The sequence below is a fragment of the Haliaeetus leucocephalus genome, unplaced genomic scaffold, assembly GCF_000737465.1.
Source record: "Haliaeetus leucocephalus isolate CR32 unplaced genomic scaffold, Haliaeetus_leucocephalus-4.0 Scaffold462, whole genome shotgun sequence".
In the NCBI taxonomy this organism is placed as follows: Eukaryota; Metazoa; Chordata; class Aves; order Accipitriformes; family Accipitridae; genus Haliaeetus; species Haliaeetus leucocephalus.
The window spans coordinates 6779541-6851629 of NW_010972898.1; positions in this window are offsets into that span (position 1 = coordinate 6779541).

Consider the following 72089-nt stretch of genomic DNA (forward strand, 5'->3'; position numbering starts at 1 on the left):
AGATACATCCACTCTACTGATACTTGTTATAGTTTATATCTCTTAGCAGAGAATTTCTCTTGGTAAAAGATTTGGTGTTGTACTAACATAACTCAAAGATTACAGGTCAGTACCTCTGCAGTTTGCTTGTGTAGGTCAGGGACAAATCAGCACTCATATTGGTACATCATATCTTCTCTATTTAGCCATATATTTATACTGAAATCTACCATCGACTTAATCAGTAGATATCATATGTAGACGTTATCTTTAAAATTGTCATGTATATGACATAAACCTCTAGTCCACATACAGAAGGTACTTTTCAGAGCACTTTCTACTCATCTCTTCATTGATGTAGATAACTTTTAAAAGGCCTGCCTAATATTAAAACAAACAAAAATTTTTTCTAGTGAACTTCTAACACTGTATCTCAGTAAGCAGATGACTCCAACCACACAAAACCCAAGGATATCCAAGGCTTATATAATGCAAGAGAAATAATGGACTTGAATCTACTAGAGAGCTTAGGTATGCAATGTTAGTGTTTTATGTAAGTGTCTTGTAGCCAGATCAAAATGGATTTTCAAGCTTGAAATATTTAAGACCAGAAAAAAACTGTAGGGAGAAATCAGGCTGAACAGTTCTTGTTTCTGTGAAACAGAAAAGAACCCAGATATCCATATTACTCTAAAGTGGCACTTCAAGATTGTTTGGTGGAAAAAACCAGTCTGATTTCTTAATGCCAGAAGAAAGCTATTTCAATTGCTTTTCTGTGGAAAAATGGTGGCACTCAGTAACCAGTTAGGTTGATCGCAGCTGGTTATCTCCTATGGATATATCAGGAGATACTGTATTGATCCACTGTCAACTTTTCTAATTTGAAGAAAATTGTTTCACTTCAGTGGAGCACTACACATTTCTTGAACTCCACACTTTTTGGTGTGGGGGGCTCTTATTTATTTGTGTTTAACACCAGCAACCTCCATTAATCAGCTGCAGAATACAAGCAGAATTCCAGCTGGCCTTGGCAAGACACACTGTTGGGAAGTAACCCCAGACAGCTTCACTGTGGCAATTAAGCACTCATTTATTAGTAGTGTGAAAATATAAAGGCTTACGGAGGAAAACAGACATATATCACATCCAAACTTTTGAAGGAAGGAATTTTGTGTTAATTTCACACATTGCCTTTGCCCCAAATCAATTTAATCCAACCCTGCAAGAAGGTGGCTTGAACTGCAAATAGTCGTTTGTGAAATCTAGTTTCAGTTTTCCTAATGAAAAAATTCACCAAGAACTCTCAGGAACAAATCAGGCCCACACTTCTGATCTGTATACAGTCTTCCAGTTCACAATTTCCATGAACATTTTGTGAAGGGAATTAAGCCAATATTATAGACACACTGGACCAGCTGCTGTTGCAAATTGCTCATGCTGTGATTCAGAATTAAGCTACAACTTAGAGAAATTTGCAATTTTTGGTGGCATTTGTGTGTACAGCTCAAATACTTACGATTAGCCCTCTAAGCCTAAGTAAGAAAGCATCATTTACAGATAGAGGAATGAGGGATAGGGTATGACCAAGGTCCTGGAGTGAATCAGTATCACTGAGTGCAATTTTGTTGCCAACTATCCTTCAATAAGGTGTCTGACCTTATTCTTATGAAGAGCCTGATGGTAACCAAATGGGCTGCATTTGTAGTCACTTTTATGCTTTGACTCAGGAGATGATTAATCTTGTAGACTTTAAAGAGAAGTTAAATGCAACCTCTGCCAAATGTTCAACCACTGGAGACATTCATGAATTCAGATATTTTCTGGCAGGTGTCTTATCTCTAAGGGAAGGGAAGGGAAGGGAAGGGAAGGGAAGGGAAGGGAAAGGAAGAATCCTACCAAGGTTGAAGTATTTTCCATTGCATCCATTAGTGATAGATAGAGAATAGTGAAAGGGCAACAACTAAGACCTGGTTAAGACCTTTTTATTCTGAAAATCATCCTGCAGTGGTCTGAAATACTTTAAAGTAAGCTGTGGTTACACTACTTGGCATATAGAGCCAACAGCCCATTAGCCAGATGAAAATTGCTGCAATGTGACAGATGTTTGACTTCATTTCTGCCTGGAGGCCAGTGTAAACCTGTAACATTAGTTCTTTGCTGGCTGGATAATATTCCTACACTAGATATTATCTCTTGTTCAGGTAATTCAGTGACTGTCCATTCTTTGTTAGCCACTGGAATGAGGAAAGAATCAGCCTGGGCAAAGGATAATTAATCATATTAAAACATACCAAAACACAACAACTGGAACTCATTACACTAAAACAAGATTGAGCTTCTGGTCTCAGTTTAATTCCTTGAAGATAAGTGTCCAGAAGTAAGCACTTTTATCCCTGTGGCAATTTATTAAAAGTCATAAAAGAGAATCAACAATTGAGAATCAGGAAAAAGTCCAAACAACTAATTTGAACCATGCAGAAGTATTCTAGGTCAGCACTAATGAATCTGACAAGATAGGGTGGAGAAAATTGTGCTAAAGTGTATTTGTTCTGTAGTAAATAAACAAGCCATTCAGTAACAATTATTTGGGAATATTTCCCAAGTCAAATAAATGTTACTTGAAATAGTGAAAAAACAAATGTTTTGTTTTATACATGTGGATTTCCTGAGCAAAACCCTATATTTGTATCTTGCACCTCAGTATTTTAGTGATCAAGTACATTTGGTATTTACATTAATAGGTAGAATTCTTATTATTCACTGTAGTCACCCGCTTCACTCTGTAAAATCAGTAATTATTGTTTATGATTGTTTTCAAACTCTTCCTTTGTGTCTGGCTAGTACAAGAAAATCTTGTGTGTATCACAAACATATTCCAGTAACTCAGTTCAAACAACATGTTGGAAACTTTTTTTTACTGAATCCTGCTGCAACCAACCAACAGAAAAAAAACTCCTCTCCCTCCCTCAGCGGCCATATAGACTAAATACTTTATAAGCCTTATTCTAGATAATATTGCTCTCAAGTTACCAGAAGAATTAACTACCCATTTGCAGTCAAAAGTAGCTTGTGTTCACTGGTACAGAACCACAGTCATTTTCAGACTACCAGGCACATGTGCAACTACATAAGCTATACAATTATAAGGCTGTTCTTTGGAAAGTAGTTTTTGAAGAGTAACAAAACTCATAGTTTATTCGACCTGCATATAAAACCATTGAAGTATAATACATTTATCATATTAAAAATGCATCATTAAAATTTAAAAGCAGGTGCAGTTACTCAATAAGCTAATGGTATAGTCTGAAGACTCCACTCAAGATTGTATTGTTGAATTCCCATTGGGATAAAACAGAAAGAGAAAAACAGAGGGAGGGAATTGGAGTGACCTTGCACCAAGGTGCTAGTGCCTGATCCTATGTTTCTGGTAGGCTGTGGTTGAGCTCCACTCTGAGGATCTTCAAAGCACTGCATTTTCAGTGCTGTGAGTGGATGCATGCTACAAGTGAGCATGAAAAAAAGCAACAGCCACTACAGAGAGATACATGTGGGTCACTCTGCATGTGTGCTAGGGCACAGCTCTTCATGACGGTAAGCCTAAGGCAGTCTGATGAAGGAAAGAAATTAATACATATTAACAGGAAAATATTAAGAAATAGAGCAAGTGAAAATTTCCCCCATCATTTAGAAGGACTCATGTATATACATAAAATGAACTTGTATGATTCCTAAAGAAGGTGAATTAGTGAGGGGATTTCCAATTTACATAGTAAAGAAATCAATGACCTTCTCAAAGCAGCACCTATGTTTTCAAGGAGTTCAGTCTTTTTTAACAGCTCCAAAAGAATTTTATTTCATGTAACTAATCAGTTAACTTCAAAATTTATTCTGATTTCTTAAAATGACCATTTGTTTGGTTCCACAGATATAAGACTGTCATTAGATGAACCATGCCAAAACTCCCTTTGACTATGTCTATTTTAGCCAGGTGTTTGGCACAGTGGGAGTGGATAAGCAGATCAGAGCTGTTTTTTTCTGGGAGCTTTACATCTCCCCTATTTGAAGTTCAGGATTTTCTCCTTTGCGCTGGACTTAATCTGGAATGTGTCTTGTTCACATCACACCATGGTGCAAATGGACCCAAGCACAGTAAGAGGGGAAATTTGGGGGATCCACCTCCAAACTGCACCAGGAGGACAATGCTAATGTAACCAAGGCTCTTGACCTCCGTGGGAACCACTGTTGGGTGAGTTTCCATTGCAGGCAAAACTTCAGTTGCTCCATTTAGATGATTGTGAAATCTTTGGTGGCTTGAACCATGGGAACCTGAGGGGGTTTCTCTGTTCATGTCATATTTTTGAAGGTAAGAAAAGTAGATCTGGGCTGGAGGGAGAGAAATGACACAAGACTGATAGTGGTAAGATAGCTGCCAGGCAGCTGGATTCTTGTCAGAAAAAAAGATGGAGCTGAAAAACTGTATGGAGTTGAAAGCTGCATTTCAGTTCAGCCTGCACTCAAAGTATGGGTATTTAAATGCCCATGGGTTTTCAAGGTCTGCTTTATTTAAGAGAACTGCAAGGATGTAGGCCACTTAGTACCAGGTAACATTAATGGTTTTATTCACAGATAAAGTTTATAAATAATGAAGCGGCCAGCTCTAAAAAAAACCCAGAAAAATGTGTTTCTCTTTTGTTCTTTTTTTTAGTTGGCATCTGATAAAAATCATGAAAACTAAATGCCATTTTTGACAAAAAGGAAGTGAAGAGGAAAGAGGAAAAAGTAGAGTTTTAAAATATTGCCTCAATCCTTCTGCTGAAGATTATTGGGCACTAGGTCAGTGATCAATGAAGTTTTAGCTGACCCTCTAATATTGGTTCAAAAAGATTTGCAAAGTCTGTAAGGCGTTATGAAACGTGAAAGGTTTATGAAACACCAAGCTCCCACAGCTTCCAGACATACTTGCATACCAGGGCATTGCAGTTGAAGTCAGAAGCCTCAATGGGAAAGCTTAAAAGGAGCTTTTGACAAAATTTTTTCCAAAAAAAAATTACACTGGACTGTCCACCAGGTGATGGAAAAATTTCCGTCCCTTACCTTCCTCTTCTGAAACCACTGTCGTCTGTGAGAGATGAAGAGTTTTCTGGGTCCTTTTTCTTCAAATACGCCTAAAGAGGAATGTGCAGGAGTAGTAAATTAAGAGCAGAAATACATTATTCATGTATATGTATGTATGTATTACGGAAATTGTCTCCTTCACTGAGCAAAGCTTTGTCTTGGAATGGATATGGATATACGCTTTCTGGATGTAGGCCACATATCATCAGGTTCTATCGCTTACAGCACCATCCCACTTTGTAAAGACACAAAACTGAGGCAGGCTTCACAGACTAAAATCCTGCTGCTGAAAAGTAGTGTGTTGACTGCTGTTTAAAGGAAACATAACCTGCAGGCCTGCAAAGAAAAATATTTTAGAGGTTTAAATTCCTTAAACATGGTTGGCACATGTGCCCCAAACATGAAAACATCTGAGGTATACACACCTGAAGTACATACAGCCTTACAGCATATTGACACGTGCATATTCATAGCTATACATTCCCTTAGTTTCCCTAGCTCTTTCTTCATATGAAAGTATTATTCAAGCTTCAAACTAAATGATGCAATACATGTTTGAATTTCCCAGTAAACTTATACTTTTAAAAGAATACAACTAACATCTCTAGAAGCAGATAGAGTCCCAATTCAATTATAAGTTCAGAAAAATCACTAGAATATTCAACATGATGTACGTTTCTTGAATGTCACTGGTGAAGTACACTGCAAATTAACCCAGAACTCATTGTTATTTTGGAGACTGAAACTGTCATTCATTTTCTGCCGTTCAAACAAGGAATCTTAGTTTGGTATGCTCTTAAGTTTTCTATCAACATAAAATGAAATGGTTAATTTTTCAGCATTTGTTGTTCATTATTCACTAAGGAAAATTATCTGTTTTATAATTTATCATTGATGTTCTATTTATGTACCATGAGTGGTTGTCATGGTTTGTTTTTCATCTTTCAAAAATTAAAGATGAACTAGTTCTTTTTTTTTGTTATCCACAACTGAAAGAAAAGAAAACTTGTTCTTCAGGTTCTAAATCCAAATGTTTGCCCTCACAATATATTTTACTCTCAGAGAAGTCACCTTCATTGTGAACTTTTCCTAGTTCCTGGTTTATTTGGTAATACATAGATAGTACATTTGGGGGAACACCACATAACTTACTGTTTGATCCAGAAAATTTGCATTATATTCTTAATATGTTTTCCATAAAGTTACATATTCAACAGTTTTTAAATATTTTCATCATGATTTTCTAAAGTAGAAACAAAGATTTATAGACAGATACCTGTATTCACAATTCAGTTTTTGTAAGTGCTACTCCTTTTGACTTCTGAGTCTTGTCCTTACAATAGTCAGTTGGGAAAAAGAAAAATCTACCAGGTATTCAATTCGTAAACACAGGTAAATTTTGCAGTGCATACAAAAAAAGTTGATGAATACTCTCACCACAAACTGGTGTCCATATGTTTAAACACTCTTCCACTGTAGTACTTTATGTATAGAAAGCTCAAGTTTGAGAATAGTCTCTCCTACAGATGACATTACAGTGCCTATTCAGGGGCCTAAACATCCATGGCCAGAGAAAACATAGATGTCATAAATTATAGATCATCCACGCAAAGCTGGCAGATGTGGCGCAGAAAGTGCAGAAGACCACATCCTTTCTGAGCAGTAGCCAAAGGAAGGGATACCCTGAGGAATCTAGAAGGCACCATTTGCAGCTGTCATTAAGAAATCAAATCTTTCCTCTCGTATTTGTGACTGATGATACAGAGTATTCTGTCTACCAATTCCACTTCTACTTTCTAAGACTGTATTGAAGAGCAGTTTGGGAAAGATGTGCAAAGATTTTAGGTGCTAAAAAAAATAAACCTGAGTTCAGTGAAGAACAAAAAATGCCGAGATCAGCTCTGAATGTCTTCCAGTGACCTACTTTAAATGGCTGCAAATTCTACATTGCATAACCTTTGTCTTATATGTGGATGTTATGAGCACTGAATCCCAAGGGCAAGGTCAGTGCTGCCTACCATGATCATGTTTGCCACAGCCCACCTGTCTGATCACCTGTGGTATAGCAGGGGACTGTCAGATGGGAGGGTCTGGGCTGATCCATGTTGGATTCCTGTATGAAAAGTTACTGGGAGATCCATTGAAATAAGAAGCCAGCCCATTACATGGCTTTTTGGTGTCTCAGATTGCTTCTTCATTGATGAGGTTTGAGACTGGGCGGTGATTGAAAAGCAACTGCAGCAACAAGTTGGTATTTTGGGAACAGCATTTAGAGAATGATTTAAAAGTGTTTGATATTGTATTTGAGTATGGTTGATAATCGGTGATAACAATTGGTGATAACACTACCAGCATGCCTCTTTTATTTAAGCACTCAAGATGTATAGGAGTTAGGCATGTTAGTGACTTGTTTCAGGAAATACAGACAAAAGTGGACGTCTCAAGCAGAAAGTGAGTCGACCCCACTGGGAAAAACAATCTGTTAAGAACCTAAAACTCTTGGCAGGCAGCCCAGACCCATATCTTTTCTTAGACACAATTCTTCACAGTGAGCAACTGAAGGGAATGTTAATGGAAATGAAAAAATCTGGATTGTGATACTAAAGCTTTTTATTTGAAACCCCAACTAATTGCTTACAGACATCTTAGTAACAAGTTGGGGCATTTACCTGTGCTTCAGTAAATAGTAAAACAACCACAAAAATAGCATATCCATTAGTCTCTGGGGTAGTAAAATATTATTATCTTCAATTTCAGTGTATATTTACAGTATTGCTTGCAAAACAATTGTGTAGCACACATACAAGACTCATTTTGGAATGCACAGAATTCCTTCTTGAAAATCACAGTAGTATCTCCCCCATGCTTAAGGAACTAGTTTAACTGGGTGTGCAGCAAAGATTTCACAATGTGGGTATTATAAAAACTAAATTTAAAAGCTCAAGGACATCAAATTCCATACCACAAGTGTCAAATAAGTTTTAGAATGTCACAACAAAAATTCCAGAGTGAGTTCAGCACAAATTCTGTGCAATACACCAATATCATAACGATCTTTCCCATAAAAATAATTGGCAACAAATGCGTCCTAGCAGGTCTCACAATCCCCATGCAACACAACACATTATTTGGATTGCAAGCATTGTGTAGTAACTGTGGCACACCCTGTGTATTTATCTGAGATTTCTACATTTACTCACACAATAGATTTTTCGCTTCATATTTATTCAGTATTATTTACTTCAAGGGTGGCTTTTTGGCTTTTCCCTGCCTTCCAAATGGTTTTGGTGGGCTACATATTAGTACACAGTAATGTTCTGAAATATAACAACTCCTCCAAAGTGATGCAGTTATGGACTATAATGAAATACAGTTACAGAGTGTTTTCAGCCCCCAAAGGGCTGAACATGGATTCTCCTGTCCTGTTTTACAGTTAAATAATGATTGGACTCCTTGCTAATGAGGTTTTGGAACTCTTTGTTTACAATATAGTTTGCATTCTATAGATTTGTAGTTTTGGTGGTTATTACAGGCCTTTTGTATTGAAAAATACATTTTCACTGTTCATTTGTTTTTTGTTTTTTTAACGTTTGCAAATTTATCAGTCATGGCAAATTCTTCTGCAGTTCAGTTTTGATAAATGGTGTCTATAGTAGCTTTTAAACAACAAAGAAGAAAACATCTTCATTCATTTTTGTGTTGATTTAAACCTGCTTAATATATCGCCATTTTAAATAAAACTATTGCTAACATCTAATTCTAACAACTGAGAGGAACTGATGTACTTCCTAACTCTTCTGTTTCTAAAACTTTGGAGATGAGAAGGGAGGGAGAAAGGAGTATACTTGAAATTTAAGTTGCTCCTTTGCGAATATTTGCTACTCGATAGTCTATTTTGTTTCACTTGAAGCTTTATCATGTTTTTGTACTTATCCTTACAGTGGCAAGTAAAGACAAATCATTGCCACTGTTATATAAATGGGGAATTTAGGCAAAGAGAGGGATAGAGGCACTTGTTCAAGGTCACCTAAGCAGTCTATAAAAATGGTGGAAAATGCATTTTTCTAGTCCCACATTAACAAGTTATTAAATCACATTTCCTCTCAGTGTGGTATTATACTACAATTTGAATTTGGGGAGTCTGTAGACTATTTTTGCTATTTGTATTAAGAAAGCATGCAGAAGGATAGAAAGGAATGAAAGAAAGATGTCAACAATGAAAAAAAGCTCATCTGTTACTGCTAAGGTGAAAAAATTGGCCACAAACGTGTTTCATTTCATATGACAGAAAAGGCAGGACCTTTTCTGCACACCTCCCTGGTAATACCTTGTGGTAAAAAGTTTCCCTGTGCAACAGAAAAACAGTAATGTCTGTTCTCTCAAGGATGCTACCAATGTGTATCAGTTTACTACCACGTAAGAGGCACAAGTTCCCTTTCAGTCTGAAGCTTGGTTATCAGCGTTAGTCTAAGCATGTCAGAGATCCATGTTCAAAACAAGGAAGTAAATTACGTCAAAGAGATAATATTATTGCTACCTAATAATGAGGCCTTATTTAAACATAACAGAGCACATGAAAGCACAGGGGTGTGAATTCCCCTCTGAGAAGGGGGGCAGATCAGCTTTCCTTCCCCACCTCTTCTCCCTCCCTTCAGAGGAATGAGGAGTCACCAGCGGGCTGAGAGCATATGGAGACAATGATCCCCAAACCTAAATCCTTTTCCTCTTCAGAGCACCCAAAGGCTAACCAAACGACACAAGAACTTTTCTTGTGATATTTAATGATGTATTTGTAACAAATATCCGGAAAGCGCTGGGTTTGGGAGGAGGAGAAAAGATGTGGAGCCTTGTACATTAAACATTAAATATTTGAACATGCTTGCCTTTCCTTTGTCCTCTTACCTTTCGTATGTCATTTGTTTTCTGACAATGTGAACTGTATTTGAGGTCTTGTCAAGTCCTGGCTGTGTTTTTACAGAACTGTGTGGACACAGATGGGGCCTGCGGATGCTTCTCAAGGAGTTGGGAGGCAGATTATTTCTCCTCTTCTTCTTACAGGAGGAACTATACCTATATCGTCTTCAGGTTTGGTTGTGTGATTTAGAGCTAGCTTCTATATTTCAAGAAAAGAAAAAAAAAGGAAAGGAAAAGAATTTAGTTCAGTTCTATGAATAACTGGGCACTTATAATTTAACAGCCCAGTTCTGATCCCAGTAAAAGAATAATTCCCTTGAAGTCAGAGAAATGGTGCTGGATTTACCTCAGGGCAGAATTTGGCCCCCCACTAGTGATCCAGCTATTAATAGCTTTGCATTGAGAAAAATCATTGAATAAAATAATTACCTGTCTTGTCAGTGGAACCGTTCTTTTTTTTTTTTTTTTTAATGTCCTACATAAAATCCTTAGACCAAAATTCAAAGCTATGTAGAATAAATTAATTAATTGGGGAATTAATTGGGCCATGTTGCCTTTTTTAAAACTAAGCTGTGTTTTAGTTATATTTTGTTATGTGCCCAGAGGCTCCTGGGCATGGATGGCCTATAAATACAAATGGATAACATATTATTATTAATAATAAAGGTACCACAAGATAGTTTCGCTGCTTTTTCCATACAGCTCTTAGAGCAATCACAGTGGAGCAGTAGTGAAGAAACAGCTGGGGCTGTGAGAAGATGCTATGGAAAAAATTGTTTTGCCAACAGAGAGAACTGTTTCAACTCATTGTTTTTTCCTCCTCCTCCTTCAGCCTCCTCCCCAGTCCTTCACAGACTTTTCATCTTCGTTTGTGCTTGGCAGCATATGGTAGCTCCCATTTCCATTCTGCTTGCATTCTCTCTGATGTGATTCCTGCAGGAGCTGATCTCAGGCAGCTCCTCCTTCCAGGTTCTTCTCTTCTCTCAGGCCTGAAAATCCTCCTGTCTACTTTGCTTAACCCCAGCTCCACCATATACAAACACACTGCGTGGAGCGAAATCCCATGGAGCTGCAAGCCTGATCTTTATCTTTCATTCTTCCCTCTCTTTTTAAAGCTATATGTTTTATTGTTTTTCCAGCCTGTATGAAAATATATCTTACATATATTTTTTTGAATACTTAAAAAGAATCTTTTGACTTTACCAATTCTTGACAGAAAAACCCGCCTGGCATTTTGACAGCAAATGATTAAAAGCCTTTCTCAGTATTTTACAAGCAAATATGAATTTTAACAAGATAAGTAAACTTACAGAAATGAGAAATATTCTATTGTTGTCTAATGCTAAACTAGCTGTCAAGTTTGAGACACTTGCAGTTAGTGTAAGGAATGATTAGAATGAAGGTATGTTAAAAAGAAATACAGGCCAGGTTTTACTTACGTGTTGCAGATATAAAATACAGATTTATAGATTCTTTGGATGACACCAGCAATAAAGTGGTGATTTCGTTCTGGGGTTTTACATTCTGCTCCACAGATTAGTATATATCATGTGCCTACATTTGTGTCTCAAACATACCAGTTCTGAAGGTACTTCCAAGTTAAGGTATGGGAGGAACTTTGTTAAAAACTGTTGTCATATATATTGGAGTACATAACTGGAAAAAAAAAAAAGATTTTTTAAAATCTTAAGAGAGGAGACAGTGAGAGAAGAGCAAATGGACTGGAAGTGCCAGTAGAGAGAGGAGTGAGACATCAGGAACCTAAACAGCTTTCTGAGGGGGATGTGGGAAAGGAGTGAGAGGGATCGGCCACTGCTTAAAATGCAGATGAAAGGAGTAAAACCAATGATTAAATGGAAGGACCTGGATGAGCTGTCAGAGGTACGCTGTGAAGTAGTAAGAGACAGTGAGACCTCTTCACCTAAGCATAGGGAACAATGACAGAACATGGTTGAAATAGCATTGATATTCTTCCCTCGCAATCCCTCCTTTTTTATCTGCTTTCTAATCACTGTGAAGAATACTAGCATCCTATCTGTCACTCAGGCCCATAATCCCAATGTCACTGATGACTAAAGTATCATTAACCTTCTAGCAATGTCTTCAACAAGTCTAGCACTTTCTTGTTGCATAGTATCTCTAACATTTTTCCACTCACTCATGTAGCCAGATACATGGTCCTGAGGAGTAGCTGAGGGAACTGCGGTTGTTTAGCCTGGAGAAAAGGAGGCTGGGGGGAGACCTTATCACTCTCTACAACTACCTGAAAGGAGGTTGCAGTGAGGTGGGTACTGGTCTCTTCTCTCAAGTAACAAGCGACAGGACAAGAGGAAACGCCCTCAAGTTGCACCAAGGGAGGTTTAGATTGGGTATTAGGACAAATTTCTTCACTGAAAGGGTTGTCAAGCATTGGAGCAGGCTGCCCAGGGAAGTGGCTGAGTCATCATCCCTGGAGGTATTTAAAAGACGTGTAGATGTGGTGCTTAGGGACATGGTTTACTGGTGGACTTGGCAGTGTTAGGTTATCGGTTGGACTTGATGATCTTAAAGGTCTTTTCCAACCCAAACAATTCTATGATTCTATGATTCTATGATTCTAAACTAGAACCTACTTGAAAAGAGACTGTTCTCAGGATGTGTCAGCTTTTCTGCAGTGCTTTTTTAGTATCACTTTTCTAATTTTGATGCTGTCTTTTTGGCTTATGAAAAGCACTGTCTCTATGCCTGTGAAGGAAGCATGATGCAGACCAGAAGATTACCTAGATTCATTAATATTAAAGTGTTATTTTACAACAGTTTGGTTGAACCAAAGTTTGCAAGCAGATATTCAGCACTTACAATTCTAGATACGTTAGTCTTGATTGCTCTGAATGCACCTTTATACCAGGTGATGTTCTGAATCCTGTTGTTTTTATATGTCTCATCTTAAGATGCCAGTCTTGAACAATCTAAGGAGTTTGGTGATAACACTGGATTTCCGAAGCGGTGATGTTAATATCTAAGACAGAACATCTCTGAATTTGCTGACTCCTTTTAAATAAGTTTTTCTGCACAGTCATATAAGCTCATCCTCCCAGCCAAGTTCAGAAACCAGACCAAATGAAAAGCTGGGAGTAAAACACTGTTCCATGTCCATGGATATAGGTGACTCTGATTTATGAAGTTCAGTGTTGTTCTTTTTGTGAGCATGGAAAATCCATTTCTATATTTATGACCAAAAATATCAAAACACTTTATACATTAGAGTTCTAGTTTTCCTTGTGAGGTATTGGAATTCACATTCTGAAGACAGCAAAATTAAGAGATTGGGATACTGAACGAGTGCATGGCTTAAATACATAGAAGTGGAGGGGGGTCACTCTCTCATATAGGCAACTAAAGTCTGAGCCAACCTCAGATCATGTTCATGGACCTGTATCCAAAGTATCTCTAAAAGTTAGCCTGAGTTCACAAATCTTAGGGAAATGTTTGCAAATTTTACTGTAAGAACAGCACCTTACCCCAAGGTTAATTCTCTGGCTCTAACTTGAGAGCTGCTGGTACTATCCCATATCAAAAGAGGGCAAAATGAAAAAGAAAAAAAAGAAAAAAAAAAAAGAGGTCAAATGTCTCAGTGCTCTTGTCATTATTGGAATGTGTACATCAAGCCACTAGTATATATTCCTTTCCCTGACCTCTTTCTGCATCACAGCTCTACAAGCTTTTCAAAACCTGTGATTTTTTTCTGTTTGGGAAACAGTAAAACCTGTGTGAAGAGGAACGTGAGGCACTATCTTCAGACTAGGTTTAAATTCATAATTGGCCTAATTTTAGTTTATAAAATTCCTTTGAGAAACTAAAATTTAGTACGGGAAGGTGTGTATAATGTAACTACTATAAAGAAATTCAGACATTACTTCGATATCCTGGAAGACAGGTTTTGAATTAAGCAGAATGCATGCAATAAAAATGTTACCAAAATGATTAGCATAAGTAACTGAAGAAATCTGATTATAAGAAGGCAAAGTAGTTTAACACATGACCACATTCATAAGTATGAAATATTATAATTCTATTGTCTATTCTTTCTGTGAAAAGTTAGCTCCTTCAGGAATGTCTTAATGAATAATAAAACTGACTTGATTTTCCCACTGCAGTCAACTTTGCTGTCAGGCTATTAATGATTCATAATGACTGTATGCTTAATAGTTTTATGCCAGATAAAAGCCGTCTAACAGAAGCAAGTAGCCAGTGTCACTTCTGCAACTACTCTCTTGATATTTTCAGTAATATTGGTAAAAACAATCTCTAAAAATGCAGAACAGCTGAGTTACAATAGGAAAATGGTTTTAAATCACTCAATAACATCAGTGCTGAGGTCATATAAAATTCTTTATTACATTACCTCTGCTGTAGAGGAAAACACAGAGGACTAGATTGCATGCTGTTCATAAAAAATGGCATATTTTCCTATTCATATCATTTCATATTCTTCGATATTTTATTTTCATAATGCAGTGATTTGGATAACACAACTAGCCAATGCTTAAATGAGAATACAATGTGTGCTCTGAGAATAGCTGAGCAGAATAACACTCAAATCAGTTCTGCACAAGATGATAAACACCCAGACTGCTCTGAAGCTGTAGGAGTTTATCTACTGTATATGTAAATGTTTTTCTTTGCTTTGAGGAAAGCCTTTGCAAGAACAATGTCCTTTAACAAAGGTCTAAAAATGCATGTGAAAGCCAAACATAATAACATTGTTATTCTGCCACTTATTAACAGAACAACGGGTCTTACAACAATTAGATATGAATATTGCAAACTGAATTTAATATTAAGCTGTCTTTGAAATGCCACTTTGCAGCAGGTTTTCAAATGCTTAAAGCACAGCAGGAGGCTAACTCCATCTTCAAATATTAAATCAAACCCTTTTTTTAACCTGATAAATCTTTCTGAAAGCAAGTTCTCCTATTCAGGAGAGAATTATTAAACTATCAGGCAAGAAAACTAAACCTCATAGCCTATTAAAAACAATAATGGAAAGGATTAATAACATTTTAGAATAGTGTCTGAGAACATTCTTAACCAAACACAGGGTATAAACTGCTAATAAGTCCAGTGAATTGGAAACAGCACATACTCAAACACGGTCCCACTCTCTCAGCTAGAAATCTCACGTTAAATACGAGTCAGTCAGGAACACTGCGTTCGCTGATCCCTACAGCCAGTTACATGCCATTGAAAAGATCAAAGATCTCTAGGAAATGGTAAATGCAAGGGCACCTCGCTGAAGAACACCATAGAAGAATCACAGAGACACATTCTGTGCTTGAATACCTGCTCCTAATAGCAGCAGGAACTGGATGCAGTCTTGATATATTTGGCCCATATTAGTGACAGAAACCACTTATTAAGCTATATAAAACAATACATCTTACAGAATTCTGTCCAATCCACTTTTTAATGTCCCAAGTGAAAAAGCTTCCCTTGGAAGATAGCCTAATAGAGACAATTGGCAGGAAATATACCTGGTTATTTTGCCTGCATTTATCTATTATGTTTTTTTGTAGCCTTAGCTCAGTTGCGCCAGGATTTTTATCAGCCAATTCTTTTCCATCCCTGGCAGTTCCAGGACATTTTTAATGTGTTATGTTCTTCCTTTAAACATTGCTACCTAAGTCTCCACTTTTGGCTTACTAATTTCCACCCCCGCCACCCAGTGTCAACAATTTCTTGTTTCCTAATTACTTTGGCTCTTTCCAAGCTGTAATTCTGGTAATGAGATACCCAGGAAGGAATGCAGTAGTGTGGATAGGATCACACTAGAGTCCTACTGAAAAGAAGTACAATCTTTATACTCTGTGGTGAGGTGCTTCATTCCAAAACGGATGGCATTTTGTGGCTATCATATCACATCACAGTTCAATTTCACATTTAATGTGCTTCTTCACCCCACATAAAATCCTTTCAGTTTCTGTCTTCCGTACGGTATTGGTATTTCAGATTATTTTGCTTGTGTTAATTCACACCAGCTCAGCACGTAACTGACTTTGCTGTTTTCTATCCTAATCTCTCTGGCATGCCTTTTACTGCTCTTCTGTCCTTGTCATTAATCCTCTCAATGAATTTACCGTGTCTTCCAAATTATTAATGTAAAGGTTAGATAGAACACTCAACCTAAACCCCACCAATATTCCATAAGATATTTCCCCATATCAGGAAAAAAATGACATTAATTCATTGTCACATACATAATTTCCACACAGCTCGTAATTCACATGGTAATGGTCCTGGCTGAAAATATTTTCTATGCTGTTTTTTGTATATGAAACCAAAATTTGCATGCATTTCACCTACTGTTCTCTTTTCTTTCCTTTGGACTATTTCCACAGCACCACAATATTTCTCTGTGATTACTCTGCATGTGTGACCTCGAGCAACCTACCACTGTTGTTTCCAAATTAGGATACAGGCAGGCACACGTCTTGGAGGAGGGCAGCAGCTCTGGATTCACCTCTCAGCTGGTAGCTGCTGCCTCCCAGGTGAGAATGGTGCCAACCGAGAGCTGGTTTTTTTGTTCCAGAGAAGTTTTTTGTGCAGGGAGGCATAGTCTCAGTTGTACAGCTGTGCTTTTGGTGGCCACATACTAGCCGAGCCTGCTGTGTGGTTGCGTGAAGGCTTCTTCGTGTCTGATCCAGGTTTAAGCTCACCTGCCTGGTTTTAGGCTGGAGTGTCGGAGATGCTCAGGCAGCCAACAGTGATCTCATCTGGGGGAAGTGGAAATAACAGTGGCATGTTTTATAACCCTGTTCACACTGAATAAATACCAATATACAGTTCAGCTCGTTGTCACATGGTAGAGATCTTTTGAGCGTAGGGGTCCAAGAGCACTCAGGATCCTAGGAAAGGGGCATTATGTTCAGGATTTAGGGCTGCACTTGGTGCTCATAAACACAAATAGAGACTCATGCAGTGTCTATACCCTAATAACATATGGAATTTATAAACTTCAGCAAGCTGCCTCCACTCCCAGTGACAGTACTAACAGGAATATCTGGCTGTATAAATATTTAATCCCATTTGATTACAGTATCGCATGCTCATGAATAGGTACAGGAGGCTGTTAGGATGTAAGTATCTTCCCCTCAAGTATTCCCCTACTTTCTCTATAGCGTCTCTCATCTTAATATATTTTATAAACCCTTTGTATTGCCTTTGAAATTCCCTGACTCATATAAACATATTGTGCATATTTGTTTTCACCTCTCCTTTTTATGTTCTTATAAGTATCACGGACTGTCTCTCAAGAGCTAAGCTAGCAGTTTGAAGTCCTTTGTCTCCTCCTGTGTGGTGGTCTGCAGTGGAAGTTCATTTTCATTATTTTTATTTATTTATTTGTTGCTAATAACTTTATGAAAAAAGTGTTGTTGTCACAGCAGTCTTCCAATCTGAAACTGTGGTGTTGGCACTGTGTTTTGACATATGATGTTACTCTCCAGTACCTTCTCTTTTCACCTCTCTGCTTGAGGGCACACCTTCGATTTTATTCCACTTACAAAAATCACTCCAGTCTGTTTTCAGCTGTGCCCACCATTTCAGGATTAATAAATGCACTTCATTTGTCTTATCTGGGTTTTTACAGTTATTTATAAACACTTCAGTTCATTGATACTTCATGTATTTCAGTGTAATTCCATCTTCCTCCATACTTTCTTCTGTGAGAGTCTTACAGTGGGTGAAATATGACTCCTTGCAAATGTCAGATCTGATTTTAGGACTACCATCCCACTTTCTCCTTACAATCAAACCAAGCAAAACCAAACCAAACAAAACCAAAGAGCATTCTTAGAAAACCCAAATGTGAACAAGTTTCTTTTTTTATTGTTTGCTTAAATTGAAGCCTAAATAAAGCAAGCAAATTTCTTACTCATCCATAAATTTGTTGTTGACCTTTTACACTTTTCAGTACTGACCTCCCCTTTGTCTTACACGCTCCTAATATGGGAAGGAGAGCTTGCCATGATTACTATTGGTTTATTTTCAGTTCTCTTCTAAAACTCCTGAACTTATTCTGGTTATGCTCTGCAAAGTACAGACATGTGTGTCTGAGCTGTTCTGGAAATTCCCTGGCATTATTTAGGAAACCTCTCATTTTTATTATAATATCTTTAGCTGCGTATCTGGAGGTGGATGATGCTACCCTTTCCTGCCCACACCCTGAGTCTTTTTCATTTTCTGAAGGGCCAACAAAAGGATTGGATGTCTCTTTTCTGTTTTGGTATTTGTCTTTTAATTGTTTTGGGGGCTTCTGTTGTCTCACAAGGTTGTCTCAATGTGATTACCTTTTCAATTACAAAATACCTATTAGAGTTACCAAGTTTAAAATGTTCTGTATTTGACTTCTTAATTTCCCTTCTTTTGGACCTACTATCTTTTATTTCTCAACTCCCTACCTGTCTTAATGCTTTTTGGTCGTCATCATCATGCCATTTACCTGTTTTGGCTTCATTTGCCTTTCCTACATTCTTCAACAGTCTTGTAAGTGTCTGAACCACTCTCTTTCAATGGCAACCAAACAACAGATACAGGTGGGGTTGACATTCATGCCATTTAACTTTATCTCATCAAGGAGTTAGATGTTTAGCCTAACTGAACTGTCTTAACTTCCTCTGTTGTTAAGCTAGAGAGAATGGAACTTCCAGCCTGTGGTATAATCCATACAAGTTTCTAAACTAGGTAGAATAAATCAGCTTCTGAGGATATTTGCTCTGGACATCTCTAGCTCTTTCCATTACTCTTGAGAGAGAATGGATACTGATTTTAACTAGATGCCTCCCATACAGATAGCTGAATTTAGAAGAGGCAACTTTTATGCTTCCCGTTTACCCTAAAATCTGACATTCAGCAAAACTTACCCCATATAGCAAGACACAAATGTGTTCTCTCATGCATTTGAAATCTACTGTCTGTCATTTGACAAAGGTTTTAAAAAAAAGGTAGACGGTTGTGGTGCTATCTGCCAGATGAACATCAGCATTCATTAATTCACCTTTGGAGTTCTCATTCTTTTCCTCACTTCCAACCTCACCTGCCGGTGTCCTGGAAGCAGGGCATCTGGCAACAAAGTGGAAATATTAAATCCTGAAGAAGTCACAAAATGACACAATGGGTGAATCAAAGTATGAAATAGAAATGTAGGTAATAAATATTTTGCTTTCTTTTGTTAGGGATAAATCTCCATTGGTGTGTTTTGTGTCATTTGTGGTTACGGTAAGATGTACACTTGGATAAGTAATGGGTTTAGGCTGTTAGGTGGTAGCTGTTAGGTGTCAGCTGTGATGGATTTGATACGGGCACCGGTGGTGGAATTTACCTGAGTGGGAGACGTGAGTTCCAGCATCTTGGAATAGAGAGGTCTTAAAACACTGATCATCTATACCCTGAGCAACTGTTTTAACAGTCTGATTATCACTTTTTTTTAAGGGATATCACACTATTTTTTTAATGAAAATAGTAATTCAGTTGTCCATAGGTGCTTTTCATGGTGTATGACTTTAACCGTTTAGGAATTAGAGCCTAAATGACTAGATTAGTCTAGGTATCGTTTTATAGTGAATAGAAAAAAACATCATCCAAAACACAACTCACTGCAGATGCCACACAAGCAAAGTGAGATGAATCATCTTCCAGGGATGCTCTCTTCATCAAACATGGAAAAAAAAACAATTTTAAAATACTCAAAGTCAGAGGGAATAAACACTGTGTTATAAAAACAGAACTAGATGTCTGAGCAGGGAACGTAGTTTTGTGGCTAGTATTTGTTTCATGTTCGCTTTTCAAGGGTGTGAGAAGGCCCCTTAAACTACAAGAAAGATAAGATTTCATGTATCTTTCCCATGTTGTCTGTTGGCTGCCCTGGCAATCCTCCTTCACAGTGGTTTTATTGTGGGACTGTTCCAGCACCATCTCCATCAAGCCTCGGTTCCTGACTAGGAGCAGACACTGAAGCTTTGGGCCTTGCAGAACTCAAGAGGAAAGACACACAGTGCAGTCAGTGCTCCAAATGAGCAAACGAAAAGGTTAAAGCGTCATTAGATAGAGAGGTAAGCCTGTTACAAAGCTTGTGAATATTTCAAGAGTACCACTATTCCTAAGTGGATCCTCCGTTTCAGTCCAGGTCCGTTGCCAGCAACCACAAACCACATGAAGGGAAGAATCCACAGTGATGGGGTGTCACACAAGGACAGCCATTGGGAAGGAAAGTCCTCGCTCATCATGATCACAAGCCTTACTGAGGTTAGAGGCAGAACAGCACCAGTGGTTGACAAATTCTTCTCTCCTTCTCTTTTATAAGGGATCTCCTCTGGATCGACAGCTGCTTCAAACACTGTGCTGCTGGTAGAAAAACGCGGGTGCTTAAGAAAGGAGCGAGCAGTAATACAGACATCTGTTTGGTTGGGTCTCATGGAAGTTCTGTATAAGCTGCTTGGAACGCACAGCCAAGCCTTGAGCAAACATTTCACTGATGCAGCCAAGTGACATCTAGAGATTCAGTACATTGGACTGAGAAATATCCTTACCTCAGCAGCATTTGTTTATAACTTAGGCATAATGTATGATGCAGCTTCTGAGCTGTGTGATTTATCCAAACATCTAAAAGAAAGACATAACATTGCCAGAAGCTTATTCTGGGGTGTCAAAGCAGATTCAGGTTTTTGCATCAATGGCTGACAATCCTGGCTCTTTCACTGAAGAGGCTGTCAGTGCTTTTCAGAACATGTTCTTAAAAAAAAATAAAAATCTCTGCACTAGGGGAAATGTCTTAAAAGCAGTTACAGAGAATGTTCTGGGAGTCTTGAAAATAACATATATTGTGAAACGCTGTTCACAAGAGCATTGAAAATTAGCACTGCTCTGTATAGTGTTTCTTGCAGAAAATCACGCAATGTGATTACATACCTCTTGATAGGAGGTGTCAGCTCCTGTGTTACGGCCAAATTCTAACCTGGATAATTACCTTCTGCTTATCTAAATTCCCCTCACAATTTCAGCTGAATAAGTTCTATTGTTTTGCTTCACACCCTAAAATGCTGAGAAGTGCAGTGTTACTGTACTTCCAACCAGAGATGGCTGTATTTTGGTCATTAAGTTTTGTGACAACTTTCACTCTCACAGTATATTGGACAAACTATCACTGTATAGAAACTTGATGTAGAATTTTTTCTAACATCAGAAATGGGAGAATTTGTAGCTAAAGAAAGTGACTATTAGGTTGAAAGCCTAAAAGGTTTGATGTCTCTCAAGGAAATGAGAATTATGTACACACACACACACACACAATTCATAATCCATATAATATATGATATATAAAAACATATATTCTATATGCTTTCAGAACAGAAATGAACTTTTTTTTTTACATCTTCTTGTCAGAAGCAGACTAAAAAGTAGGAAAGAAACTTTTATGATTTTTCACTCTCTCAAAATTTACAGTTTCTGTTTGCAAAGCTTGCAAAGCCTTTCAGAGCCTTCTGCTGCTACATAATTGGCTAAATCAGAGAGGAACAGATGAAACAGGTAAGACCTATGCTTTACCAGCAGTCATGTCGATTAAATCTTATATACTGCTGAGCTTAATCTAGAACTTTCTAAATTCAGCAGACATTTATGTTTATTAACATGAATGCCAAGGCTACTGAGAGCAGTTTGTTGTCCTCAACCCTTTTTTTTGAAGAAAATATATTTCACAGAAGCTTAATTTGTGGTAGTGTTCTGAAGTAAGCATACAGGAGCACAAATCCTTCAGATAAATGAGAAATTTGATTTCTGAATGTAACTATTTTACTCTCATTAAAAAAAAAAGAGAGAGAGACAGAATCCAATCAAAAACAACACAACAGACTTATTTTTGTAGTCACATCATGTACCCTGGGTTAGGTCTTTTTCCTTCAGTCAATCCAGTCTTCTGACATCTGGCAACAAATTCCCATTTATACATACCTTTGTGCTTCATCCCCCTATCTTACAAAATCAGAGTTAGTTTTCCTGTTCCAGTTCAGAAAGGCCAGAGGTTATCAGATGGAAAAGTTGTAGGGAAAAAAAGGCTATCAATCATGTGAATAAAAATCCTTATGGAAAAGGACAGACTTTGGGGTGCAGGAATAGGCTTTGTTTTGGCATTTCAGCACCCATCTTCAGTTTTAGCCATTGTTTTCAAATATTTTTCAACTAAGGCACATGTTATATTGAATCCCAACTCTTAGCCATGTTAATACATACTCCCCCTCCCGCCATGTTTTCCTTTAAGGAAAGTAGTCTCAGATGTAGTCACCAAAAATTTTGGAAACTGAAGTCATGTTCTAACTGCTAGAAGGTACTAATTATAAAAAAACTACCTTAATACACTTAACACACTAGGAACAAACATTAGAATTATGAGCTTAACCTGTAAAAGGACTGCTTCAAAGTTCAAAATACATGAACTTTCATCCTCACATAAGTTGTGGACACCACTGTTCTGGGACAGAATTTATGTTATGTGAACTTCATTTAGCCTACCTACATTACCCAAATCAAATTAAGTCAAGTCTCCAAAGAAAAATTTAAAACTTTACACATATTCCTCACTTGACTTTGTTACACAGTTGAGTTTGTTAGTAATTAAATGCTGACAGGAACATCCAATTTAAATGCAAAGGACCAGAGTGTAAGTAGCTACTGAATATGCAAAAAGAGGCAAACAAAGGAAAAAAAAATTTAGGTACATTTGAAGGTATTCATTAGTACCAAATGAGCTAATTTATGAAGGCCATTGCCCTTTGACTCTTGCATAAATTAATAACCCTGTAATATTGTTTTGTGATCTTGTGTCACAGCACAACCCTTCCCTTTTCTTCCCAGAAAAGCCAACAGTAAGTGGTAGGTTTGGTTTCCTGGATGCACCTTGCTGAGGCAACATGGCAATGCAGCCATGGAAGGGAAGTTCTTATCCATTTGTAGCTTATTCTTGAAGGCTTATGCAAAGAGATAAAGCCGAATGACTTTCCAAAGTATACTCCTGCTGAGATTGTTCACAATCTGACACTGGACCTATTCAGATTTTCCAGTATAGAAGCTCTTTTGTGCATTCTCTGCCTCACTCTCTAAATTTTGACAATGGAGTGGTTTTCCTCAAATCCTTTAAAAATAACAAAAAAACCCCTGCCTGGAAGTCCCCATGTTCCTAACTGGTCATTGGTTAGGTTCCAGGCCCTGACTTTTCCTTCACACACCTGACTGTGTGTAAAGAGACAAAGTTAATGATATTGCTACTAGGCCAAGTCAGGCGAATAATTTTATCTACATTCAGTTCACCAGCTGTAACATATTTCTCTACCTTACTGGGAATATTATAAAGATAAATTAATTTAAAATCTGTGAGATGCTGAGAATGCATGGCAGTGAGTTCCAAAGAAAAACCAATTAAATAAAGAAGCTGAGTGTATGAACCACTGCTGACCAGTGTTTCTTATACCACTCAACTACCATACCAGGACAGAAAATAAAACTGGACAACAGGTAAAGAATTATATGTGCTATATACCCTTTGCTAAGACTTACAGCAAAGTTCTTAGGCTTCAGTGAGTGTTCTCATTCCCACAGTCTCCATAAGGTCAAAGTGGTTTTGCACAATTCTTAATGACAGAGTTTCCTAACCAAAGCAACCTACTTACATGTCTCAGAATGATGGGTGGGTTGTGATTCAGTAGTTATGGGTTTCAGCAGCACCTAAGTAAAACACTGTTTGTTGTTTATAGTTACTTTTCTGTTAAATGAATAATTATACTCTCCCCAAAAGACTAAGTTATTGGCATTATTCCAACACAGTACTGACTGACATATGCCAATTTACTTGTCATCATATTCAACATGCCAGTATTAACATTTTCCTAACCAACTTAGAATTTTTCTCACAAACCAAGTTTTAATAGCACCTCCTTAGGGCTACGAACATGTATTTACTACATGATAGGATGAAAAAAAATAAAAGAAAATCCACTATTATTCATTGTCATATATATAATTTACGTTGGGAAAACAGGAAAATGCTTTCAAGAATCAACTAACATGAAAAGCATATTTGATAAACACAAATCCTTTTTATAATTTATATTGTGTTTTTCCAGGTTTCTGCAATATGTTCTGTTATATCAGACTACGTTATGATTTAAAGTTTTTTTTCAAACTAATCCTACAAACCTTTATCAAGTGAGATCCTCTAAAAACACAAGAAGGCATTTAAATACATAACTGAAAATGTTCAGAATTTTAGCTGTAAACACAGAGAATTGAAAGTGGATATACCCTATTTCTGGGTTTCAAGAGTGGAAAACATGGATTGTATGTGCACTCATTTATTAAGCTTTCTAATCTGTCAGGCTCATTCTCTGTGCATCAGATCCAACAAGTAGTTAAAGTCCTAACTTCCAACTTCTTTCAATTTAAGAACAACAGAAATTTAGAAGCCTAATTTTTTTTTTTAATATGGAGCAATACACAACAGGTTTTAAAACTGTGGAAAGCATAAAAGCAAAGGAAGAACAAAAGGACTTGAAAAAGTGTATAAAGTTGCATATTATCATTCTTGTAAGTGGTTCATAATTTGTGGAAGCTGAAATATTGACATTTGATTCATACCTGGGAAGGGAATTAACATATTCTTGTGTTTGACTAACTTTGGCAGCAGCAGTAACACACTCAGGTGCCTGGGCTTTACTTCAGGTTAGCGGAACACTTTGAATCAGCCACTGTCAAAACCATTTGATTGGCTGCTCAGTGTAACCTCACATGCAGCAGTGTGCAACCAGCCAATCACCATGCAAAATATTAACAAGGTCATAGTAGTGTAACACACTCCTATAACTCAGAGATTACAAAAGACATTAAAATTCTGATGCCCCATTCATAAGGAAAAGATTGTAATGAGAACAGAGAATGGCACAACATTAATTCATTGTGTGACAAAGAATATAATGAGAATGGGAAATAGTACAAACATAACTCATTCTTGTTACAGCTTTAAGATTGTAATGTCATGGTTCATATCACATACTTAGGAAGAAAGGTATGGTAGAAGAAGAGTTGCAATATTAAACATAGTTAATCTGAATGCAGTACACATTATTATACATGCAATATAATAAAAAAAAATGAAACATTACTTAGGAATGGTTTGTTAAAAGTGTTATAATTTCTCCATACATTTTTGTTAACATTTTATTAATACTGTTGATATGAAGGGTTGTAGTGTGTGTGTGTATACTTATTAACAGAGCTGTCCTCAAAGTCTTTTTACTTATGTATATCTTTAGAAATCAATTACAATTAAAAATAAAAGTATTGAGGACAGTATCTCTGTCTTTCATGACACACATTATGAATCTGCCAAGACAGAGGCAGTCATGTTTAGTCACTTTGTCTAATACAGTGAAATGAAATAAAGTCATAAAACAAGTGATGTATTTACCTCCTGAAATTATTGAATAATTTTAGTTATTGCTTATCTACCACGCACTCAGTGATGTGCAATATCCTACCTAATGTAGTAGACTTTATCGAACCATTTAACTAATACATTAAAAATCTTTGACCATCCGAGAGTTTGCCAAAGCCAAAAGCAACTTGTTTCATTCATTAGGCTCTATGCAAGATCACAAAATCAATATATTTTATTTTGGTTTCAAAAGTAAATCATTAACTTTGTGGTCATTTCTGTTAAATAAAAAAGGAAATGTTCCCAAAGACATTCCCAGTATATGAAAATTCAGTGTCAAAAGGCAATTTCAATACAGCAAAGGTAGTGCCAGGTGTTATCTGCTTACTTGCCTTGAAACTTCGTTCTCTGCTTCTATGTATTGTCTCTGAATGGGCACATCCAACACCAGCACAACTTTTGTAAAGTTTGTTTGCTCCAAATTCAGCTCCAAATGTTTGTAGGGTGAACGCTTACAAAGCTTCCATACCCAGTGCAGGGAATTGAGAACATCCTGTCACCACTGTAGCTTTTGCAATACACAGGTTGTATCGAGCACATCCAAAATTAAAAAATCAAAACAAACAAACAATCTTGATCAGCCTTATAGAAATGTTTCTCAGACAAGAAGTAGCCCATAGATTGTAGAGTAGATGCTGCACTTCTCGTATCACCGGGTAACCACCTCCATCTGAAGATTCTTGGGACCAGATCCAAACAAATAGCCTTTGAAAGTAGAGCTTCTGCAGAAATACAGAGTATAGTTCATAAAACCTGTGACAAGTCTTTAAGAATATAAGATCTCTTAAGCTTCCCATCTCCACCCCTGTGCACAAGTATGTTGCTTTTGCTTTGGTTCCCTTTATTTCCATGGAAGATATAACTCCTCACATGCTTGCAGAGATTGCATTTCACCATTTCTTATTTGTCAGCATTCATACTCTGTACATCTTTGTTCTTCATTCACATGCAGTTTTGACCTTTTGACTATTCAATGGAAACTTCCAATCCATTTATTTATATGTGAATGCTCCATGTCAAGGAAAAGAAAGCTGATCATTATTTTTACCAAATAAAATCAACTTACAACAGGCAATTGAAAAGCAGATTTGTAACTTAAAGATGATATTCTCATCAAATGTCAGACAGGCAGCATTTTTTAAGTTATTCTAGAGATGTTCTAGAACAGCTTCACCTTTTTTTCCTTAACAGAAAATTTCCATTTCCCCACTGCTTCTATACAGGCAAATGGAACTTTCTAACAGAATATCAAAGAATCACAGAATGGTTGTGGTTGGAAGGGACCTCTGGAGGTCATCTTGTCCAACTCCCCAGCTCAAGCAGGGCCACCCAGAGCCAGTTGCCTAGGACCATGTCCAGATGGCTTTTGAATATCTCCAAAGATGGACACTCCACAAGTTCTCTAGGCAACCTGTTCTGGTGCTCAGTCACTGTTACAGCAAAAAAGTGTTTCCTGATGTTCAGACAGAACCTCCTGTGTTTCCGTTTGTGCCCTTTGCTTCTTGTCCTGTCACTGGGCACCACTGAAAAGAGCCTGGCTCCACCTTCTTTGTATCTTCCCTTCAGGTTTTTATACACACTGATAAGATCCCCCCTCCCGCCCCGATAAGATTCCTCATAGGAGAAATGCTCCAGTCCCTTCATCACCCTCATGTCTCTTCACTGGACCCTCTCCAGTAGCTCCATATCTCTAAACACAGTATTCCATATGTGGCCTTTCCAGTAGAGATTACCAGTGCCAAGTAGAGGAAATAAAAAATAAATTGCTCTTGAATTAGAAAAAAGAATATTCAAAAGGATTTGCTCTTGAATCAGAAGTAAATCTACCAGATTTCAGCTAAAAAGGTTGAGTTTGAAATAGATCAACATCTGAATATGACCCCTTACAATATTATTGGCAAACTGAGAAAGATTTAGTGTGATAAAAATAAAACCTCATTTCTTTTTCTCTCCTTTAAAATAAAAGCTAAGATATTAGCAAAATTGTAAAATTGTAGCACGTGGATTAGACTTAGACTATTCATTTGTCCAGAGGACAATTGTTTCTCAAGAATCATAGCTCTATTTTCAGTAAATTGTTTAAAAACTAAAGGAAATGCTTTTGTGTGATTACTGCTTTTTCTAATCTAGGTGGATTTATTTGATTCTATATTTGTATAAATAAGTACATTCCAAAAAGTGGCAAATACATTTTTATAGTGTTAGTCACATTTTAGTACCCACATTACATCCAGGTGCATTCTCAAAATGAGATAGGTGTAAAGACCATGAGCAGAGAAAAAAATGTGATTGTGTGAGGGATGTTATGACAGTTCTGTATGCATAATAGATGCATCCCAGGAGGCAATTCTGCATCTGTTACATATATTTATGTATTTTTACTTGTACTTTTGGAGATATTTAAGATTTATGGTGATAGATTCTTTCCCCTTAAAGACAATAAAAGGAAAACATGCAACAAGGGTACAATTTTGTTAGTGAGTGAAGTGAGCTGGGTGTGAAAGTTATGCACATGGCAGGCTCTGTGAAGGTTAAGAATTTTCTGTTCTCAACACTTAGTAGCCTTTCTGCAGTGGCTTTCAAAATACTTTCAAAACAAACCTCTAATAGATTTGATCTATGTGCAGCTAAAGTATGTTTCTGTTCATTATAATGACTGAAAGAGGGTAAGAAAACAATTGCTAGGTGTTAAAGACTAACACAGAAATGATGAAGACATTTTGTGAGTGAAAAAAAAATCCTGAAGTCTCAGGGAATGAAGAAAGTGATGATAAATGAAGACAACAACACAAGGGTAAAGAGACAGAAAAGATAAAATGGCTAAAGAGACAGACAGTTTTATACAACTAACTGTTTGAAAAAACAACACACTGTGTTGTACTGTAATGACATCTCCTGACCATTGAATTTTCTATGAAGAGATAGATGAGCTTTCTACTAGCTTCCATTACACATCAGGTATTTTTTAGTCTCTGTTATACAGGATATTTGAAAAACCACCTTCTTCATAAAATTCTTAGATATACTTGGAGGGCAAAGGATAGTATTTCTGCTGTTTAATTTTGACTCTTTGAAACAGTGACTTCTGTACAGGCTTCTTTGAGCATTAGAAGACCATCTACAGAAAGAAACAAATGGAAAAGTGTGCCTCAAGACACAAACCAGAAAGAATCTCCAACTTTCAGATGTATGCAATTCTACAATCATCTTTTATACTGATTTTGAAGTTTCTTTGAAGACATATCAGTCGCTGTCAGAGACAGGCTATTACAACAGATGAACGGCTCATCTTATCTGGTATGTCAATTATTATATACAAAGTTAAAAAAAGAAAAAACAACCAAAATTTGAAGACAAAGAATGGAGCAAACCCTGAAAGTGAAAATATAAATTTGATGGACAATATATTCTTTTTCCATCATTATTATTTTGACACAATTTTCATTTACCTGAAGAGCAGAAGAAATGGAAATTCTTTAAGGAATTTAAGATATTCCACAAAAGTTAGTAAAAAAGTTATTGCTGCTAACCAGGTGATAAAAGTATATTTTCATATACTATCAATAAAGAGCTCTAACAACTCGTATTTCCCTCAGCTGGAAGGAAGAAGTCAAACAGTTAACAAATTGTACTCTGTTGACTAAATATAGTTTGTAAAATAGATGTATATTAAAATATAGCATAACTCTTATCAATAATGTTACACTGCATTGAAAAATTACGTTTACAAGCCATGTATGAATATAATGTTGTATCTATCAAGCTCAAGAAGCTTGAGACATGGGCCTGTATGAATCTCATGAGGTTCAACAAGGCCAAGTGCAGGGTCCTGCACCTGAGTCAGGGCAACCCCCAGTATCAGTACAGGCTGGGGGATGAAGGGATTGAGAGAAACCCTGTCGAGAAGGACTTGGGGGTACTGGTGGATGAAAAGCTGGACAATCGAGGCAGGGGATTCTGCCCCTCTGCTCTGGGAAGACCCCCACCTGCAGTACTGCGTCCAGCTCAGGAGTCCTCAGCACAGGAAAGAATGGACCTGTTAGAGCAGGTCCAGAGGAGGGCAATGAAGACGATGAGAGGAATGGAACACCTCTCCTGTGAGGAAAGGCTGAAAGAGTTGGGGTGGTTCAGCCTGGAGAAGAGAAGGCTCCAGGGAGACCTTGTTGCGGCCTTTCAGTACTTAAAGGGGGCTTATAAGAAAGATGGGGACAAACTTTTTTAGTAGGACCTGTTGCAATAGGACAAGGGGCAATGGTCTTAAACTAAAAGAGTTTAGATTTAGACTAGGTATAATGAAGAAATTTTTTATGATGAGGGTGGTGAAACACTGGCACAGGTTGCCCAGAGAGGTGGTAGATGCCCCATCCCTGGCAACATTCAAGGTCAGGTTGGACAGGGCTCTGAGCAACCTGATCTAGTTGAAGATGTCCCTGCTCGCTGCAGGGGGGGTTGGACTAGATGATCTTTAAAGGTCCCTTTGAATTATGATTCTATGTTTCTATGATTATGTTTAAATTTCCAGTCCTGATCTACCCTTACTTTCTTAGCTACTTCCAGAAATTATATGCTAACATAATTTATATAACATGTAATATATAATACTACCAATAATGACTTCATTATCAAGAAAAAGCAATGTAAATATTTTAGTACTATACTTCGTCTTGAAATCTGTCAACATATGCAAAGTGATAACCTGCCCCAATCTACTATAATCCTTAACAGAAAATGTTTGGAATGACAAAAATCAAAATACCAACATTAGATAGCCAAAAGACATTAGATAAATCTGTGAGTCATAGACAAGTATATTATTTTGAGCTGAGATACACATTTATTTGCACTTTTTGGAGGCTGCAACTCCTAGGTGTTGACATAGATATAGTCCAGTCTCATTTTATGGTTAGTAAGGAGTTTGTGTGAACACTTATTTTATAGGAACAGGTGAATTCACAAATATTTAAGGAGAACTTGGGAGGGGGGGGGCAGAGAGAGAAACACATCTTTACATCTGCCTACTAATCGAATATCTGCCCCCTAGTAAAATTGGTTCTACTAGGATGCTCAAGCAAGTTTTAGCACAAGCCCTAGAAAGCCAGGTATTCTTACACAAAGCATTTTCAACTATTTTCAACTTGTTTCCTTTGTCATTGCAATTATAGCCTAGGTCACCTTAAGGTAACTGAACATTCAGAAAAATGGAGCCTTGTAACTCTACAGCTTTTCTGTGCAGGTGTCTTTTTTTGCTTTGCCGTACTACAAAAGAACAGTATTCTCTGAAGGTCCAACATATTTCATTGTAGGTGGGGGGAAAGATGAATTTTGCCCCTTAAAATAGCTCCATAAGCAAATTAAAGTTAATGTTGTTATTTTTGAAACTTTGATTTTTCCAGCATTTTTGCTAAACAGTTCCATTCATCAGTAGAAGATAAATTAATGGGTTGCAGTTGAAGACAGCTATTTAAGATGTTTAAACCATACACTTAATTGGCATGTTAAAAGTTAAAGAGTCAGAGTCAACTCCAGTACATAAAAACGTATAAGCACATAAACTATAGCACTTGATTCCATGGCTCAAGAGGCATCATGCCATCCACTTCATTAATCAAGGGTATGCCCCAAGTTCCAACACTTGATGATTTACAGTCATTCTTTGTATATGCTCAACTCTAAGAAGATAACGGTCTCTCTACAGTGGAGTAATCTTAAGACACGGATCTCAAATTTGAAACACTGATTTTAATTAACCAGCTTGCTTATTTTAGTGGTTTCATGGTTTCTTATTATCCTAATCAAGAATGGGGTTGTTACTTCTGACATAGGTCAAGCCACAGCTGAGAAAGATAATTCTAGTGTTCAGAACAATTTCATCTCTATTATGGCCAACGGTGTCATTTATGATGGCTCTTTATGAAGGAAGACACCTATTCTTTAGAAAATGGATTAACACTGCACCTGATTCGTAATCACTGCAATGTCCAGGAGACAGCAAACAGAAATAAATGACTGCAGGTTCCTGGGTTGAAATCTACTAGTGCCTCAGGGGTAAAGGGTTGTCTGCAGGAAAAGCTGAACACCAATGGAGAGTTCTAGCAAGATGAAAGACAGGAAGAAAGCAGAAAAGAAAGGAAGAATGAAAAAAGGAGGGAGGAAAGGAGGGAGGAAAAAAAGGGAAGAATTTTTCCAGCTGTTCCCTTTAAATTTTTCCTAGGACATAGAATCTTGTTCAACAAATGCTATTTTTTAGTTAAGGGGCCATACATAACTTCCAAAGTCTCATGTTCATGTTTGTATCATCACGTGCCCAGAAAACTTGAGGGGCAAAGTAAAGAAGTATTCCCCATCTTCAGTGTCCATGGCAGGATGAGAACTGTAGCATACTATAGTCAGGAGTAAGAGACCAGGACATTGTAATATGCCATGGGTAGTCAGTGGATGATGCATGGGACTTTAGTTTCAGTTTCCTTGTGCAAAAATTCTGCTGTGTACTAGCTAACTCAGAAGGATAGCACAATTCATCTATGAGCTATGAATATGCTTTATTTACCAGCCTATACACTATTCTGATGACACTCTTTGTCCTCTCACAGAAGCTGTACTGTTTTCTTGGCATTCCACTGCTGAGAGAGAGAATTGACCCAGACGCATAAAGATCTCTCCTTTGGCACAAGGAGGACAAGGCTGGTGTCTTCCACCTGGTCAGGAAGTGCCCTATCTGCTGGATATTTCTGTCCAAGTGGAAACACGGTATTCTTTAGTGTGCTGCTAGGTTACTATCAGTAATAGGTGTTCAAGATGTCTGAAAGAGGTAACATCAGTCTAATCTAATAATTAGGCACTCAACCACTTGTTAGACTATTTAAGTATTTTATCTCATAACTATTTCATACAGAAATAGTCTTTAGGGCTTTGACAACTACTCTTGATTCCCTGCTGTAGTCCAAGGAAATCTATTTTCTTAGGAGCTTGTCGGTACCCTCCTTGTGAGTCTAGTTTTAAGCCATCTCATAGTTTACCTGCATTGTGTGGAAGGCTAAATGCTAAATGATGGATCCCAGGGATCTGAAGTGAGCTATTTCCATGCTAAGTAATGCGCTGCTCGCATCTCTGTTAATGTCTGAGCCCCAAGTAAAATGGACAGGTTTTCAGAGGTGAACTGCCACAACAGCAAAGGAAACTCTAGTTGTTTGGCATTTGTAACTCATACGGCCTGATGCTTTACATCTGATTGGTAAACATTCGCCAGAGTTTGTAGACTACAAAGACTGCATTGAAAATGGCTAGTACTACTGTAGTTAGGAAAATACAAAGCACTGCAGTAATCTCTGAGCAGCTACTGAATGAATAGTCAGTCTAGCTAATATAATCCCCAGAATCAGATGTCTTCTTAAAATCCATTACCATAGTATTCCCCTTAGAACAGTAGTTAGTTTCATCAATTCACAGCTTTATGACCTAGCCAATTAATATGAGTGATATCCTGACTTCCGCTCATAAAAACAATCTCTCTCTAATGCTAGTATAATTTGGAGATATAATACTCAAAGAACTAACTTTCTGAACAGTGAGGATGATACTCTATAAGAGCTCATATACCATTACGGAAAACCTGGATCACCAAGGCGATGAATCTCTTTTTGAAGACATATATTGAATAGCACACACCAAAAATATACAAGAAACACTTAAAGTACATACAAGAATTGGCATCTGGTAAAATATTTGGTGAATTGTTTTCCTCAGACTCCCTAAGAAAGTAGTACTGAGACCTTCAGTTTCTCTAGATGTTTCTGTAATATTTTATCCAATCTGTTACAGAGGGCCAAATTTGTTCTAAAGGCAGATATGTTCACTTCAGTGAGAGTCACATCTATTTACTGAAGAACTGAATATGGCATTGAATGAATCAAACCAACAAAGGTGTAAAATTATAGTTTTTTCAAATAAGGCCATAGATACGATAGTCACAGATCTTTTAGAATATATATTAATTATATTGTCATTGTTTTTCATAGTATCCAATGATATTGTGAGGAATTTCATAGTGGGGCAAAGATCAAAGCTATTAGAATATCAACACCAATCAGCATTGCTGATCCTTTCTGTTCGCTTGACCTTTAAAGTAGTAAGATTTCCTGTGAAAAAGTTGAAATACTCATGTCATTAGGCAGATTCAGTGTCTTAAGGTTTGCTGAATTTCTTAGAACAATTTAACACAAGACTGGAGTTTATTTGATATAACTTATAAATATGGACAATTACTGCATGAAGTAATTTTTTATTTAGTTTTCTTTTGTGTGTTTTTTTTAAGTTTCCATTCAATTAAAAGTCAGTGTATTTCACTGCGATGACAGGTTTGTGGTTTTTATTTGGGAGATACTACCAACAGTAACACTGTAACATAACTTACGAGAGACAGAAATATGATGAAGAGGAAACGAGCATCAGCTTCTTTAAAATATAGTGTGTGTGCCACTGTGCCACGGACAGTCATTTTAAGAAAAATGAAAAATGTCAGGTATTTTTCTCATCCTCATTATTTTACACTTGTCACATACATGTTTACACATACACATGTATTTATATATGTACGTGTGATAGCTTCACGAAAAGCAGTGTGGTGTCATATGCCCCTGTCCTGGTTTCTGCTGGGATAGAGTTAATTTTCTTTCTAGTAGCTGGTATAGTGTTATGGTTTGGGTTCCGTATGAGAAGAATGTTGATAACACACTGATGTTTTCAGTTGTTGCTAAGTAGGGTTTAGACTAAAGTCAAAGATTTTTCAGCTTCTCATGCCCAGCCAGCAAGAAGGCTGGAGGGGCACAAGAAGTTGGGAGGGGACACAGCCAGGGCAGCTGACCCAAACTGGCCAAAGGGGTATACCATACCACGTGACATCATGTCCAGTATATAAACTGGGGGGCAGTTGGCCTGGGGGGATCGCTGTTTGGGAACTAACTGGGCATCAGTCAGCGAGTGGTGAGCAATTGCATTGTGCATCATTTGTTTTGTATATTCCAATTCTTTTATTATTGTGATTTTATTATTGTCATTATTATCAGTATTATTTTTTCCTTTCTGTTTTAATAAACCATTCTTATCTCAACCCACAAGTTTTACTCTTTTTTTCCTGATTCTCTCTCCCATCCCACTGGGTCAGGGGGGAAGCAAGTAAGCAGCTGCATGGTGCTTAGTTGCTGGCTGGTGTTAAACCACGACAGCCCCTAGATGGTATTTGGAATATCTTTACCCTGTCACCTTTAATAAGAGTATTAACACTGATTCTCACCTGTCATTCTTCAATGGAGCTTCTGCCTCCCAGTCAGCCTCCCAGCTGATGACAGGCAGGATTCAGGGATATCACATTCCTAGCCTTAGTACCTCACTTAACCACCTGAAGTTAGGGGATGTGGTTAACAACCTTAGCTGTTTGTATGATTTCACACAATACCAGATAGTTGTGTTAATCCTATCATGAAGCAAAATATCTACTTTGATAGATATTACAGCCTAGATAGGTAGCCATTACACTCCAGACAGGTATTACACCCTTGATTATAAGGTCAGCCACTGAGATTGTAAAAGAAACATGTTTTTAATGACTGCTTTCACCAGACCCAGGATCAGACTAGGAAGACTCTGCATCCTATGTGTAGGGATCCAGCTATCTTCAAAATCCATCCTTCACTTAAAGACACTTTCTGAGACAAATTAATCCTGAGCAATGTAACACAAAGCCTTCTGAAATTCAATTACTCTGTTATATGTTCTGCAAGGCAGTATTCCCATCTCTGTCATGACTAGAGAAGCAATTTTTTCATTACTATTACTCAACAAATATGTTTGGAATGGCTGCTTGGATATACTTACCATAGTGACATGATTTCAAGTTCATCCTTTAGCTATCTGTGGGTCATACTTTTAGATGATGGAAGTCTACTTCAATTAAAACTCACAGTTAAGGAACTTATTTGGCTTGTGTGGATTTTTTTTTTTCTTTCCAGAAAGACATCTGAAAAGATACCTGGCTGAAAAGAATCCCAAGCTTACTCCACATTAAAGTAAATGGAAATGTGGAAGATCATTTAAATCACTTGACATTCTTTTAACAACTTTCCCAATGAATTTTGCCACTTCTTTGCTTTATATTGGGGTTTAATATTCCATCTCATCTTATCTAGGGTACTACCCTGATGTACAATTACTCATTCTCAGTTCTGTGGGATTATTTACATTGCAGAATTAAAGAATTAGGATATTAGAAATAAGTCTTCAGCAAGTTTCAGCTTCTGTAACTGTATATGGAGTAGATTTACCTGAGCTTATGTAGCATAAATAGGTAACTGAAGGATCAGTCTCTCTGAAAATATCTGCAGGCATTAGAGATCTAAACATAGGAAAGAAAATCTATTTCAAAAATGAGGCTATGCAAGTATGAGTTTCATCATAACAAAAAACATATAATAAATATCCTGCAGAAGAAAAGAGCTATGGAGCTATCAGCAAATGAGCTCATGTAAACTTCATTTTCTATCTGTACCTTTCTGTATTAAGTTCTATCCTCCCCTTGTTTCAGGGAATAGCACACTCAAAGGTGGTATACAAACAACATTGTAATTTTGCCAAGGCAGAAAGAGGGTTCTGATTCATAATTTCTGAAACAGATAGCAAAACACCGAATATAAAATCTCCAGCAAGTTTTTTGTGTGTGTGTTCATTTTGAAAAATGGGAATCTGTGAGCAAGTAAGGTTATCAAGGGCTGGATAGTTCCTGTACTCAATCATGCCACTTTGCAGTTGCTCACACAGCTGTGTACTATTTACATGTGTGCACAAATATGTTCCTATTCTTTCATTTTGCAATACATATCTAACATGCACTGACAGCAGAGAATTCAATTCTTGCACACAAAGCATGTGAATTGATAGACTGGTTTTCCTTCCTTCTCAGTGAGATTTTTCACACAGAAATGGATAGAGTGTTTAGAGGGGTTACATAAGCACACCCATCCAGATATATAAATTGACATCGTAAAAAATTAGCACTTTGGGCCTATTTGTTTTTTCTTATATTCACTTATTTTCACAGGAAGCTACATCTTCCTGCTCGCCTCTACCTTGCCAATTAATTTCATTTTCATACCTATCTGATCTGGGTCATGTGGGAATCACCAGAGATATCACAGCAGCTTCCCAACCTCTTGGGAATCTGATTGCTTCTTTTTCTTATGCTAGTTCACTTTGTCCTCCAAGTAAGAATTCAAATGTCAATCATTTTTTGTTCAATTTCATGGGGTAGAATCACAAAAATGGCAACCAATCCAATTGCAAATTACTTGATGAATCTTCTTTGAAGAGTTGCCAATAATGCTAATCATCAAATGGTTGAATTCAGCTCTGTAGAAATGCATTTGTGAAGAACAGCAATCTCTGTGACTTTGACAAAGGAACTGCTGACTTGCCTCACTGTTTGTCTTTTGATGTGAAAGAGCAAATCGATTTATAGAGCTTTTGCTTGCAGATGTAGGATATGATTAGTATGCAGAAAGACCTTTCTACAGTGTCATTTGTTTATTTAGCTGTCTCTGCACTCAGCCCTGATTGTGTATACTTAATTAATGTATACAAAGCTAAAAGAAATAAAATCCTGGAACCATGATCATAGAATACTGTACTACATGTCATTCGTCACCATGAAAATGCTATTTATATTTTATTGGCTACAAGAAAGGGAAATGCATACATTTAAAAAACTGTTTCAAAAAGTCCTTATGTTTGCCAAAAGCAGTCAGTTATAGTTACACCAAAAAAGTGTCAATGAAAGCTGTTCGATTTAAGTAGGAGGTTCTTTTTTCCCAGTGTTTAAATTTTTATTCCAAACAGTTGTTGAGTCTTTATAAAAAGTACCTCTGATGCCTTCCTGAGGTCAAAGTACTCTGTAAAACATCCTCAGAGACCTGAATCATCCCGTTCTTCAAGGCCTTCTGATTCTGTTGCTTGGAAATTTTAGCTGAGAAAGAGTTTAAAGAGGAAAGCAGAGACACTAGAGACCTTCATGTCAATAATGAATGATCAATAGAAGTCACACACTAGAAAATTGACATTCAGTCAGCAATTCTGTGTTATTCATGCACATTTTACATTGTCTATTCAGGTTTGTTGTGGGGAAAGTAGATACAGAAAGGCAGGAAAAGTTAGAAATCATGAGACTATCAAATAATGGAATCCAGAGTGACATCTAGTGACATGCTGTATTAGAAGCATGAACATTTAATTACTGAAATATACTGATTTTACTAGTCATATTAATTATGGCTTTCCAGAAAAGTTACTTAAAAAAATGTTACAGAAGTTTCTTACAAAATGAATTCTATAACCATATGAGACCTTTCACAATTCAGCTTACTAAAATGTTTGCTTCTGTCTGTTATAAACAGCAGTTCAAGCAGAAACAAATTTTCTACAGAAACATTTTACAAGTTTAATAACACTGATGCTATAATTAGTCAGTACAGATTCACCTTATAAATAATTTCCTAAATTCATCTGCAAGACCTTAAACTCTTGTATTCTTCAGCCATGAGCACTGACTCAAAATCATGAGCTGACTAATCTGTTCAGGCCCTCGTACCATATTTTTCAAGATGGCAGAGCACTGTCTTCATGAGCAAATTGCATTTGATCTTCTGTTCTAACTTTTCCATGGGGTTGACTGCAGGATTACGGTCACTAAAAGTGCTGTAACAAAGGAAATCACTATTCCATAGCTGAAACCCGGAATACCCTATTCTCAACCCAGTCTACATCAAATACTGACACAGACAATAATGCCCTTAATTTCTGTGGCATGAATAAGTGAGAGCAATTCATGTTATTTAAAGAAGAACGAGATTCATCTGCAAAGACTGTGGAGTAATAAAATACTGTGAGGAATCATATAGAATTCTCCAAATATACCTTTTAAATAATATAAAAATACCTTGAAAAATCATTTGTAAATTATGTTATTGCAACTATGCTTCAGTAAATAGGAAAGTGCAGAAATCAGTGCATGTGACTAAAATAATTTTGTGGGTTGTAAGGCTAATGGATGAATGTAGAAGTTACTTTAATCAAATTTACTAATTTAAATAATATATTTGTTCATTTTTCAACTTCAATGTGTAAGAAATGTTTATCACTTTCATCTTTTCACTAAAATTATTGCAGCACAGAGAGGAGGCGAGAGAAAAGATATCACATATTAGACTGATTAAGCTTCCATGTCAGTAACTTTAAATCAACAAATCAATTAATGAGAAAAAAAGAACAATTAAAATATTTGGACAAAATAAGTGTATATTTGGGGTTGGGTTTATCTTCCTTCTAGATAAAGAACTAGGGTAAATTATATTGCAAGTATATTGTAATTATCACATACCAGTCGTATAATGAAGAAATCTTAGATTTAAAATTGGTTTATTGTATAAAGACCACCATCGCTATAGGCATTAGACTTCTTCCTATGTTTTCTTATGGGTTTCCTCCTTCTTCTTGCCCTATATACTTGGACTTTTAAAACTTAACTTCTTTTTGGTGACAATTACAACTTTCCTCAGAGGTACATCACAATTACTCTTATTCACTTGCAAATCCTGAAGAGGTAAATATATCTCTAGGTTGCATTTTTCTGTAAATGCTCAACTTTACAAATAGCGAGTCTCAGACACTAATTTCAAAGGAGGAAAAACTAAGTTATAGTTCTAATTTCACTATACAGACTACCAGTCTCTCCTTTTTTTTCTTTCTCATTTTTAAAAATTAAGGTTAACTTGGAAGATTAAAGTCTTTGGTGTTTTCTCACTTCCTTATGTTCTTCTAGAGAAGCACAGAATGTAGTGTACTGGCCAGGTAAACTGAATTGATCTGTTTTATTTCATTAACATAGCAGATGTGTACAATGAATTACTACTTTTTGTCTTCATTCCATAGATCCCTCCAATCTGTGCATGTATCCAGTAATTTTCTTTCTTCCATCCCTTGAAGATCCTTGTCCCCATATTCTGCATACCAGTTTCTCTTCATTTCTTCTCTGTAACTTTTCTTGTGTTTCTCCTCTCCTTACACTCCAAATCCCTTCCAAATCTCTCTTTTATATCCTCACTACTGTTACAGTATATCTTTACTGTTAACAGTAAAAAAACCAATCAACCAACCAGCAAACCAGACAAACATGTCACAGAAATTCAAATAATAGCCCTCAAAAGCAGGCTACTCTTTTGACAGACTCTAGTTGCTTTCAGTGGGGTGAGATCAGATCATATTTATTATTCTCCTTTTTCAAAATGACTACCCTTCAAGTCTTTTTCCCAACAAGCTCAGGAAAAAGTTGTCTCCCTTCACAGTCAGAAAGGTGAGAAGAACACAGCTCTATCAAGAAACATGGCAAAAAATAATGTTCTTTTCAGAAATCAATTTATTAATTTATAAAAATTTTTAGAAAACATGTTTTTTAGTCAGAACATCTATGGGTTTAGCAAAAGCATCATGATTTTATCTACACAAACTAAAAAGACTGCAGCTCTGGTTTTAGTGCACAGCAACTTAGTTGTGACCTTCTTAAGACATAAAATCCTTCACTTCCAAACTGAAGTGGGAAAGCTGTCAAACATATGGAAACACAGCAACAGGAGTTACTACTTTCCATTTGAAAGCCCTGAATTGTTGTTACAATTAGGGGTTACACTTCACTTACACCCTTTTTCCTTTTCCTTCTTAATTTTTTTTCTTCCCCTACCCTGCTCAGAACTCTGTTCCATCCTCTTTGCTTCTTTTCGATTTCCATCCTAGCCACTTCATTTCATTACTCATGGGCAATTCTGCCAGTTTTGCCCTACCTAGCTGGTCTCTTCCTCTTACTCCAATCAGTGTCCATATAAAACAAGGTATTTCCAATGCAAAACAAAATTGACAAGCACAACAAGAAATCTGAGCTCTAGGATGCATGTAGTAGCAGTCACAGTGACAACTGGATTGTCCCATGAAATCTGAGACCCTCAGAAGGTGCTTCTTTAATTAAATAGAGTTAATTTTAATATGTCATGCCTTGCACTTTCCTGAAGCTGCTGGTGCATTATTTTCCTAAGAATGATGACCTAATTAAATAGATTTTGGCATAGACTCACAAAATCTGCACTTATTTCACTCATTCAGGAAAGACCTTTATAATTCTTTCATAACTGCAGGAGAAAAACTATTTCTCAATACCTCTTCAACGCGTAATGAACATTAAACAGGAAATACCAGCTGAATGTACCTTTATTATTTTTTAGCTGTTGAAAAGGTGTAGACCAAGACAAGGATTTATAAATAGGATTTGGGTGCTTAATGGCCCTAGGCTTCTTTGAAAAACTCAAGCCAGAAGAGGGATGTTCTCAGTATGTTTGCACAACAAGCTGATGGAATCACTTCTTATATTTTAATCATAGTCTTCAGATTAATGACTAGCATAAGAGTCTCTAGATTTTCCTGGACTGGTTTCCTAGTTCTCATTTTGGTATCATTACTATTAATGATCTCTTAATTTTTGTTATTCTCATTAACTTTGATAAGCTTTCTTTGATCTCAAGAGTTTTGATGTCTTGATTCATTCTTCACCCACAAGGTTATAAAACTTTCAGGAAAAGCTTGATGAAGTAATTGTGTGAAAGAAAGAGGGTACCACAATCTCTTTCTCTGGCCACAATTTTAACCAAAGTTGTTGCTGCTACATTCCATGGGATGCTCCTTTTTTCAAGAGTATATATGTGTGTGCATGCACATTAACTTTGTTCAGAGGATGACTACAAAATTGGTTTCCTACATGATTGATGTGAAAAAATGTCATGTCTGAGACTGCTGAAAATCACTGGGAAACAAAAAATGTGGGAAATAATAGCAGAAGACTGTTCTAAGCATTGTGCTACAGAAACAAACTTAGTCTACTTTGCCTTTTTGATATCTCTCCTTTGATTCCTCCTCAATCCTTTTAATGAAGGGGCAGGGGTAGACTTTAGCTAAACTGGTGCCTACCCTGGTGGTTAGAATATGCCATTGAAGAATTAATGATACTGAATGATAAAGATTTTAAACACTCAGACTGAGAAACAAACACTGTCTCTCAGTTTCTAGGAAGAATGACTGTTTTTACCCCATCTTAAAAACAATAAGGAGAAAAAATTAAAAAAAAAAAGGAAAAAGGAAAAAAATGGTAAAAAGAAAAAAAAAGAAAGAGGAAGAAAGAAGAAATAAAAGATTAATAAAAAAGAAAAAAAAAGAGAAAAAAAAAAAGAAGCAAAAGCAGGCTGGGAACTACCCTGTCATGATCATAGTACTCAGAACCACAGGTGGATGGAGGTGTGCTGAGAAATGTTACTTGTTCCAAGGAGCGGTGAGAGTCTGAACGTGCCTATGGCTTTCTGTAAGAGATCATTGCTAAGGGTTTGCTAGAACTCATAGGGTGCCCAAATAAATAATTTATCAGCATCTAACACTTTTAAAAGGTTAGAGCTTTGGTGCTCTGATTCAGTCAGATGCTGCTAGGTACCTATAGTCAAAGTACAGCAGTATCTCTGTTGGGAGTCATAGAGCACATGCCCGAGTCTCTCCTTTACCATCATTTAAACTAGCCTTTATCATTCCACATTCAAGCAACCTAGTCTTTTGGAAGAGGTGAGTGTCCATAAGTTGAAAACAAAATGAGCTGCGAATACTCATCAATCTACAAAACATGCTCAAATATTTATATGTCTCAATACACGTTAAGCAGCCCATTTTGAAACATTGTCCAAATTATCAAACACTGGATACAGATAGATGATATAACTAGAAATATCTTCCTTTTGTGCACACATGGGAGAAACCATTAAAACCCCCAAACATCTAAACACAAACCTTAGGGGAGCAATACAGGTGCTGAAATACATGTTTCTAGTGCCAACTCTGTCTAAATTAGAAAGGGGAGACAGTGATGGACACTTCACTATTCCAGTGAAAAAGATACTATCATGTAAGTCACAAAGCTCTTATACTGCTGCTCTTCCAGACCTGCAACGGCAGAAGTTGATCCATAACCAGAGACTTGCAGGACACCTTCTGTCCATTATCTTGCTTTTTGATCTGCTAATTTGGAAAATCAAATTAGAAATCTTCTGTCTAAACCTGCTATTAATACTTCACAGTACTAGACTTTAACTTCAACCAGAATAAATACTATGACTTAATATACTGAAAATAAATGCAATTAATAAAAAAATTTGTAAATAGGGCTGTTGTAAACCACACCAAAATAAAGAGAATGCTGACTTTAAGTCAATAAATCCCCTGCTGCAAAAGCAATGCAGGTGACTGTAAGGCTGGACTCACCTCCCGCTGTTTCTAGTGCCCTGTGGGCACCCTCAGAGTGGTGCTTTGAAAGCTGCCTTTGGGAGCCATAATAATAACTATACCGCGGGAACCAGATGTGGCAGCATTTACAGCCCCTTGAGGAGACGCTTTTATACTCTCCCTGATACAGATACAACAGAAGAGTTCCCCTGTCAGAGCATCTTTGGGAAATCTACAGTTCCGATGGTATTTCACGTAACAAAAGGGAGATTTCTGGGTTTTGAATAGAAGAGGAAAGAAATTAGAAGCTGGATTAGATAGGAAGAAAAACTACACTGCTTCTAATTTTACTTCTCGCATCAGGGTCGCACACCTCCAGCAGTCTGCATGCAAGAGTTTTGGTGGTTCACTTTCTCCCAGAGGCACTTGTATCTTTGCACCCCCCTTCCCTCCAACACGGGTTTGGCTCAGCCTTCTCACCCTTGACTAAAAAGGAATTCATATCTTCTCTGCATACACAGTGCACAGTTTTTAAAAAAGCAAGACCAAGGAAAAATAAAGCCACTGTGATTAACATTAGAATAAAATATCAGAATATATTTCAAGAAAGGACAAATTTCAGCTTTTCACAACAGACAGAACATTTCTGCCAAGTGGGTAAATGCCTCCTTGGAATTACCTGACTTCTGACATCTGTATGGAGACACTGAATGGAAAAGGAGTTATTTATCTTCTTGCATGTCAGTGAGAAGAACAGTTTTTAATGCAATATCTGTTGCTAATGGTCCATTTCCATATGATTGCTTTATTGCACAAATGACAAAATAGAATTACATAGTGCTGTATTTAAGAGCAAGACAAGCCATGTGGTTTCTAAACCCAGAAATTTTCTATGTGGAAAGAATGACAGAATAGGTGACTCTTATGGGACAGTTTCAAAGGAACAGAATTCCAGGCAAAGAATTTTCTTTTTCTTTTAAAGATACTAAACTAAATACAAGCCAATCTAAGACAGAGAAAACACTTTAAAAATCAGTTCAAAGCACACTGCTAAATAAATAAAAAATAAAAATTCTTCTGTCCTATAAAAGTCATTCTGTGTTTGGGATTTTAAGAGGAGGTCTTATTAAAATATATCTGAAAATATCTCAGGTACTCCCACAGACGCCACAGGATATTCTAGGCCCCAAATGAGAGACAGGATGATGGCTTTAGAAAAAGCATTGTGTAGTATAATGGTGTCCTCACTCCTTAGCCTATGTTATCATTCATTTCTTCTTCTAAATGTATATAATTACATTTTAAGATGTTCCTTAGAAGAAGCTTAGTGTAATTGCTATGATCTGCTTAATAATGCCTTGAGAAACAAAACAACAGATCCAAATAAAATATCCCTCCTTAAAGTATAAGTCAAAGGCTATCCACATGGAAGACTGAAAAATAATCAGATTTTGCATTCCATCCTTTCAACAATACAACTGCACTTTCAAATATGCTTTGTTGTTTTCTTTTAATTCACGAAAATTAATCTTATAGATGTAGATGCCAGATTTGCATTAATTAAAACTCCACTGTAGAAGCCAGGCTTAATTGCAATCAAATTTGCTTAATTATGCATGGCGAGAGATTCCCAATTGAGAAAGGTTTTAGTAAGGATTTTTGTTTTTTATACTGACAAAATAAATTGAAATTGTCATTTTTTGTGTTTTATGTAACACTTGTAAATAATTTGTGGAGCACCTTAAGTCTTCTATGTAAAGCAATGTTATTGCTTAAGTAATTATAACAATCTGCATTTTTCATTGTTAATTGTGGGTGTCAGCCTCATTAATTTTAATTTACAGCCTGTAATGAAATTAAGAAAATTTTGTGCTGATCTGCTGAAACTTGTCTTATAGAAAGTTACTTAATAAAACTGAAGTTCAGAAAAGTAAGGAATTTATTCATGCATTGTCAAGACAAGTAACAAATGTTCATTTTTGCCAAAAGTCTTGCTTCTATTTTTAAATCAATATTTAGTAAAGTGATTTGTATCAGAAAGTTTGAGAAAGTTGAATCTGCAAATTTTTCACTTCAAAGAGTAATTACATAGAATGTAGACATAATATGTAGTTTTATTGCCGAGATAATATGTCACTGCACTCAAAAAATGTGTTGTAACTCTATTCTATTGTTCATACACTTTTATTCTGTCTGTGCGTTGCTTGATTAGCCAGACGACTTAACTCACTGTACTGAACATTTTAAAAGCCAAATATTAATAACTCTGGAAATCACAGACTAGCACATCATGAACTGTATCAGAAATGTGTAAACACAACTGTGTAAATGGAAGTAAGCAACTGAATATATTTCCGTAAAGCCACAAGAAAAAAGCCAAACCAAACCAAAATAAAACAAAACATGAGTTTTATGAGTTCAGAGTGTAACGTCCTATAAGCTGCTGCTGTCAAATCCAGAGAAGGATGTGCTGTGCTGCAGCTCTGATCTTTCCAGTGCACGTGGACGTGAGCATGACTGCTGCTGTGGCCCTACTTTGGCAAGACCCTTGCACACAAACTCTGCTCTAAGCATGAGATGTCTTACTGAAGTCAACGGGACAGAAAATCATGTTCAAACCTGCACTACTTCTTGCATTAAGATGTATTACATTTTTTAAAAGACTAAAAATTTTACTTTTAGATTTGTTTATTATTGCACTTGATGATGGCAGTTACCCTTAGCTCAGTTATATCTTCATCCCTGTTTTTAGCAGAGAGTTTTAGGTTTAAACCTAAGAAGGCTAAAGGTTTAAACTGTCCAGGAGAAGGTTAGAAACTTTATCATTGCTCATGGCAGGCACTCAAAGTTGGTCAAATCTTGTTACTACTTGTTTTCAGGGAAAGCTCCACATTGAAGGTACATAAAAAAAGAATTCTAGGTCTGCAAACCCCATTAGTTTTCTGTGCTCAGGAACTGCTTCACAAAGTTCCACTTTCCTATCTAAACAAATACTCTTCTGTTTCATAAGGATAGTATTAAAGAGGATAAAACATCCTCACCATTCATTTTAAAGGGTTAAAATAAAATTTATTTTTTGTCACAAATATCACAGTTTAGCTAATGAATATGAGATTATAATGCAGTATTAATTATTTTTTTCTCTGAATAATCAAATACATTTTGCATCTCAACTAAGTGGGTTTGAACATTGGAATTATTATAACTTTTTAAGGTTAACATTTGAAGATGTGAAAATGTATTAGAAATGTAATGAAGGGGTCACACAAAATACAACATATTTATGTAGTATGAAATTCAGGATAACTGAAAAAGTCTGTAGAAAACTCAAACACAAAGAAAATTTTAGTGTGAAAGAAGTTTCCAGTCAACTCTATCTGGAAGCTTCCCCCAAAGTCAATTCTATAATTCTAAATTCTATAAAATTGCATGCTTTATTTTGATATTATTTTACCTTTTTGATTATATTTGAAAGATAAATTCTAAACATATTGCAGGTTTGTTTTTTTAAAGTTCAAATACAATATAAAAAAATTGTTTCATTAATTGTTGTCCAGCACCTAAAATTCTGCAGTTTCATTCACTTTCTTCCAAAACGCATTCACCTATTTCACTCAGTAAAAAAGTATCTCACGGGACCAATTCCTTTTTCTTTCTTCATCACAAAAATGTTTTTTTCTGTACAGTTCTGAAACTTCCATAAACTGTAATGTTCTTAAAATTAAGCATAATAACATAGCCAAAAACCTCTGCTCATACTGTCTATGGCCCCTTTATTTAGTTTCTTTTTAATATACTCGGTCTTCTGCTTTTCAAACCTCAGCTCTTCAAACTCTATCCTTCCCTTCCTCTGTTCTGCTGAGTTTGCATCATTGCCCCAGCCATGCAAGAAAACAGAAAGATATGGCTTAATTAGGCTGCAACTTTATTAATTTAATTTATCTGGGGACTATCCAGCAGCAATTTCTATAATACAGGTCATAAATTTTTCATTAATTATTTTCACTTGTAGGAGGGCTGCCATTAGCTTTCATTCCCTTTGGTAGCAGGTCCTCAGCCCTCGGTGGGTGATCTACCACCATCTTTAAATGACGCTTAGGAAGGAGAGCTTCTCTTCTTGTCACACTAGACTTTGAGAGTCCTGCTTCCAGTACTCACCTCCTTTTGAGAAGGCTTTTGGGTTTGTCCTTCTCTAGCACTGGTTTACTAAGGAAGCAGATCCTCTCTCGTAGTTCAAGTACCTGGGATGGATTTTACTTTCTTGGAGAGGCAGATGACAGGAGGACTAGGCCAGACAGTCTAAGTTATCTCCCCTCCACAGGTTAACGAAGTCACTTAGTTGATCTGAGCTCCATTGACCTGCCAAGCTATCCACAGAGCTTTCTTCCACCTCTTTTTGACTCCCAAGACCTGTGAAGGAAGGCAATGCTTAAAAGAGTTAGAACTCTTTTTCCTAGGTAGTCTACTAAAACAAAAAAGGATCCAATTTTTGCATTGTAGATCTCACCTCAGAACCCTGCTTTGCTCATCTTAATATTCCCAGAGCTCTTTCCTTTTTTCATTTTTACTGGAAACTATCCATTGTGGATTTGCTTGTCTTGCTTTTTAATTGGTGTTGAGAGGCATTTATTTTTATGATCCTGCAGACACTTACACAATGCTTTGGATGAAAAAACATCATATGATACCATAAAAGCTAATGCAAAAAATGTAAAGGAACAGAAATGGCAATGGGCAAGTTGTGGGGAGAGGCTGTTATTTTTCTAGTATACAAAGATACTTCTTGAACATATAAAATAAATAAACAAAAGTAAAAAAACGATAGCATCAAAATGCATATAATATTATGTATAATATTATATAAAGTATATAATATATAATAATAAAATATAAACACATTTTTTTATATTTCTGCCTTTAAGAATTTGCAATCCGAATATGCGGAAGCTAGCAGGGCAGGGAAAGAAATAATAAACCCATGACTGGGAGGATATGAGAAGAACCCCTGAGCTTGTGTTCTGCTGTCTGCTGTTACTTTTCCTGTGTATAGCTTGCTACTCTAACTGAACATGAAAATGGAAAGCATAATCTTGTAAAAGAAATGAGTCCCAGAACATACTGCATGATCTAGCATATGCTTGATCCACCACAACTGTGCAGGTGAGAGATAAAAACACTGAAGCATAGAACTATTTTCATATATCAGGAGAAAATATTTTAAAATTCAGAGGCCGTACTTACTTTACTACTGCAAAGGGGGGGGGGGGGGTTTGGTTTTTTTTTTTAGTTTTTCATATTGGCCTGTAATAAAACCATTTTCAATGTGCTTTTCAATATGAGCTAAAAATGTGTAGCAGAGACTTCCTAGAATTTGCCAGAGATCATAGCTGATGTCCAAAGCACATCCCAGTCTTGTGTTTGAAGCAAGTGTTGGTGGTTGTAATGGATGATGATGGTCTTTTCAGTGTGTAATAAAACTAAGAATGTAATTAATCTGATGTGTTATAAAAATGTACAGAATTAAAACCAAGCACTAATAATCTAGGCTTCTAATATCCAGCACCTAAGCAGATTTTCCTTCTTAAATGGCTAGCAACTGTTACTTACGCACCTCAGTCATCTACTGAATTTTGACATTGCTTCTGAGGGATGTATACAGAACAACACCAACAGGAAGAAAAACACCCTTAAGAAGTCAGTTCCAATCTACCTGCAGCATGCAAGATATTTTTGCAGGGCTACTTATGACCTTTTTTTGTTGTCTTCTGTTAATAAATGTGACTTCTGAAAGCAAGAATAACAGTGAAGTACAAAATAAGCTGGTTCTTTAAAAGGCTGAAAACTATGACATGTTCTAAGGATATCTGCAGATCTAAGTCTTCTGATCACGAACATCACCTGCCACTCCCCAGTGTTCTAGTGAGCTGCCAAAATGTAGAGAGGATGAGGTTTTTCCTATAGGAAGGGTATAGTAGTAACAGTGAAAACAAAGGACATTTTGTCATTTTTAAATGGAGGGGCACTTAGAATGATATTGAATATAATTTTACATTTTAAAGCCAGGGTGGGTACAGGGTGGGAGGAAGCCAGGATGGCTGCTAGCCAGGGCTGGGCCCTCCCACCAGCACCACCTCACCCTTCCACTCCTGCCGTCTGCCCAGTGGCAGCAGTTCTTCTTTGGGGCTCCGGTCTCCCACGCTTTTTCTCCTTTGTGGCTTTCCACCCTATCCCTGTCCTTTCTTTGTTCTCCTCCATCCCTTTCTGTTTCCCTGAGCAAGATCAGGACATGTTCAGCCCCTCATTTCTGACACAGCCAAACTCCATTTCGCCTGCCTGGCCAAGACAAATCACATCAGCTCTGCATAGAGGGGCTGTATTTAATCTCTTATGAAACAGATAAACTTTAATCTTTTCAAGTACACCCGGATGCTTACCTAATAATGTTCATGTTCTGCTGAGGCACACATGCCAGCAGTATGCATAACAAATTACAAAGGAGTATTTTTGGAACCCTGGGTATAAGGTTCTCCTTACATTTCCACGGGTACCAAAATGGGGAAAAAAAACATTATTTGCTAAGAATTGTGACATTTTCATGTAGCCTGTATGAACCAGCATAGCATAGTACCAATTTGTCCTGGCTATGTAAATAAAGGTGTCAACAACTTTCTTAACAGTTCAGCTAGCATTTAAACATTTTATTGTTCCTTTTTCTTTCTATTCTCATGGCAGGAGGACATTAATGACTGTGAAAAGTGAGTCAGGACAAAAAAATAGTATAAAAAAGAAAGAGGGAAAGAAAATGAAAGAGAAACAATAAAAATTTTTAAAAAAGAAAAGATAAAGAAAGATCAGAAGAAAAAAAATCTTGTTTGGAAAGGAAGGACTTTGGCATTCTTATTTAATTATCAGTGGATACACAGGATAGAGTAAAGAGATCTATTTCAAAACTGTGACTTAATGACAAGTTGATGTGTAATACTTTGCCTGAAGACCCAGACAACATCGTTAAGAGAGAGACAAGTAAATTGTAGGTAAGAAATAAAAATAAATGTTTCCACACCTCTGACATAACTGTAAAAGTTAAAAGGCTACTGATAAATTGGAGACAAATGACTATTGTTCTGGCAAAATAAGGAATCTTAATTCATTTTTGGATAACAATATTGTCAGCTCTTGCAATTTTATTATTAGCCTCATGATACTTGATGCTTTTCTTAAAGACCTAGCTCCTAGATTTATACTAATTAGGAGGCTATTAACTTTCATAAAAAATATCACGTTTCTAGTCTTGATACCCAAGCAGACAAAAAATTAGAGCACTTCCTAAAAGTGTGAAAGATAGAAGTCAAACAAGGAGAACCCCAAACAAGTAATTAAAAAAAACCAACCCAAACCTATGAATTCTGGAAGTCTTACTCATGATTTCTGAATATTTGGCAACACTATATTAACTATAATTAAGTTAGAGATTTATTAGGTAATAAAAACAGCAAAGCTGATAAGACGCTCCTGCACTGAAAAAGCAGAACATGTTGAAAACCAGCCAAAAGAAGGTGAAATTCCAAAAGATTTCAGCTTACAATGGAAACTTTCACTTTTTTGTTGCTTTCAACAAATGATTCTGCATAGGTTTCCATCCAAAAAAATCTGACTAATTTTAAAAACTAGCTTTCAGAACCTGACTTGTTTCACTGGCAGCAAACCCAACCTACTATCATAATTTTCACCTGTTAGGGATCCATGAATATTGTTGAATTCTTGTCCATCACCATTTTAATCTTCTCGGGCTTCAGTGATTTGATATTGTTCAGGTGGCCTAAGACCATACTGCTAGCAAGATGACTTGAGTAGACAGCTCTAGTTAATTTTTTCTGTTAGTTCCTCAGCTTTTAGGAAAACTGTGCAATTTAGGAATCTCACTCAGCTAGTAGCCAAAACACAATCATTTACTTTGATCTCAAACACTCTCTGATTAGAGACAACCACTGAAATAATGTGCCATATGAACAAATCCTGCTTCCTGCAACACAGTCCATCCCAGCAGGGTGATGGATGTGTGAATGGTTATTCAAATGCTGTGCAAGCTATGAAGAAGTCCATCCACATTGCTTTGAGAAAGGAATACAGGGCCTGGAAGCAGACTATATTAAGTCCAATGATAAATTAAGTAAAGAATATGACCTCAGTGGTGTGTGCAGCTCTACCATTTCCAAGAAATAACAACAATGACCAGGTACCTTTTTAACCCTAAAAAATTCCAAGGATTTTCACAGATTCCTACCTGTCAAATGGATATTTTTTTCTGTTGCTACTCATCCTGCAATTCTTTGAGGAAAAGTCATTTCTGTCTGTGTTAAAATTTGCCATTTATACTGTACATATACTACTGCACCAGCATCTGAGTGTCCAGATCTTAATTACCGGGGCAGTACTCCACAGCCTGGATTCACTGGGCACATCCACTTTTGCTGTAGTGACAGCATAGTTGTACCTTAACACCTGACTTGTTGGTTGTGATAGGCACAGGGTAAGTCCTTCAGGTCTACTTGTCTCCCAGTGCCTGAAAGCCCTATCAGATTTGAACCTGGCAAATCTGATATTTCCACGACCAGAAACTTCAGCCTGACCAAAAATGTCATCATCATCAAATTCGGGCAGCCTAGTCAGAACTCCAGTCCCATAGTCTGTCGCAGTAATGCTTTCAACAGAGTATTGCTAAGAAGAACTCCCAAATCCCAACTATCAGTCACATATTTTATATACAGCAATTGGTATATTCTAGCTGGGTCTGTAACACTCAGCTCCAGTACAATAGTGACTGGAGAAGCTGTACCAATTGCTGGACGAACTTTGGCTTCTTGTCCCACCTGGCTTCTGCATCCTGCTCTGGCTTCACACTCTAGGTGAGATTTGAGATCTAGCTCATCTTGGACTTTTCACCACTTACCAATTACCTGCAGTGCCTTGTCTACATGTCCATGATTCTGCGGCAGAACGAGAATACCTGCAGCTGCCTGGAAGGCCACCTTGTTCCTTCTCATCTTCCAAGGAGAGGATAATTTTTTCGTACTTTTGCTGGCCACGCACTGTCCTTAATTGTGTGCCATTCTGTCCCAAACTCACTGCCTGATCCCTACATTCAGGAACAAGGAGAGACGAAGGAGTCTGCATATTCCATGTTCCCCCTCTGAAGAGACAGAACATCTTTTTGGAATCGTTACACCCCTACCAATCAGTTTCTCATTTGACCTACCTGCAAATATACTGTTTAGATATTGCTGCTCAGTCCTAATTGCTGCTCTGGACCTAGAATCAAACAGTCTTCCCTGAGGTGAACAAACCATCATAAGATCTCATGTTTCTTTGCCCCTTTGACCAGTGTTTTCTTACCCAAGGCCCCACAAGGGGAAAGGTTAAGGTGACTGATCTAGAACAGTTTTGCTTTACCTCTCTCACAGGAGATAGAGCCTTAGCACGCAATGGCAACTTTGGAAGGGATCGAGTATTAAAACTGTGCCAGGTGGAGAAGGTTTCCTGAGTCCTCTGACCTAATTTTTAAAAAGCAAGATTTTCAGAATCTTCCTTTTCATCTATTTTCATCTATTAGAAATAAGAAATGTATATGAAAGCAGAATCTCTTGATATTTATTACTAAAGAAGTAAGGATAACAAGTGCAGGAATTGGCTAAATTATCTCAGAAGTTACATACATTACAGCAATACTGAAGAAATAAGATGACAAAGCTCCTCTTCCAAGCTATTTTATGACAAAATACATTGGTTGTTTTGGAACTGAATCTTCTTCACAGAAAGTTTTGCAGCCCTCCTTCAAGTTATTTGACTGACTGAGTAGCTTGATAACAAATCACACTATAACCTTACCAATCACGGCACTTCCTGAGAACTGGGAAGTCATTAGCATGATTCTTTTTTTTTTTTTTTAAAGGATTTAGGGGATGTCTTGAGAATTACAGTTTGTTACAATGACTGAAAATCAAATAGACAAAAAAATAGTGCAACATTTGAGGAATCGTAATATATATGGCAAGGGAAAAACCAACAAGCTTTCTGTAACAGAAAATTGTGCGTCTCTAATGTGTTAGAAGGTTCTGAAAATATTAATAAGACAGTAGATGAACGTGACCCAGTGGACATAATTTACTTGGATTTCAAAAAGCTTTAGAAAAGGTCCCTCATAAAAGAATATTAAAGATAATAAATAACAATGAAGTAAGGGGCAAAGGCTTGTCATGGATTAAAAAGTGATTAAATGATAGGAAATAAATAGTTATAACCTCAAAGAAGAGATATATTAATAATGGAGTGTCTCAGGGATCAGTACTACGATCAAGTTGTTTAATATATTTTTTTAATAATTTGGAGTAAGTGGATTGCAAGGTGGCAGAGTTTGCTGATGACACTGTACTACTGAACAAGTAATCACTTGCATAACCTCCTACTCATTAGGGTAGTCCAAAACCCAACTTGTACTGCTCTGAAAATCACCGACAACAGGAATGCCAGTGAATACCAGTAAAGAACTTTAGCAACATACAGGGCGGGGGGGGAAGAGTCACAAGTTTGTCTGTATGTCAACTGTTCAGCTCTATCTCAAGATTCACACTGCGTTTGGTTACAGTCTGGTAAACCTAAGGCAGGAACTGGGACAGAGAAAAGCATCCATTTCGCCTCCATTGTAAAATGTTTGTAAGACATGCCTTCAGTACGTTATCTTCAGTAAAATCAGAAGTTTTCCTGCATAGTTGAAGAAAGCTGGCAGCATATCTCCAGCACTCAACAATGACATGCTAGTCCTACCAAAAGAAACCGCGTATTATTCTTTTATCAAATTATGGACAGCTTTGAAAGGTTGTTACCTATTGCATCATGGGCAATTTCATGCAATAACTTTTCCTTGCAAAATACAAACCAAACACAAGCACTTGCACCAGAACTAAATATTCTGGTTCAGGTTTTCACTGTTCATAACCATCTGCTCATCCCTATCAGTAAGGATCAAGCACCCCAAATCTTAGCCCCCAGGTTTTCACATCCCCAGAGAACTGTGCTGTTCGACCCATCAGAGAGCTGACTGGAAAAGATGACTGTTGTTGTAGTGGGATCTTCAAATAAGGCAGTCCTGCTTTCAGCCTCAGGAACAAATTACCCTATACATTACTAGCTGTAGCTCCCTATAAAAAAAATGAGAATAACATAGGAGTTCTCAGTGCTAAGGACTAAAAAAATTACCTTCCTGTAACAGCATTTTTTTCTAATTATAATCCTTCTTCCCCCAAATATAAAGAATCAGAGCTTTTCAATCTAATCATATCTTATGTGTCTCATGTCCCAGGATGAGTTTGTCTCCCAGAGGACACCATCTCTAAAAAAGAAAGGTCAGGATTCATCCCTAGTAAATGTGAAATGCATTACAGTCTTTCCGGATACATTTTAACTAAAGTGGATTAAAAAGGTTTTGCCACAGAAAAGGAGAAGTTCTTTTCCACAGTTTCTCCCTAAAATGGGAAGAAGTAACAACAATGACCCAGAGAAAAACTTCTGGTCAAACACAGTTCCAGCCCTTCATGCAAATTATATCCCTTCAGAACCCAGTTTGCTTTACTCCCAGGCACAGATAGGAAGCTTTATCCACAACTTTACCTCTTATTGCTACTCTTGCAGAAAAAAATGTCCTGATACTAGGTGGCTGAAGGAACAAGCAGAGATAATGTAGATGGACCAAAGAACCTGTTGCTGTTGAAGCAGTGTTAATCCAAAGACTTTTTTTAGAAGTCAGTGCAAGCATTTGGACTAGTGCAATTTTTATCTTATGCAGTACAAAATAGTGCTAAATAAGCCTTATCATTTAGGATACTAAATGATTACTACCAAAGTTGCAAAGTATTTGTTGCATTCATGTTTAAGCTGCAGAATTATCTGATTGTTTTGGGGGATAACCTGAAATATTTGGCAGTGGCTTCATTTGTAAGCAGACCACTAACTTAGAAAGGCCAGCCATTTAATCCACTATATAGTTCTCTATTATTCCAAGTATCATGGGAGAAATTCAGTCCGTGCACAGGTAGATACAACTTGCAGCAACTTAGCTGGTAGTAATAGCCACTCAACAAGGGACCTGATTTTGGTTCCTGTGTTTTACACATCTGATGAAATGTATAGTTTTAAATGCATTAAGTTTAATCAAGCAATTGATTTCTGAATTTGCAAAAAATAAATTAAGAGATCTTAATGTCAGTCTTTATTTTTATTTTTAATAAGACAATAGATACAAATTCCAGTTCATTGTCAGCTGGTTGAGAATTACAGTGTGTTGCAGTATAATCACAAACAAATATTATAATTACAAATACCAGGGGAAATTTAGGCTATAAGGCAGAATGAAAAAAAGAATTTGACTGTGGATAATTAAATTAATAAAACATTAAAGCACTAAAAAAGAAACCTACTGCCTATTGTAACTAAATTGTTTGCATAGCTAAAATAAAGAAACAATCTCACTGTTTGCATTTGTGAATGTTACATGGCAATCAGAGCAGGTAAAGGAGAGAAACAGTGCGGTTAAGGTTACAGTCTCCTATCTCTTTCTCTACATATTCACACACTGAAATTAATTTAATCCCTAACATTTTTATTTAAAACAATGAAATTAGGGATTTATCTACCTTACCTGTAATTTCTAAGAGACAACACAGTGATAGGTTACCAATATAGCCATGAGACGCCATGTCATGGCATATACTGGGAACTCTTTTTATGTAGAAGTCAATGGGAGTAGAATTAGGCCAATGCTAAAAGCTCATGAAAAATCTTTCCCAGGATGACTTTCTCAATATCAAATAGTAAGTCTGTAGCAGAACTGGGACTGGAATTGCACTCAGATCATCTAAATCCCAGTTAAGTGCTTTAATCACATGACTTACTGGAGCTCTCCTAAATGAATTCGCACATGTTCCCATCAGTTCTTCACCTGTAGACCCAGGAATTCTAGTCAAAAGCAATCTGAGGTAGCTGCAGTTATGAGTCATGTCCCTGTCAGATGTCTTCTGCCAAACACACACATGAACTGACCCCCATCATTCCTAAAAGAGGGAAACAAATTGAAGTGTAAGCCATCAGAACGCAGAAATTGAGCTCCTCAAAAGCACACTGGTTCACCTAGCAGTATTTTTTTTCATGTTAGTGTCTTACCAGTCAAATGCACAATTCATTTATGTGACTGTTTGCTTTCTTGCAAAAATGGAGTACAAAAAAATACTGAAGTGCTAACTTCAATGCAAAATCATCTTTCTTACAAGAAAATGGCTCACAAAAAGACAAAGCTTCAAGGACATTTTTTGTGAAAGTTTGAGAGCCACCTAGACCAGCTGTGACATCTGTACTAATTGAAAAAGCAAACGAGGCCACAAAGGACTGTTCTTTGACCATTTAATCAATTTTCCACTCAATGCATTGTTCGTTCTTAGAGACTTTAATACTAGAATTGATTTTAACAGCCATTACTGAAATACGTAAGTCAAAGGTCTCTCGACCTTTTTTAAGTTTGACCAATGGGAAAAAAAGATTATGGATATGCGAATAAAGCAGAGACTATGATTCAAATGCCTTACTAAAAAACACCATATGAATCACAGTCTATCCATGTACTAGTAGTCACACAGGCTAACTAGAACATAGTATGAAACCCAACCCAACCTTATTTTCCTACTTCTGGATTTTAGGAAATTATTGTAGTTAGTGACAAATACCTGCGATCTGTATAACTTCTATCTCTCAGAATAAAACTTCTGTGAGGATGAAAGAGTCTGTAAGAAAATTCTTTTTCACAGTACAAATATATAGTAAAAGGCAGCAATGGCTGTGGGATCCTACATGTTGGCAGTGACTTCTTTAACATCACTGTAACATCAGCAATTCCCTCATGTACTGCCTTCTCCTTCTTCTGTGTTCTGGGGCAATAAGAGTTTGGTCCTAATGAAACAGATTTACAGTATGACCTTTGCATACATGCATGATATATTGTGATGACAGCCACTCCACTGTGAAATATGATGCTATGATCTTTCAGTTGTTTCCCATTGGAAGATGAGCTTTACATGATTAGATTGATAATCATCAATGTATCAGGAATTGTGCCAAAACAGCAGCTACTGGCATGTTGTACTCTAGGAACTTTAAGGATATTGACATACTTCTAAAAAAACAAGCTTAAGGACAAGCTGAGCCACAACAATCAAATAATGTAATTGACAGATTATTTGATGCAGTTCCTGATTAAAACTTTCCTGTTTTACTGAGATACACTGACTTACAAAAGACCTTTGACACTCCACTGTAAACTGTATGAATGCTTTAAGATTTTTCATCATTATCGTGCATGCCTGAAATTTGTTTAGGCTGTCAGGTGTTTGTCATGGAGTCCTCAATATTGCTATAGTATAAAAGGGCATCCATCAGATGCACTAAACACCATGTCTGTTCCTTAAGGAGATTACCTGTATCTGTGATATCTTGCACTATTGACACACACATGACATCCAATTTAGCAATCTGCATTTATCTGGAGATTTGCATGCACCATAAAGCAGAGCTTTAATTTTGTTTTTCTTTTCAACTGGGAAGCAAGGGACGTGGGAAAAGGGTGCTGCTTTTTGCCATCCGTATTCAGTGACACTGTTGTGTGTTTTTCATTCATCTGAATGTTCACATTTGGTTTTAATCTTCTTATTTTCATTTATAAAGGTCAAAGCCAGGTCGGGCCTCACTGGTGTGCAGATGCAGGTAAAATACCAGTCATTCCGGCAAAAAGCTTTAAGTAGATATAACTGGTGAGCGAAACAAGCAGGCAGGTGAAGGTAGGTTGAGAAAGATGAGTCAAGAGGTAGAACAGAATGTGTACTCATACAGTACCGTAAGTTCTCCTCACGTGCCTTAACGCTTATAAAATTTACCTTTCAGCTCCATCCTGGTAACAGTCTAAGTTAAAGTTTCTGCATTACTTATAAGCTTTGTGCATCTGCCAAGTCTTTATGTGGTCTTAGAGTGTTAGATAATGTAAACATCTAAACTAATTTTGAATGCTGTAGACAGTATAATACAAATGAACTCTTGTCTTATTTGCATATAACATAGTTCTATCTATTCTTATGACATCTCATGTAATGCAATCTATAAATAAGGCACAGTGTTGTTTTCATGCTTGAACTTCTTGGTGACATGTATAGCAGTAAACTGAAAAAAGCCAGGGTGCAGGCCAGAGCACAGACACAAGATGATGTATGTTGTTAACTTGTTAGCTAAGTGCACATCAGGGTTTCAGGCTGTGGCAAATAGCAGTATTTCATACTGTGCCTGTGCATAGCTTTGAGATTATTATGGGCCACAGAGTATTTCAGCTGGTTCTTTGGAGGTGACCAGTCTGTTCGGAAAGGTGAAAGAGTTTTGCTGTATAGACATGAGTTGTGCCACGCAAGCTTTTTTTTATTAATACAGATACAGTTGTAACACTGTGCAGTACGGTTCATCCTATCTCAAATACAATTTTGTAGAACAGATGATTCAGAAAACAGTGATAAACAAATAGAAAATATCTCAAAGTTTATTAAAAATATTTGTATTGATTAGCTTAAAATGGAGGCCCAACTTGTTCAAAAAAACTGCTAAATATTGACATGAAAATACACCTAGATATGCACACACTGAGACATCTAAAAAGCTCCTCTGTTTTCCCATAGGTAGTGTATGTCTTGAGGTCTTCTTTTACATCTAGAGTGAGCAATTGCTCCTTGTTTAAATTTACATACTTGAAAGATAATGAAGCAGGCGTAGTTCTTATATTGCTTGGCAAAAGCTAAGTACACTTTTGGAATAAACTTCATCTTAGCTTGAAAGATTTCACCATAAAATGAGGTGTGTTAACTTACAATATGGGAGTGCGAACAACCCTACTTACACAGAACACCAACACCCACTTCCATGGCTGCTATTTGAAGTGTTAATTCCTTCCAATGTTCAGTTAATGTTATTAAGTAGAAGATACCTTTACATTTTGAGAGGGGAAAAAATATAAACAGCTAAAAAAGCAAGTTAATATTATTAGCTACAGGAAAACAATATTTTAGGAGATATCGGAAAGGCTGGATTCTTTCAGGCTGGATTCTTACAGTTATGATGACAGTCCCTGAACCATTTGAATCAGTATTTCATTTTCTCAAGTATCTTGTTAACCTGTGAAATTTTCAACAACTCTAGATAACTAAAGGTATAACAAATTATGGGGTTTCGATACATTTCTGGGAGCCAGGTTATCACTAAATAGGGTTGTCTAATTATCTATTTTGGTGTCACTTTAATTCTTTCAAATACCAGTCATCTAAGTGGAATCAGTTAACTTTGGTATGCATCTGATACATTTTAGACATCATAATGCTTTCTTTGCTTGTTTTCCCATAAACAGCAGCATTTTCCAGGGAGAAAAAGGATTTAAAGGTTTGTCTTGTGCTATTGTTACAATTATGATCTTGTTAAAGACTCTAGGCAAATTAATTAGCTCTGAAAAGCTGCCATCCATCTGGAAAGTGAAGAATAACCTGTAAATAAAGCTGCATATAAGTCTGTTGAAAAGAATGTTTCACTTTTGCTGGTTGCTGAAATACCCCATCAGAAAACAGCTGTTCACCTCCACCCGAGGTACTGTGTTGTCTGCTAACACTGATGCAGAGCAGTGTCAGCATACTGGACAAAAAAATCAAACCAAACCAAACCCAAAAACCATTCCACTGTTCTTTTCACTTTTTGAGGTAAAAACCAAGGCATATTAGGAAGAGGCAGAATAGTCAGTGGTATGCTGTTATGCTGGTCTGCTTAAAAAAAAAAAAAAATAAAATTAACTAAACTTAAACTGTTGAATAAAACAGCCACTTCTACACTGCCAAATGCAGTCTTTCAGATTCAGTGGAGCTCTCAATCTAGTTCCGAGTATTCAGGCACTACTGGAAGGGACATAGAAAACAAAATGTTCTTGCTTTTACTTCTCATTTGCTTCATAATTTTTACACTTTATTTCATTTTGTAGCTGTATTTAATACTGGAAGTCTTTTAAGATGCAATTTTTAATAAAACATTGTATAAAATGCTGCATTTATACCGTATCATTCAGGTGTAGAATTAATCATATATTAATGCTCCATTTCAGTTGGAGGTATCGCACATGCCGTTTATACAAAAGCCCAGTTCCCGTTCCACACAGCTTTCATAGTGAAGTATCTTGACTGAGGACCATGGAGTCACTCCTTATTTGCAAGGTGCTTGGATAAAGAAACAAAACCCTCATGTAAACAAAAGTGGTGCAGAGACATGCCAGCTGACAAGAACTTAGTGAAAATGCTAGGTAGCTTTTCAATTTTTTTTTTCTTCCTTTCATTTTACTTTTTAAAAATCTTTCTAAAAAAAATGAAGAGATCTGAATAAGAGAAAGTTTAATAGAGAAAGGTTCCCATCTACTCTAACAGGGTGTATGAAGGAGGGCACTGAGGCAAGGATAATGGAAAGATAAAAAAAAAGAAAGTGGGCAGGGAGACTTGGGTTAACGAAGTCAGAAGAAACGAAGAGGAAATGACCATAATAAGGCAGAGATATGCAGAGTCTTGAAAGGACAAGTCAGATGCTGTGCAGCAAATCCAAGACTTCCACATTAGAGCAAACAATCAGAATAGGGTTGGTAATGTGCATTTTATCTTAATGTCAGAGATAATTTTTTCCATCCTTTGAGCTTGTCTCAAGCTTTTTTAATGAGCTTTGCTAATTTATCAAAAAAAGGCTATTTGGATAATAAACATGAATATTAAAACAAAAAGGAGTGTGGTTTATGGAAGTTCATTGCCCAAATGTCTAAGCCTTCTATTGTGAAGCAAAAGTATTCATCTGCTCTTTCAATTGCTTGGTTAAAATGCTAAATTATTCCTGGTGCTTTGTAGGAGATCAGTTAACATTACTTTTAGTTTTATTCAGACAGCATGTTCTAGTTCTTCTTTGTATACGAGGCACTGGCTGCTTGACCTTCCTGTTTATTCCTTTATAAGACCATTATCATCAAAGTTCTGTGGCAGACAATTCACAATTTTCAAATGTTAATGTTAAAAGACCTAGATTTCTGACTGATGTCAAGCTTTATTTACATGTTTGGAAAAGCAAAAAAGTTCTTATCACACTTTGAGTGAATAAGCTCTAGATAAATTGTGAAATACAGCTTGAAATGTTTGTTATCACATTTTTGAAAAACACAAGATCACAACAGATGCTCTGGGGAATAGAATCTAGATAAAATATAAGTCGGGAATCCATTCTCCAAGAGCCAAACGCCAGTACATTTTCATTTTTTTCTAAACGCAAAGCTATTTGAAGGCAGGATTAAAAAAGGAGTTCCATTGAAAGGCTCCTCAAAAGCAGTTCCTCTTTGTAAGAGTTCAGATCCTAGCTTCACACACAGCATTCGTGATGCTAACCAGACTGAGCAAATAATTAGTGAAAAATAATTCAGCTGATGAATTCAGCCTTTTATGCGCGTGTAATATACATGAGCAGGCAACGATTATTTCAAACATACACCAAATTACTAAACAGCTTCCATCTGTAATTTTTTAATCACAAACAGCTTCCTCTGAGTTTTCATTGCTCGTATCTCTATAGTTGCAATGGGTCAGACAAACCATGTAGCACTGTTTCTGTCTTTTCATTGATCAATGTGTGAGATGGCTAAAATACTAGTCCAGGGTAGGGAAAGTGAGTCTTCCATGGGTCTTCTGTACACATGGGTTTGGCACTGACCTGTGATGGCAATGAGTTATGCTCGCATACCAGCACCCAGCCACCGCTTCTGGTGGCAGTGGTAGAGGAGCCACCTTCAGCTCTGAACAGGAACTAAGGCAAAGTTTTATTAAACAATGTGGAGTTTACCCTTTCTAGCACTCCGTCAAAGAAACAGTTATATCATTGTACCCTGTTAAAACCTATGCAGTTTGTGTATATTATTCTGTTTCCATGTTTAATGCAAGTAATTTGACAATGGAATGCTCCATAAACGTAAGAAGCTGGTTGGCATATCTAGGGACCAAAATTATATTGATTTATTTGTGGTTCAAACTAAAAGCTAAAGAGGTAGATGCTGACTTTTAAAAATTATATTCAGTGCAGAGCTGATAACATGACCCTTATTTACCACACCATATATTCAGCTTTAATTTTTTGTTGTTTATCCTTTTTCTCTGCAAGCTGCAGCACTTGCACTGAATATAACAGTGAAATAGTGGGTAGACAGGCAGTGTTATTCAGTTTTGCTGGCTGTTCTAAGTGATGAAACTATAATTCACTGGGTGATAGATAACAGAAGGTAATTTTATGGTTACTAAGAATGAGTTTGCATTTGTTGGGATAGTTACTATATAAATTTATAGATCTATTTTGTATGTACCGCATTTTAAATTTTAGTGGCAGCACAAGGAACGGTATGAGAGTAACACAAGTAGTACTGTCATGAACTCCTAGTTTAGCAGCCACTTGTAAAGGTATACTGTAATTCAACATGAAATAGCTTCAGAATGTTCTCACAATCTTGTTATAAATCATGGGCTTTGGAAGGGAAGGTGTTATTAAGTTTGTTTTTTGATTTTCTCTTGCCCTTCCTCCATCATCTTATCTTGGGAAAGTGTTGAAAGGTAGGAAAGGCAATTCTGTACAGGAGGTCCTTTTAAGTGCTGGATTTAAGTGCTCTTTCAGGATTTAGCACTTTTCTAAGCTTAACTGACAGGTCACTTTGCCCCTTGTTATCTGGGCAGATAGACCCTGGGACCCTACAGAGACAATAAGATTAATTGTGGGGCAGGCAGTAGGATACTACAGCTTCAGATCACAAAATTCAGACAAGCCTCAACACCTGTCAAGCTATTATGACATTTACATTCAATAAATATAATGTCTCCAGAGAACCAGAACTGTTTTTGTTTAAAGATGGAGATTGGGCCCCAGGGAAGCCATTTTGTTGAACATGCCATTCTGTGGTGAAGAAATACCAGCTTTTGTCAAAGATTTAATTGTTGGAAGAGCCATTAAGATTTCAGTTCAGGTTACAAATCTGAAGGAAGCCTAGACTGACAGAGGGGTGCTTGATTTGATGATCATGGGAGCAGAAGAGGAATGGAGGTGGTAGATGTGTTAAATTTGCATTTAAAAAGCTCACCTAGGAACTTAGCAATTAGACTTTTAAATATAAAAATGTAACTTCAGAGCATCCCAGAAGTATTCACAAGTACTGAATTATGTAATGGCCGAACCAAGGACATTGCTTGAAAGTTAGGTTGTCTGCAAAGTACTTTAACAGAAAGTGGCAGAATTCTGAGGAAATACAGCTATGATCTTCAGGAGTTCAAACAGAGTTTTAGTCCAGTTATAAAATTAAAATGGACATCATTAAGAAATTATTTTTCCTAAATTATAATTGAGATTATTTCTTCCACCGTGTTCTAAAAGAAAGTGCTTCTACTCTATAACAGTGTACTCACAAACAACAAGAATACCTCTGGAAGAAGACGTAGAAGTTGGGGAAAAAAATTGGGTGCTGTCCAACAGCAAAGTTATTCCAAATCCTCCTTTACCAAAACATATTGAAACACAGGCTTTGTCTTGTGTGATTCACATTATGGGGATATAACTTGGGGTTTTCACAGAGGAAAAATAAGATGATTCAAGATAGCTTTACATAGCTATTAATAATAATGGTCATCAAAATTCTTGATAAACACCTATAGACTAGATAATAATGCAGAAAATGTACAGTAAGACATGTTTTAATGCCTCAGAAACAACATGACTGCTTTCAATACCTAGAAAAAAATCTGTTGTTTTTCTCATTCTGAGAGCAATGGGAAGGTATTTTGCATTTGTAGCCTAATTGTAAAAATGAAGGAAGCCAAGTTACCAAATTTTTTTACCCAGACTATTTGAAATTTATGGGGCAGAACCCATGGCTGAACATATATGTTCTTTTGGGTGCCTGTATCTCCCAAGCTGTGTTATGATAGCTTTACTGCATTGTATATGTAAGCAGAACGTAAGTAGCCAGTGGGTGAAAGTTTCTTAGGGAGCTGCTCACAGGAGCACACAGTGATGCAAAAAATGAACAGAAGCAAAGTCAGTGCTGATCTCCTGGATCCTCCGAAGGCTACGCTCCCACCACCCACAACTGAGAGTCACAGGAGAGCTGTTAGTGAGACCTGCTGCCTTACTGAAGTGGGGACATCCACAGCTAACAGGAAGATCCAGAGGCAGCTCCTCCATCTGAGAGAGATTTCATGCTCGGCTTCACTTCAGCATTTAATCAACCGCAAAAGCAGTTTATTGCTGTGCATACTCCAGTGCCAGAAACATTATCACCTAATTAAATTGTTTCATTGTTTTGCTATATCAAGCAACATGTCTCTTTAACTCCCTGTTTTATTTAGTAGTGAGTTTGCTTTAACGTCATCAGAATGGGATATTAAATTGAACGGGCGGCTGTTTAAACTCAAGTTCAAATCAATAATACAGGTAGCCTTTCATTGCCAAATTCTAACATAGTGCTTTTCACTTTGCTGCAGTCCTGCATTTAAGCACCATTGACAGCCTCTTCTGCATTTGCATATGATTTACGACTGTTCCTGTTGGTGGGACATACATTTCAAGGCCTTTTCACTGTTTAAGCTTCCTACAATCAGTGGAATTTCCCTCTTCTGCAGCTGTTTTGGTTACACTGCCATGCTCAGTTTCATTATGTCATCAAGACAAAGAACAGTATTTTTATAATTAGTTACTTAATTTCAGGTGTCAAAAAAGGCAAATATTTAGATAAACCTGGCCCTCACAAAAACTTAAATTCTAAAGAATACCCTAGATTAGATTTGTGTTCATCTTTTATTAGTTTTAAGAGCTTTAAATGGATGATACTTAAGTGTTGAAATGCCCTCAAGGTTATTCTAAATATTCTGAGATGGTTCAAGCTGTAAGGTTCTCATTCCTGCAACTATAAATCATTAGCTATGTTACATTGCTGTTATTTTATTATTTAATTTGCATAATGAAAATTACTATATAAATAACATTATCAAAAAGCTTCGTATCACAGTGTAAATAATTACTAGCTATTTAAAGGGAAGAGAAATGGAACTTTGTCACCCAATGGCTCCTAAAAATTATTGTAATTCCCTTGTTCATAGTCAAAAAGTTTATTGTGTCTGGTAAAATTTGGAGCTGTATAGATAAAAAGAAAGGAGAAAACATAGAAGTCGTTTGTCTAGGGCTTTTTTTAGGAAGACTGTTTTAGAGAGAGAATATGTGTTAAGAGTAGACTGATTCAAACTCTGGCCTTGAGCTGAAGTGTGGTGTATTACCAGAAAAGAAAACTTTAACTTCTGTCAGTAAACCCTGAACCTGAGGAATTCAGGATCCCTGTGCCTCCGAGTGCCAGAAATGCAGAGGAGTAGCCCTGAGCTCAGCATCCCCCAGTTTGGTGGATATCCCACATGTCACTCCGGTCACCCCTTCCCTACCACACAGACACCTATGGCAAGGATGCTGGTTCAGTACTAACATGGGCAAAATGTTTATCTGGCATGGTGGAGGGCATCTTCAGTAAGCAGAGGAGCCTTTGGGTTGTACAGAGATCTGCATGACATCCATATTTACATTTACTTATCTTCATATTAACTGACGAAAGTTAACTGATAAAATTTTGCTTTCTGCTCATAACCCTTGTAAAAATAATTACTTCCCATGACCTTGTCACTGTTCACTTCTTCCCATTAAAGAAATAAAAAATATGCTTTACTGTAATTTCTTTAAAACACTCTGTTTAATTTGTTCTCCATTTATCCCATAATGATAATCCACCTACCCTATTTTCTAGAACGTAAGAGCTGCTGCTTGGAGATAGTCCATTGACTATCTAAATGCACAGAAGTTATAAAATTAGCCTCACATCTAAATTCTCTAAGTTCTTTTTCAAGGTGGCTTTCAGCCTGAAATAGGAGCAGGATGCAAAATTCTTATGAAAACCCCAGCTGTATCTGAAATGGTATAGATGCTGTAAAGTAACCCTCTTTACAAATGTCAAACAAATGTTAAAGGGAATGCAAAGTTAACACAAAAGAAAGCAGTTTCAATCACAGGTAATATTGTTTCCTTTTCTTTTTTTTCATTGTTTATGCCAAACAACCATTACAGTACAGTTTTTATAGCTGTTGGTCAGTCTATTGACTTAGATTTGATCATCGTATTGTTAACATACATCAATCACCACGTTTTTATAAACAAAAAGTGGTGTGTTCAAATGGATGTTGACAAAACAGAGAGAAGGTGTACAAAAATGATGAAAGGAATAGCAAGTAGTGAAAGGTTCCAGGTTTTTCTGCTTATCAAAGACAGAACTAAGAGAGGATCACAGCCTAAAATAAATTACTTCTAAACCAATAATTGTTTAGCAGTGAATCTTCAGTCTGGTAGTCAAACATTCAATGGCTAGAAGTTAAAAACAGAAATTTTGACATTAAATTTCTACCTCCAGGTAAGAATTTCAGAGTAAATTTCCATGGTAAGGGTACTTAATAGTTCACCAATGTTTTGAATGGATTTTTCTTTAATGGACATTATTGAATCTTGTGTCAGAGTCAGCTTAGGGGCAGGAAGAGGGGCGGAGAGGAGAGGAGAGGAGAGGAGAGGAGAGGAGAGGAGAGGGTTGAGGAAAATTCTATGGTCTTTATCAGACATCAGAGAAGGTTATCACAATGGTCCCACTAGATTTTCATTCTAGGAGGAAGCAATAGTTTGATACGTTGTGATAAAGTAATAAAAATGTGCTAAAAATGCATAACTAATTTTTGTGCTTTTTAAAATGGTTTTGACAGAGGACTTAATCTTTACAGAAAATATAACCTTATCTAAAAATGGGACAAAATCACACAGCTTAGCTGTGTACTGGATGGGCTAAGCCACACCTACTTCAATTGACAAATAAAAGGAAAAAATGTTTAAAAAGCATATTGAATGAAAAATGTAGAATCATTGCCTTATGACTGAAAAAGACTCACAAGTCTCTATTTCTTGTATTTCAGAACTTCTATTTGTAAGGAAGGGAAATAACCTTTACTGTATTGTTGGAATAAAAGGAACTAGATGATTCATCTCTGTGAATCTGCTTGTTGAATTTGATGGATCATTCTTAAAAGCGACGTTGCTAATCTTCAGGTTTTCTTTTTTAGGTTATTCACAGATCAGTGGGTTTTCCGGCTAATACAGGTCCTGATGCTCTTCTGTCTTCACACATGGTATTCATCATATCTTGACAAGAAAAGACCTTCAGTCTACAAATAACCTTCACTGAAGTAAGACATGTAAGTGGGTTTCTATATGAAAGATAGATTTTATGGCTGAATAAAAAACAACTGTAGTTAAAAAGTGTCATTGCATGGCCTTATTTGAAGATTTTTCCTCAAAAGAACTTTTAGTGTTTGTTGTTAAAATCACTGATAGACAAAAAAAAGGATTAAATTATTTTATCATTAACCACAAATTCAAGAGGAAAGGAAGATCAGTTGAGTATTTTATCATTCTGAAATGTGCAGCCTTTAAAATATTTAAGTATCCACATTAGTTCTTGTCAAACTAGCACAAAGCAGTGCATAATATGACCTATGTGTAAGAGCAGAACAAGATAAGAGGCTTTGGTAGGGGTGGAATATTCACAGTATAGTTGCTTTGTGCAACAGTTAATAATTTTGTTTCTTAACACTATACTTTTTTTTTTTTAATAAAAAATCCTGAACAAGGTGACCAAAATAAAAAATTTCTTTATTACGGAATTCAGCATCACTACTACTAAAAAACAATGAACCCTTGTCAGTGAGAGCAAACTTCAGCACAGCAGAAAGCTGATTAAATTTCATTGTCACATACTACAGAATCAATTTAGCTTTGTGTCAGAAGGATTGGTCAAATTTTACTATTTGCAACACTGCCATAACCCTAATGAAATCAACAGATCTCTCTTAACACAGGCTAGAACTGACTCTTCCTGAAGTGACTTACTGATTTCACAGGGCATATGAGGAGTTTGTCTCTCTTCAAAGAGAACATTGAAAGAAATGTAAAAACTAGATCCATTAGAAATAGAACTAATGACATTTAGTTTCTAACATCTCTCGCATACCAGTCCTGTGAGGGGTGTTAAAGCTTGTTTTGTAATTTTTTTCCTCATTAGGAAAGTTTTCCTCACTTCCTGATAAGGAATGTTAATAAGGTCTCCCTTCTTTGAGAGCCACTCATTTCATGGAACACATAGAAGTTTAATATCTTCATAACATCCATTCCTAACAAGTCAGCTGGAAAGTGGTCTCTGGTTTCCAAGAAGGCGTCACTGGATGGGAGAAAATGCATTGATCAATAGGGAGACTTGTTGAGGCAGAGTGGTCTGTCTGAAACTCTCTGCTTGCTATAACCAAATAGCTAGGAACTCTGCTTTAAGGAGTATGCCTAAGCTGTGATCACAACAGAGCATAATATTTTTATTTTCATGCTGAGTCAATAATGAAATAAAGATTACACTAATAATAATAAAAATGTCAGGACATGCACCTTAAAGAGCTAAATGCAATGTTCAACATTTAATTGACTAAGTTGCAGTGCAGAAAGGTAAAACACAACAAAATAATACATGACCAAACTAGGATCATATAGTTTGATAATTCTCACAAGCAATTTCATATTGTTAACTTTGTTGTAAATATCTGAAAAAGAGGAATGGAAGGAAAACAACTCTGTTAAAGCCCTGAAAGCTCTCTGAAAAAAACACTGTGTTATAGCAAGACAGTTAGTAAGAATAAGAAGCAAATAGCTATCTCTAAGTGCCTCAAGATACAACTGCAGTTCTAACTGCGATCAAAACAGTGTAGAAGCAGTTATAAAGATAATGCATTCAGATATTACTATGTAGTCTGACAGATCTGATGGTTTTAATTTTGTCTGTTTTCTTTTTCTGTTGTTTAAATTATTGGACTTAAATATTATCTTACATGTTTGCAGCTATTTGATTTGAATAATTGCATTTTCCATAACCCCAAATACAACAGTCTGCTAGAGGACTGGTAAATACAAAACTTCACAACTTCTTTAGCCAAAACAGAGAGTGGTTTAAATATGTTTTAAGATCTTGCTGTGGAAACAACTGAGGTGTTTAATAAATATATATGTATATATGTTCTTAAACAAAAGCATCATATAGTAGTTTACTGTGCTTGACAAGAGAAGAACCTCATGGACTTCGAAATTTAAATTCTTTTACAAAATTAAACCATTCTCAGGAAACCTTTATCTCAATTTTCAGTTCAAAAGTGATTTCTTACTGATGTCACTTTGAAATGCATAAAGAGCCAAACACTATTCTCCCTATATTCAGCAAAGACTGAATTTATTGATGTATTTCTTCACTATATTTTTTTAATTTAAATTGAATTTACAACAAATCAGAACAATAATAAGACCCCAAATTAAACTTCATAGTAGTGTGCTGCAAATTCAGTTCAAAATAATTTTCTCATCAAAAAAACAACAAAAACATAATCATTTATTGCACTGGAGCACAAGCCCACCACATGCTATTACAGTAAAAGCTAGGCATTATTTCCATCTGGCTTTGAGCACACAGGATGTTGTATAAACTACCAGAAGAGCTCTATTTCATTGTAATTAAAATTTAGTGTTACACTTAAGCAATAAGGCAACTCCAGGAGATGTGATTATCATGAGATAATGACCTTGGGGTGTTACAAGGCAAGGAAGCAACCAAATGCCTCTAATCCTCCAGGGGGTATGATTATTTCGGAATAACCACACCCCCTGAGGTTGTGTGATTAGTATCAGAGACAAAGTCTGTACCGAGAATACAAATATGATTTTGTAGGGAAATGTTGGGGGGCTGGTCTAGGTGAAGTTGGTAATGAGGAGTGCTGAAACAGCAGATTCAGATGAGTTGTGTTGTTCACGTGCTAATTCTGAAATGTCTTTAAGAACTCTCTGGACACATATAGAGCTGACAGTGATGTCATACCTGTATAAGTAATCCTCCATAAATGCACAGATCTAATCTTTTCCTCCTATTTTGGTTTCATAATTTCCATTTCATAATAGCAATAAACCATGGTAAGCAATGCATTTCTGGGGGATTATTCCACTTCTCAGGTGGGTGAAGTCACTCAACCTTTAGCCTCGTATCTTTCAAGACATCTGAGAAGTGCAATAATTCCCCAGAAATGCACTGCCTGTCATGTCTTATTGCTTAATTACTTTGTACTTATCAAGTAGTTGCTCTTTAAATGAATGCAGAAGCACAGTATGTTTTACAATTATGGTGTGTATAGGAGCAGTATAACACTGTTATGGCAAAACATAAAATAAGTAATTGTTACAGCAGAAGTACAAACTAAAGCCGCACTACAAACTACAGTACAAACTATGTTGGGTGTAGAACACTTTATTATTCTGATAAGTATCTTGTATATGGTTAAGTAATGGGACATGTTCAGCTTTAATAAGGATGCAAAACAAGGACCAGAAGGAAGAGATACAACAGATAATGCAAAACTAAACTCTAATTACAGAGTTTATATTGCGCTTGCTATTGATAGCTTTGAGAATAGGTTAACGTTTCTGAAACTAGTGAAATCACATTAGTAGTGATTCTAGTAATGAAAAAATGAGTCAAATGAGGTGTATCAGCAGCAATGGGGAGGTGCCACATATTGCTATTGATCTTCCAGAAAAGAACGTGCCCAAAAAAGGGGCAGGGAGAATAAAAAGTAGCTTTTACTTGCAGTAAAAGGAAATCCTGTTTGATTTTTTTGTGAAATCCTTAAAACTAAGATGTTATTCACAGTTGTGAGCAACAGGAAAGGATGTGGGATTGAAAAACTCCATTTGCACAATTCTAATGGGAACTATTGTTGAAATCATCACAGCCAGTCACTGTCAGATTTCACTTCAGTTTCTTACTGGAGTGGTTTCCATCCTTCCCCTCCTATGGCTAAAACAGGGTCCTCTGGAAGTAAGCATTTACCTTAGCTGATGAAAAAAAAGAAGCCAAGAGAGAGCTGCTCAGATCTCAAAGGCTAGTTTTTATGTGTCTGACTATCTACATAAGTTCACAATCCACTTCTGAGCTACAGAAGCTCAGAAATGAAAAATAAAAAAAATATTGGGAGCATGGATATGGATACCATGAATTCAATATATGTTGAAAAACATCTATTTATGACAGAAAGCACCTTCCCTTCCTGGTACTGCTAATAATAATCATGTCCACCTTTGTAAAGCAGGAAACAAATGAATCCACATAACAAAATCTTCATAGGTTTGTTTACTGAGTTTGGATCTCTACCTGTCTAGGAGGAGCCACACACAAAGATTCAGCCAGCCCAGAAATTCTGTTGCAGTATATAGTACAATAATTCAAAACCAAGGAAATCACTTGACTGCCAGCTGTAGCAACTTACAAAGGTTTCATTCAAGCATACTAAGCTCAAAGACAGCCTTAATGGTCTGGAAATACAAAAAGATGAATTTAGCAATGTAACAAAATAATATTTATTTACAACTAGTTTTGTCTGCATTGTCTACACCATGTAAATAAACTATAATGGAGAGTAGATATGATTGCTAATACTGATTGTCTCATTTAAAAGTGTTTCTTTATGCTAATGTAATATATTTCAATAACAGAACTATAATGCTTCATTAAAGGAAAAATGTCTGAAATTAAATTTTACTTTACACTTACCAAATATCTGTTTTACATTCCCTCATTTTGGCTTGCTGGCAAAATCGATGCTTGGGTCTGCTCCAAGAGAAGTCCTTCCCCCTTCAGAGAAGGAGTCCCACCCAAGGCAGCTTTGCAAAAGTGACCGACTGACAGACATATGACAGACATGTAAGTACAACAACTGACTGTTTCAGGGCAATTCTTCCTTCATATGAAATGTAAAGAAGCAAATCCCTTTTGGAGTAACAAGGCTGAATTTGGCTGAAATGAAATCCGAAGGACCTTCATTACTCTGGTAATACGTGACTCAAGGAAATGATAATGTATAACACATATCATCTGTGAATCTATAGTATGTAACCATGA